Source organism: Pan troglodytes, chromosome 6 (genome assembly GCF_028858775.2).
Source record: "Pan troglodytes isolate AG18354 chromosome 6, NHGRI_mPanTro3-v2.0_pri, whole genome shotgun sequence".
Taxonomy (NCBI): Eukaryota; Metazoa; Chordata; class Mammalia; order Primates; family Hominidae; genus Pan; species Pan troglodytes.
The window spans coordinates 103,763,409-103,824,356 of record NC_072404.2 but is presented as its reverse complement, the minus strand read 5'-3'; the positions used below and the strand labels follow the sequence as shown (position 1 = coordinate 103,824,356).

Genomic DNA, 60,948 nt, shown 5'->3' with positions numbered 1-60,948 from the left:
TAATTACTTTTAATACAATACCCAATACATTTAAAAATATTTGTTCGCTAGCATTTGGCACAGTTATGAAATAGCATTTTAAACAGGTTTTAAAAGTTTGGGTCTGCACATTCTTTGCAAGGTTGGTAGGGAGGGGTGAGTGGGGTAGAATATTACTACTTATCAAGATATGTTAGTCCCTAAAAAGAAATGAATATCATGTCCAAGAAGCTGACTACTTTGTGGAAACATTCAGCTATTTATTTTTTCATTACAAGACGGTGATTTCTTATGATTAACAGATTTAAGTAAGCAAGCAAGCAAGCATGATGTGAATTTTCAAAAGAAACCACTAATTTAGATCCTACCGTCTCTCGTTAACATGTCCTGTGCTGAAGTAGTAATTTATTGATTACGTGAACTGTTAAATAGTCCATCTGCAATGCAAATGTAACTTTAAAATTAAAAATCTGACATCAATTCATTTTTCTCAAGAGACTTCAGAACTAAATTAAACACTTGATATGAGGCAGCCAGCCTTTTCTGATAACTCTTTCAAATATCCGGCATGTTAAAAGTGTGCTGCTAGGTATGTGAAAGATGGCACTAGGCAAAGAATGACAGTCTCAATCATTTTTTAATAAAGGAAAATACACAGCTCTCCTGTGAAGCTGCATACTGCTTGACTGGTGGGCAATACTAATATGTATTCAGAGATATGATGATGTATCTGCTTGTCTTGCTGAGCTGTGCAGAGACGTCTTGCACAGATGCTCCCATGTGATAGCTGGCTGTATCGTTTGGTCTGCCTTCCTTGCAAGGCTCACAGTCTAAAACCCCAGCAGCTAATTTTTAAATACTAATGCATAGCACAGACCTAAGAATGAATAGAAATACTCATCCCTGAGGCATGTCATGAGTTGATTATAATAAAAATTGCTTAATTATTTACTGGTAGTTGCTTTATAAATTACTCTCTGGTTTTGCTGGAGGGCATAAACTGTGAGATGGGAGAAAAGAGTTAGAGAGCTGAAATAGTCAGGGGACACTGTGGTTAAGGGTTTCCCATACTACTCAAATGCCTTTGGACTTTATCCTGCAAGTGCTGTGGAAACAGGAATCTTTTAACAGGGAGTTGAAAGGTCAGAGTTGTGTTTTCTCTGTGTAATGGAAGATGGATTTGAGGGGAACGAGAAAAGAGGCAGGTAGTAACTAATTAAGGTGAAAGGCTGAAATGAAAAGTTGCAGTATGGCCGAAAAAGAAGGGAGGAAGCCCCAAAAACAAAGGCTAAAGAAGTAAAGCTATAGAAAAACATTTAGGAGGACATGGTAGTTGATTGGATGTGAGAACCAGAGGTAAAGGAGAGGAAAGAATTGTATTTTCTGTTTTGTATAACTGGGTAAATAGTAGTAACCCCCTTAGCTGATACTGAAATCACAGGTGCTAATGCAGATTAGAAGAGGAAACATTAAGTGGCTGATTGACCTACTTTTCCTGATGCATGCATGCAGTCACTCAGCAATTTTATAAGAGCAATTGTATAGACAAACATACAATAAACAATGACAGCAAAATTATAAACAAAGTGCTCCAACTAAATCACAAAGGGCCAGGAAAACATGAGAATCTTTTTATGAAGCTCATATTAGGGACATGGACAAAGATGTAACAATTAGATTATATTAATTGTATTTGTTATGTTGCAATGGGAATGATTTTACTTGCTATAATAATGAGCTCTGTTATAATGGGTATTCTCCTTGATCTCACCTATTCATTCATTAGAATGAGGTTTTATTCTTTTCCTTTCACAGAGTAAATATACAATAAGATCAAATAAATTTTGATGATTGCCAACAGATGGTGAGGGGCTCAACTTGAGGACCATCTGATCTTTGGCTTTTCAGTTCTTTCCGGCTGTTCTTTCTACTTAATTACCTTCCCCTCACTTCCTAATCCCTTCCATGTAATTCTACACCAAGACTGGGTCTAGCACTATTAATTTTCCACAGCCTACGCTGTTTTCTGATAAGATATTCTTTCTTAGCAGGTTGCTAATGGACCTAAACAGTCTGGTTTTAGCAGAACCTTTCAATCCTATTTGAATCATGTCTTTGCTCAATTTATTAATTCAGTTTAATGCAGAGAATTTAAAACTTACTCTTACAATTTAATCTCATTTCAAATCTGACACAATGAATCAACCACCAGTGATTTTACTTAATCAAAGAACCATTACAACTAACCTGTCTTTAAAATCCTTCTATGTGAGACATATATTTTTTTCAATCATTAAAACAGGCTTACTAGAGTGATATATGTGTTTCAGTAACAAATTTCCCTCATTACCTGAATGCATCTATGCATCTTTTGAGAATGAAGCAGAGAAAATATTGCTGTAATAGATATTTTAACAATATATCACGGAAGCACGAAAGATTAGGAATGTCTAAACACTCAGAAAGGACCTCCTAGGGCAATTTTCTACAGATTTTTTTATGTATATTTATATAATCCATATCTAGACAGAACCTTTTTTTCCTTGACAAGTGTATTTTAACATCCAGTTCAATATAAGGAGGCTGTCTCCGTGTTCTGTTCAATAGTCCCTAATAACACTGCTTTACCAAGGGAGACGAATGAAATTTTGTTGATTGAAACATACTGCGTCATAATGTGTTCTCATGTTTCCGTAATGTTTAGCAGTAATTTAACAAAGTGCTCGTTAATTTGAATCAGAAATTGTACATCAAAACTATATATTGTTCTACATGTAGCCTGCATTCATAATACAATAAAGCTTAGTTTTAAATATACCATCTATGTTTTGTGAATGCTAGTTAAAAATAATCCTAGTTTCTTCTGATAATGAAAGTAATATATGTTTATGTTTTTTTGAAAAATGCAGACAGATTAAAGAAAAAACCCTGGCAATATACATCACCTCACTAGAGATAATGGTTATTAATATTTTTACATACATCCTTTCTGAATTTTTATGCATATCTGTAAAAAATAAAAATTTTTAAGCAAACTTGAACTTATATTGTATGTAATGATTTACATGGATAATCACTGCACACATTAACTTAGATGAATTTTACTCTCTCTGTGTGTGAGACAGACAATAATTTAATTAAAATTTTAAAATTCCTCTTCATTTAGCTCATGAATATATGCTTTGGAATAAGCATGAGATGGGGGATAGGAATTTCTTTTTTCTTAGTCAATTCCAGTTTCTGTGTGTCTCACATGGTGTGTGCAACTTGCTACAGTGACTATGATTCTGATGGCAAAAATACATATTTTTCTTATAACATGGTCCATACTCAAGCCAACAACTTTCATGCACAATCACAGAAACAGCCACGTATTCTAATACTAAAAGAAAAACTGTGTGGAAGTTATGGTATTTGGTCTTCAACCTAGAGATTTTCAAGGGTAATGTTGATTATGCAAAACTTTTTCTCCATTATGTGCTGGTTTTAAAACCTAACTTCCTGTATGGGATGCAACTCCCCTGTAATCTATACTTGTTTATTTTAGCAAATAGCTATTAATTTTCTTCTATAAGTATATTTTGAGAACATTTAAAATACTGGATTGCAATCCATCAAATGGATGCACCATATCTACTTAAACCAATCCACTATTATTAGACATTTGGTTAATTTCCAATGTTTTGTTATAAATAAAGCTATGACAACTGTTGCGCTTGAGATATGATATGAGGGTCAGTCATTATATTTGCACATGGACTTAATGCTGTTGTAGTGTCTTTCTTTCAGGCAATTTTACCACTCCCATGCTAAGATATAGGAAGAAGGGGGATGTGACTTCCCAATAACCAGCTGGGGGTTGCCTTCATTGGAAGAGAAGGCAATAAAACATGATTTTAGAAAAATAACCTTTTGGTGTTTTTTGCAGACTCCTTTCCATGACACCTGTTCAGAGGGTTGGATTTGCACATAGTCATGTGAACCAGTTCAAAGAATGTATTTGTGTGGCTTTTTGAGAGCTGCAGTGTTCTAGTTCCTTCTGTCAGCTTTGCGCTGCAAATAGCCATGGCATTTCCCAAAGTTAGAAGACTTCTGTGATTCACGTGCTTGTTCCTCAGACCCACACAGCTCTCCCTCCAAGTTTAGGTTGCCCCAGACAGCTGCATTGGGGGACAGCTATGTGCTGTTCGGATTTGTGCAGTGGAGAGAAAACTTGAGTCTCACAGCTTTACGAGAAGCCTTCATATGGACTCTACTGGGTCAAAGTCTTTAGAAAAATCAAATATTAATTTATTAGCATTCATTCCTTGTCCAAGATATAAACATTTTTAAGGCTTTTGATACATACTGATAAATTTCTCTCTAGAAATTTTGTACCAATTTATACCACATCAACTGTAGATGAGAGTGATCTTTTGTCTAAACTCTTATCAACCTATTATTTTGAAAAGAAACAGCCAGAGATGAAGTGAGCTTTTTAACTTTGTGTTTCTTTAATTTCTAAAGTAACTGGACATTTTTTTGTGCATTTTAATGAACTTTTGTTTTTTGTTATTGATGTTCTTTGTCTCCCCCAACCCCTCTTTTTTTCTGTACAAGCATTAAAAAATGATGTCTAAGAACTCTTTATATTTTGTCTTTATCTAAAAACAAAATGCTCAAATTGCATGAAGAAGCATATATATATATATATATATATATTTTTTTTTTTTTCTTTTCTTTTTTTGAGATAGAGTCTCACTCTGTCACCCTGGCTGAGATGCAGTGGCATGATCACTGCAGCCTCTACCTCCTGGGCTCAAGCAATCCTCCTGCCTCATCCTCTGTAGTAGCTGTGAGTACAGGTGCACACCATCATACCTGGCTATTTGTGTAGAGACAGGGTCTCACTATGTTGCCTAGGCTGGTCTCAAGCTCCTGGGCTTAAGTGATCATTCTGCTTCGGCCTCCCAAAGTGCTGGGATTATAGGTGTGAGCCACCAGGCCTGACCAACATATATATTTTCAAGGAGAAAGGAGTGCTAGGAAGAGTGTGAGATGGGTAGATACAAAGCAGGCATTCAAATACAAAGTATTTGAATTAAATTAAGTTTCTGTTTTATTGAGAAAAGTTATAAAACATTACAACTTTTGTGATGCAGTTTGTAATAGAGATGTTATTTATGGTCTTTCATACCCTTGCCTCCTTTAAAAATTGCCCACGCAGAGCTTCTGATGTCTAGGTGGCTATGTTTTATATCACACGACTCTCATGATGGGATACCTACCCAAATGTCAGCACTTACTAGGCTGTCTAGGGATTTATGAACTATATCAGAATCTCTCTCTTAGAAATCAAATAATAATAATGATGAAAGCCAATTAATAGCAGATATGAAAAAAACATGCAGAATGTGAATGAACCAGATTAGTGGTGAAGCTGTAGAGGAAAGAGTTGAAAAAGTCACAAACTACTGCTCCTGAGATCTCTGAAGCCATCTTAAATAGAGAGCCAAGCCTGTCATGGTGGTGTGAGCCTGTAGTCCCAGCCACTTGGGAGGCTGAGGCAGGAGGATTGTTTGAGCCCAGGAATTCGAGGCCACAGTGTGCTATGATGGCACCATGAATAGCCACTGTATTTCAGCCTGGGCAACATAGCAAGACCCTGCCTCTAAAAAAATAAATAAATAAAGGGGCAGCCACGTTGCAGCTCCAACTTCAGTAGTCTGTTACCTTTCTTGCTCTTATTTCTCTATGTATGTCCCTGTCACCTGAGCTTCCTTGACTGGATCTCTGTTCGTTTTGCTTAAATAAACCTGAAGATACAAGATGATTATAAGGTAAAGTACCTATGATACAGATTTTGGACTATCTTAGTTACTACAACTCTATACATATTCCAGCAGTCATTTTTATAGTTTCCTCTTTTGTTTAATAATTGTTCAGCATCATGAGATAGCCAGGTGGGAGAGGGTCCCTGGAAAAACTCCAACCAACCTGCACACTAGGAGGAATGTGCATTGGGTGGAGACACGGAAGTTCACGCTGTTTGCAGAGGGGAGTAGTCTGGCCCCTCCTCTTCCTATCTGGAACCTGGAATTTAAATGGCCAGGCGAGAAGTACTCTAGCAGGGACTCTGGCCTAGGGAGAGTCCCCGTTTCCCCTTTTCTTCTTTTTTCACCCAGTAAAACCCTGTCTTACTCACCATTCAAACTATCTGCAAGCCTGAATTTTTGTGGCCATGGAACAAAGAACCCTGTCATTAGCTAAACTAAGGAAAAGTCCTGCAACAATAAAATCACGAAGTCTGGAGTCTGTATTACTGGGCTAGGTGATAGAGATACAGAGATGAATCAGACAATCTGCCATCTAGAAGCATGTAGTTCAATTACACTTTTCTATATAGCGTGGTTGTTCATTACTGCAGATTGTCAGATCAGTGGTGACCAACTAGTTGCTAGGCAACTTGAAAGACAAGAATACAGAACGGATGCAGCTTCATTCTGTTATAAATTCTTCTTTGAAATGTTTGTCAAGAACTCTGAAGGATCTGGAATTTTCTCTACTTTAAAGCTAAGATGTTAGCCGGCCACAGTTTAATAGATGCTGGCGGAAGGCATGCAGCTTCTGGGTCAGAGACGAAAGACTTTGTTCCAGCAAGGCAAGGAACTAAAAGCTTTATATTTGCTTCAGGCCCCCTTTCCCCAAGTCCCTTGGGGAAAATGCAGAGCAATCCAAATGGATGTGTTGCAATTGAGAAACACCAACAAATGGAACCCAAAACTACAATGGGCTGGGAGCAAACCTGCTTGACATTTGCCCTGCAGGGAGCTATTATCTTGATTATAGTGGACAGTAACCTCTCCTCTGAAGGGAGACATTAACTCTCTCTTCCAAGGTTGCACACTATCATTATACAAACATCCTTGAACAGATATTTCAGAACGAAGGTCATCAGTGTCTCTGCTTGCAAAACATGCAGAAATGCCAAACATCCATGAATTGTGTTCCAACAATGTTCTTTATCTGGGTACTTTTTAAGACTATTCAAAATTGTGACTCTTATTTCTACTTTAAGATGGTCCTGTATTCCTCCATTTTTGCCATGTCCTGTTTACTAGGTATATTAGTTGAAACTGTTTTTGTTTTATATAACAGAAATTAACTTTCTCTAACTTAAGCAAAAAGGAAAGTTAGTAGAAGGATACTGGATTATTTCATAATTGAAAGAACAACCAAAAATCTAGTACTGTTTTGTGACCTCATCTGCAAAAGTTCACAGTCGTCTGTAGAGTGCTGTCATTGTCATGCCTCCATTATTCCTTGCCATTCTCCACTACAACTTTTAAATTTTCAAAAGAGAGGAGTTGAGTGGCTCAGCTTGGCTAAGGCTCTTCCTCTAGCTTTTCAGTTATGCCCAGAGGGGAAGGGCCATAAAAGCACCTAGTAAATCTTGGCTGCTCCCATAGAAAGAGAGATGATTTCTTTGGAACTTTGGCATCCTTCCCGATTGCTTTCTATTATATCTGGATTCATTTTTATTGATATTCCATTGCTCATTAGAGAAATGCAGTTATTGTTTTCAGCATTATTTCATTTCGCTTTTTAAATCAATTCAGTACAGTTTTGCTTTGTGTGTCATTTTCTTAGCCATCTTTTACCATTTTTCCATTTTTTGGAGTCATCTTTTGAAGTGATCTGAGCTAATTGAGTAATTCAAGAGTTTTTGGTAAATATAAGTCATCTCTGGTGATTGAAGATAGATAGGACTATATGTCTTTCCTTGTCAATCTTGCTACCAAGTGGTATGTCACAAGTAGAACAAGATTTAGCCTAAGTTTCATTATGTTAAATATTTATTAGTTCTCCATATATCTTCAAGACCATATTTCAACCATGAAAAATTATTATTGACATATTTTATGCTAATTAACACACCCTCTGGTGTAGATTTTAATGATGATATTTGAAATGCCAGAATAGCCAATTCTAAAGCTATGGATTTTCCTAATTAGGATATGTCCAAGATTACTCAATCAGCCCTGGAGTGTGGATTAATGTTACTTTATAGCCCTCATGCACATATATACATAAAACCTCCTGTGGAAGTATTTTTGAAGTAAATTACCTGACAGACAATATAATAGGTCAGATTTTAGGCATTTAGTCATGCACTCATGCTAATTTCCACACTCCTTTGTAATTAACATTCTTCCTGACTGGATTAATTGGGTTTGCAATAAGTAATCACATTTGTAATATTGTAACTGTTCCCAAATTAATTGCTCACATGTTCAATGAGCCATTACATGTTCTTTTTAAAACAGCTTAAAGAGCCCACTATTTGAAAGCTGTAGTCCTAAACATTTTGGGGAGAGGGATACAGAATCACCTAAAAATATGATGATGTTAATAAACCAGTGGTTCTCAAACTCTGAGAGTACATGGGAACCACCTTGGTGTACTAATTAAATATAGAAATATCTTGGGTCCACCCCTAGCAATTCTGATTTGGTAAATATTGTGTGGGATCTGGAAAAACTTAGAGAAGTACAATATATTTTGTCTTCCTAGAAAAAGGCACATAGGCACAGACTTCCAACTTTGCCATTGACTTTAAGGGAGGGTTTCAGAACCTTGTGGCTTTAGTCTCATACAGTTTTCCTCAAGACTTCCTGCAAATTGCAATCACCGAGGGAGTTTTAAATAATATTTCAGACCAATTAGATAAAAATACGAGTGGTAAAGGTTGACTAAACAGTCTGCATGATTTTATTCCCAACCCAGAATGCAGACTAGAGATTTTTTCCCAATGTATCAATCTATTTTACTGAATTAGACTTACTTGGCAGATACCTCACAAAAGTGATAATAAAAAGACCAATAACCCTATACATCCTACAAAATACGCAGTTTAATTTGTGTATTGGTGAGAAGGCACATCATTTTTGTCATTGATTTGTCTTTCTCTTTTCAATGGTTCAAAAGATTTAGTGGACTTTGTTCTGTTTTTGATACATAGCCCTCCCAAGTTTGAGAGAAGGAAAGCAAAGCTCTTTTTATAATTTATGGTGTCAAGGTGACCATTTATTGTGATATTTTAGTGGAAGAAAGTCTAAGAAAACATGTGGAGGTTAAAACTGACCATAAATTCACTATATTTTTAAAAGCATTCCCAGTTGTAAATAAAAGTATGTATTTGTTGTGAATAACTCAGAGAAATTGTTAAATGGGCAATTTTCTAGATGCTATCTGAGAACGGTTTTTTAAAAAAATTATTTTCATTAGGAACAAACCTTATCGTGATGAACAAAGTAGCAGTTGGAAACTCTAGTTATATTGATAAACTTTTAGAAATGATTTCAAACTTCTGTATTATAAGGGAAAGTAGATCTATAATCAGTGTTAAAAAAACCATTTTGAAAATATCTATAATCAAAGCTTCTTCTATGATTCTTTGAAGTGGATCCACTTATAATATGACTCATCAACATTCAAAGCACTGGCAGTAATAGGTGATTTAATATGTTTAAAGCCCTTTAGTAAATTCATGTAGGGCAAGAAATTTCTCTGAGGACATTAATAATTGTGATTATTTCTTATGCTGATAAACTCTTGAGTTAGAATTTTTACAGCCAGCCACACAGTTTTAGAAAATCAAGTAAAAATTAAGTGTCAGAGGTTTGGCAAATTTAACATGTATGAGTTATAGTCCATTTGTGTAGAAGAACTGGCTTCCAAGTAAGCAAAGGAGCCATTTTTAAGCTTAGAAACCTTCTTTTTTTTTTTTTTTTCCAAAATTGGACACACTTCTAAAGGCATAAGGCAGAGACCAGCTAAATATTAAATGCAAATTTGTTCCTTTTGTCAGCAATTTTATTTTATGACTGTGAAGGTGGAATTGTGGGTTTACTTTTGCAAAAAATTGGAGAGATTTTTATGCTTTTAATAAAAACTGGATGATTTTCTATTGGGTTGTGGAGAAGGACTCACCAAATTATGAGTATTTGAGACTTTGCTGGAAGCTATCTGTGGTAAGGGAAATTGCAGTATAATTGAATTGTAGATGCGCTATCATTTTAGGCCACTGTTGTTAGAGAAGATAGTACTTGTGAAAAGGTGGTTACTTTTCTTGGTGATGGAATTAAAGGCTTTTAGGGAGGATTCAGGCTCGAGGGGATAATGATAGTGATGTTTCTAATGCTCCCGAGTGCTTACGTCCCGCCAACCTTGCAAGCTGCTATGCATTCATATCTCTGAACCTTACAGTCCCGTGGATAGTGTTATTATCATCCCCATTTAATAGATTAGGAAATGGTGGACAGCATACAAATCCAAATAGCTCTGGATTCCTAAACACTGGTTCTTTTCTATCACACCCTCTTGTCTCTGTTCCATATAATCCACTCACCCTTTACTTAAATCCTCAAAGGTGCTCACTTTATCTCGGGGCAATATTTGTAGCATCGGACAGCTCTACTCATCCAAAAGTTCATTCTTTGAGATTATGTTTGTTTCTTTGTGGCTTCCACTTATTGGCTCCATGGGAGAAATATTAAAGATAGATCAGAGAGGGAAAGTAAAATAGGGAGTACTGAGAACATGAAGGTAGACCCCTATGGAAGTTGAGGAGAAGGCTGTTTGTCTGGAGTTAACAGGATATAAGCACAGGAAGCTGTTCTATTTTCTCCTCTTAAATTGGAATTTTCATTCTCCAATGGTATGCCCGCGGCAGTTAAAGGACTGAGGTGTTCTGTTATCCAGCCAGCAGGGGGAGCATTGAACTCGAATTGACATATTGTAGAGATAGAAAGGTCCATCCACTTGGCACTAGGTGTTCTTACTCTGCCTAGCATTAATAGATTCCATTTTAAAGATGTTGTTTAAGTTTTATTTCATCATTATTGTGGTTAATTAAGCCATTGGACACCAAGAGCAATACTACACTACAAAAATATGTTCACTTTGATAGTAAAAATGCATTGTGTGCTTTGCTTAAAAATGTCTTTAAATTTACGGTGAATCTCAATTTTAAGGATACCTTTCTAGATTCCAGTAGGATTGTTAATTTTGGCCAGAATTAATCCTATGTCCGGAGCTCAGAATAATAGGTTTGCTTTGGAGCAATCAGATGAAAAGATTTGGTTCTATTAGGTGATTTGAGGATCCCTGGAAAACAATTACAGTATTGTCCTCAAGACATTTTACAGTGCCAGAAATTGCAATAATTTTTAGGTTAAACTCTATCACTTTTCAAAATTAAAAAAACTAATACAAGCACATTTTACCTAAAAGGCATAGCTCAATTAATTGTCCCCCATTACTGAGTTTGTTTGCTCTTCTTTAAAAAGATTCTGAAGATTGGTGCATTTTTATGTTACAAAGTACAGGTCATAAGGTATATGTCAAGCCTTGTTAAAGCGTAGGACAGAGGACTCATACCAGAAAAGTGGAAGAATAAAAGACAAACCATTATTTACATTTGGACTGGTGCTGGTTGGTTCTCTCAGGTCTTAGGATAGGAGAAGCAGCATGTTCTGAGTAAGACACCTAAGATGAGATATGAAAGTCATAGTTCAAGCTGGGTGCCGTGGCTCACACCTGTAATCCCAGCACTTTGGGAGGCCGAGAAGGGCGGATCACCTGAGGTCAGGAGTTTGAGACCAGCCTGACCAACATGGCACAACCTGTCTCTACTAAAAATATCAGATTAGCTGGGCATGGTGGTGCATGCCTGTAATCCCAGCTACTAGGGAGGATGAGGTAGTTGAATAGGTTGAACCTGGGAGTTCAAGCTGTAGTGATCCAAGATCGCACCACTGCACTCCAGCCTGTGCAACAAGAGTATAACTTCATCAAAAAAAAAAAAAAAAAAAAAAAAAGAGAAAGTCATAGTTCAGAAAAGTCCAGGGTTTAACGATGTGGATAATACTTCTTTTGTGCAGTGGCTTATAAAGTCTAATTGGGACATGGACCCCTAGGAATATCAGATGAAATTTGTGGACTTTTCTTCCAAGAAAAATGCACATACCCACAAAGTGTATTTAACATGCGATTTCAGGAGTTCATTGATGCTCCTCCTCCCCTGAAGACCATCCTTGTTTAGTGCAATACTCTCTAAAATGGAAGGGGGTGGTGCATGCATCCCAGGGGCGTGCAGAATGATCCACCGGACTATGGACCCTTCTATGTGTATTTATTTTCTGTCTTTATAGATTTTTTTTCTGTAGAGGTTTTATATTGCATATACTAGCACCATAATATATACATAACATTTATATATAAGTAAGTAAATTTGTTGTAAGAACTCAAATTTTTACTGATAAGGAGGCATAACTCAAAATTGATACACTACCACTTTAGAGAGTGGTGCTAATTAAGTGTAAATTCTACACTCTCTTCTTCCTAAATTAGAGGGCCAGTGATCAGAAAATAAATCAAGAGGCTACCACCAGTGGCCAGGAAATTTTGGACCTAGTGATGACAAGTCTATTGTGCATACTTTACTCAGCACTTTCACACATGCCTGTTTTGGTACCCCCAGCAGTTCTGTGAGATGATACGTATGGTAATGGCAATCTCTAAGAGCAGGCATGTTAACTAAAGCAGGCATGTTAACTAAACTCTCAAAAAACTTAAGAGACTTTCCCAAGGGCCCTGGGCTAGTCAATGGCAGAGCTGATACTCATAGCCTTGGCTGCTGACCACAAATTATGTGCTCATTTCACTGAAGAGCAGGGATAAGTCACTCATTATGTGTTGTCTATGGCCCCATTGTTGGACTTACTAGTGCTCCCTAAGGATATGGAGTTGTCGAATCCCTGGCTGATCCAGGCACAAGGATAGGAAACATATTTTAGCTACTTGATCAGAGGGTTAGGAAGCTGAGCTAACAATTCAGCACTAGCTCTCTCCTGTTGGTACTGTAATACCGACATATTTCAAAATAGATAGAGGACTCTGGAAGGGTTTAGATACATCTATGTACAAAAAAGATTTACAATGGGTTATTAAATGGGAGTTCTGAGGCTGCCTTCACAAGAAGTGCCAACTGGTCTTTCTCCCAGATTTCCCCTGGTGCCACTGTCAAAGGCAAAGTACTCATCTAGATGCATTTTTGTGCTGACCCAGAATGACATTTCCAACTTTTCTTATATATAATCCAATTTCTGAACTTCCTTTACAGTGATATTAAGTGGAATAGCATAAAAAAGTCTTTTGGCATTAAAGATAATAAATGTATTCAGCATTGCTCAGGTATCTTTGCTCTTTGCCAATGCATTAGCTGTATTGATTTTAGAATTTTAAATGACCCTTTTTACTAGACTTGATTAATGTCCCCTCCCTAGATCTTGGCTACCTGCTTCTTCTCTCTTTCATGTGCAATTTTCTTCCCTTTCACACTCCTACAAGTTAGAGGTGGCTGACCTTCACTCCACCAAGGGTCAAGAAATGTTGTGAGGAGTATGCTTTGGGCCTGGTGATCAGCCTCTAAAGAGTGGGCTCGTCATGGAAGGGCCAAGTCTTCAGTCTATTGCTCTATGTCCACATTTGAGTCTAGGCCCTGGGAACACTCACAGTGGACCTCCTGGCTTGGTATGTACCAGGCTGTTCAAATATGTGACTTCCAGAGAAGAAGGATTGAGCCAGAGAGCATGAAGGTGAAATGAGATCTCTATCAAGAGAGGCCAGTTCAATCCAAATATCAGTTACCGTGTGAGACAAAGGTTAATTTCCCGAGACTCCCTCTAATTAATTAATAGTGTCTTCTGTTATCCTCAGAGGATATGTAATTTAAAATTCTGTTCACACATTATTTTATTCTGCCTCTGGAACTGCACTATAAGCTCCCTGAGCTCCCTGAAGACGCTGTGGCCTGGTAGAGCTTTGTACACCCTCCCAAGCTTCTCTCAGGATGGCTGGTCCATGGTGGATGATGACCCTTAGGCCAGGCTTGTCCTTCTCTTCAGGAAACAGGTGGGTGGGAGGTTGACCACTCCTTCCCTGGAGATGGCTACTCCTGAACCAGATTCTTTTCACTTTTGACTGCTTATCTTCTTTCATAATATTTTAAGAGTAAATTTGTTGTAAATAATAATGTAATATAGCTACATTGTTGCAATTTTGAAAATTTTAGGCCTAAAAATCATCCTTAAACTTCTATACAAATGTGCCTACTCTCAGCATTTTTTTACATGTATGTTTAAAATATCTAATTATAATGATGATGTTCTTGAATATTAGATTTTCAGGATTGAAAATTCTATTCTAAGAAGTTTTTCTTTTGTTAAATCATCCTCATAAATGTTATTGGGATACCAAAATTTATCTCACTATTTATCCTATCGTTATCTATGAGATATACTGTAATTTGTTTCCTCATTGTTTACTGGATATACCATAATTTGTTTCCTCATTGTAATCATTAGGTGTGCCATTATTTATTTGACTATTTTCAATTGTCTCACAATGATGATGATTAAGTGATTATTAAGTGAGCACTGGCTTAGGAAATCTGCTAATTCAGATTCAGTTTGACAAAGGTCATTATTATTATTTAGCATGGCTTTTGCCTCTAGCAGGTACTCAATAAATGCTGTTTTTTTTTTTTGCTATAAGTCTGAGGGTATAGTTCATATTTGATCCAGAGATTTCTGTTTTATCATGTAAGTTTGCATGGTCATTTTAATTACTAATTTATAGAGAGTACCAGCATTCGGATCCCAGGAGTTATCTTTATATATGGTTTGGTCAGGTTTATATATTCCTTCTTGTCAGACACAGAATATTAGAGCTACAAAGGACTATGGCAGTAACCTCATCAGGTGGTCCTTCAATTGGTGCACATCTGAATTTCACAGGATGCATAAGAATAGCAATTTCTTACTAAATCTGAATTTGGCAGATGAGGACTGGGAATCTGCATTTTGATTAGGAGACCTTGCTAACTTTTTAGGGTTAATATTACATTTTTACCATGTTCAGTCTTTTGCCTTTAAAACTAATTGAATCTTGAGATGACTTATAACACAAGGCAAATATTACAATCACAATTATGTTCTGCAACAGGAAATAAGCTCTAAATGAATCTTAACATTTTACTTGACACATTACTATGTTTAAGTGTATTAAAGATGTCATTGAAAGGTGCAGGGGAGGAAAATGAACTTGATTTGGAAGGTAGGTGTTCGTGGTACTATTATCCACAACTGTCTATCCTGATTGACAGCACACACATTACCTCTTAACAGGCATTGTATTCAGTTGCCTCAGATTTAAGTGTATGGCATTTTTACTGAATATTTGAAACTGTTTTAGTTAATAGTATTAATTGCTCATAGACCAACTTTCAGCCACTGTTATAAAGTGCTTAATATATAATAAACCAAAAGTTTCTATAGACCTTTGGTTATAGTAAAATTAGGTCAAAAATGCCATGTTGCTTAAATATTACATATTTTGAGTAGGGCAAATGCTTAATAGTGCTGAAAAGGAATTTTTTCATATTATAGCTATGGAAACTGAAATGCAGAGGCTCAGAGTTTCAAGGTCACTCAGCCACAAGGAACAGAGCCAGAACTGGAGTTCAGCTCTCCTGGGTCCTCGTTCTCTGCTCTTTCTACCACACCAAACTGCCCTTTTTGCATAATTTCTATCTAATCAGAGGCACTTGGTCTAATGGCTGGTAGAGATGCATATTTATATTGCAAAGAGCATTGAAGCAAGGAATTTTACTCAATATGTTCTTTTGGAAAACCAAACATGCTTTATTTCATTTTTTTCACAATTTATTTAAACATCTCACATATACAAAATAGGTACAATTTAATTTTTCTGCTTGCCCAAGAAACAAAGCTTCTGTGGAACCATGGAAGAAGATGAAAATGAGACTGGCAAAGAACAAATGCTGAATCTGAAGAAGAGGACAACTTTGGGCAAATAATCTGCATACTTTTAATTGGGAATAAGATGGAAAATATGAATGCTAAATCAAATTTTTTAAAAAATACACCACACGATACAACTCAATACAGGAGTATTTCTTCTCAAATTCTTCTAGCACCATCAACATTCTTCAAGTATCTGAAATACTATTAATTAGCACCTTTGTATTATGAACAAAACAAAACAAGGACCTCAGTTCATCTCTGTCTAGGTCAGCACCTAACAATGTGGATCACACTCATGGGAAAGTGTTTTGAGGTAGTTTAAACCTTTGGAAGTTTGGGTTTTAAACTTCCCTCTGTGGAAGATATTCAAAAGCCACAAGTGGTGCAAATGTTCATGGTTTTTATTTTTCAATTTTTATTTTGGTTTTCTTACAAAGGTTGACATTTTCCATAACAGGTGTAAGAGTGTTGAAAAAAAATTCAAATTTTTGGGGGAGCGGGGGAAGGAGTTAATGAAATTGTATTGCACAATGCTCTGATCAATCCTTCTTTTTCTCTTTTGCCCACGATTTAAGCAAGTAGATGTGCAGAAGAAATGGAAGGATTCAGCTTTCAGTTAAAAAAGAAGAAGAAGAAATGGCAAAGAGAAAGTTTTTTCAAATTTCTTTCTTTTTTAATTTAGATTGAGTTCATTTATTTGAAACAGACTGGGCCAATGTCCACAAAGAATTCCTGGTCAGCACCACCGATGTCCAAAGGTGCAATATCAAGGAAGGGCAGGCGAGATGGCTTATTTGTTTTGTATTCAATGATTGTCTTTCCCCATTCATTTGTCTTTTTCTGTTTAAAGAGAAGAAAATAGATACACAAAGCATCACTATTTCTGAATCTGATAATATCTGAACCTTTGATTTAATAAGAACCACTGTTTGGCATGTGTCCTTCTGAAGATGTCTGTCCCAGATAAATAAGTTCATCTTTGAAATAACAGTATCAAGGGTGTCTTTAGTGGGAGGGGCTCCCTATCAGTCTAACAAAAAACAAACAAACAAACAAACCAAAAAAACCAACAACATTTCAACACACATTCCAAGTGACCTATCTCTACAAAGTCATTTTTAGGATTGTTGTGTGTATGTCCCTCTATGTGTGTCTTTGGGAGCGGGACCTGGGTGGGTATGTAGTCTTGCTGTTAGTGAATTTTAATTTTTCTTATATTTATAGCATATTGTAGAAAAAGCATTAAAAGTTAAATGTAGGCCATACTAATAAGTAAAATAAAATACACATAACTATAAATTATAGTTTAGGCCACTGAAGTCTCAAGAAATTTTAAGTTCTGGGCACACATTACCATTTAAAAAACATGGTAAAGAAAAAACAATGCATGGACATAGTATACATTTCAGCATTTCAGAAGGCACTATCTGATAAGAATACTCTGAATTTATCATCTGAATTTAAATACGAAATTAATACGTATAAATAAATAAATATAAAATACATACAAAAACTGAATTTACTTATGAAATAAGTTAGTTCTCTCATTCTTCTGTTCTTTTAACCCCCCTTTAGACCCCCCCCCTTGGGGGCAGTCTAAGTTAGAACCCCCCCATCCCACTTCCCAAAGCTATTCCCATATTTCACTATTACTTACAGAGCAGCCATCTACAAGAACAGTGTAAGTGAACCTGCTGTTGCCCTCAGCAACAAGTTCAACATCATTAGAGCCCTGTAGAATGACAGCCTTTTTCAGGTTGCCAGTCTCCTCATCCATGTATGCAATGCTGTTCTTGCAGTGGTAGGTGATGTTCTGAGAGGCATAGTTGGCCAGCAGGCGCATGAAGGCAAGTTGGGTAGCCATTTCCTTGGAAGTCACTCCTTCTACATTATATTCAAACTACAGAAAATAAGATGAAATTCCAGTTAAGTGGAGAAGGACTCAGATACTAAGAGTCAAACATAAAAAAAAAAAAAAAAAGAAAAAAAAAGATCTCAGGAAGAGTGGACTCAGATCCAAGCTTAGGAAAAGGGTACTTTTAAAGAAAACTTAATTCACTTGTCTTTGAAGTATCAGTTACCTAGATGAACATAAGACCTACTAGACTGAGGCAAGGTCATCTAAAAAAGTTATCTGTTTCAATTAATCCTTTTTGCGTATGCTTCTTCTCTAGAATAAGAGAATGAGGAGGTAGAAATTCTGACATTTTTCTTTTTCTGTAATTTTGTAATTTATGGAATTCCAGTAGGCATTCAGTAAAGTTGGTGAAAAGGTTTGATTAAAAATTCAGAAAAGCTGCTCACATTCTGAAAATGCATATGTATGAGTGTGGCATATAGCTGGCCAGTGCTCCTTCACGCTAAATGACATTAGTCAGTTTTTTCAATGATTACCAATTAAGTCAAATTTGAATAATAACTTTGAATTACATGGATGTGTCCAATCAATCCATCTTCGAATGTGCAATTTAGGACAAAATTGGAACCCAGGAAAGGAACAGGTCTTTTTTTAATAAGCCCATTTTTGTCAGAGATTAAAATGCAGATAATTAACAAACAGTCCTACCAAAATATTATTTAGCAGAAGGAGAGGTGTTTGTGGGATTCCTCACCTGGCTGCCAGCATTGATAGTTTCTCCTAGCCAGACGTGTTTCTTGTCCTTGGAGCTCCTATACCAGTTCTTGGCTGGGATGTTTTCAGGTTGGGCCCGGATACAGGTTTCGCCAGTAGAGAAATCACAGTATACTTTGATAGCATCCATAGTGCATCCTTGGTTAGGGTCAATCCAGTAGTAACCTTTTAAGAAAATAACATTCAGATCATGAAACTTCTCATTGAGCAGAACACAGATTCTAATAATAACTAATGAAAGATACTGACTCTCATAAGTAACATTTTTGATTGTCTACCCCACATTTAAGAGGAAGAGGGTGGCTATTTTTAAGATTAGACAGTTCCTTCCCTCCCCTCCTCCATGAAAAATCAAATCAGGGTACTTATTACTATGAAAAGTGCAAAAATACATTTTAAGGGAAATGAGGTTGGGTGCTGGTTGGGAGAAGATGATGCTTCATTAATTGGGTGTGATTTCACATAATGTAATCTTTACCCAAATGCATTTTCACTCTAAATGTCAATGGAAACTAATTTTGAAAAGCTCAACTTGTGAGAAGGGTCAGTCTGGTCTGGACATCTTGACCTACCACTGCTCCACTCTGGGTGGCTGAGTCTCAAGTCACGGCATGTGCGAGCTGGGTTCTTTCTAGAGCCTTCAGGAGTAAGAAGGGTCTCAATCTGGTTGTTGAGAGACTTCAGAGTAGCATCAACTTCATAGTCCTTGGGTCTGAGAGAAGGTGCTGAGCGAGGCTGGTCAGCCCTGTAGAAGTCTCCATCGTAACCAAAGTCATAACCACCACCGCTTACGCCTGGAGGTCCAGGAGGGCCAGGGGGACCAGGGGGGCCCTGCAAAGGTGAAAGTGAGATAGGAGAGGCTTTATATTTTGTTACAGTGAGAGACATCCATGGCAGCAGATTTTCAGTTGAGCTTCACATGGAAGCATGTTCTAATCAGTAAAAAATAATCAAGTTCACATAAATAAATAACGAGCCCCCAGGCACACTTGCAGGGATGGACTTAACAAGCCCATTGCATATAGACAATTTCCAGATATTTTAGAGGATATATTGAAATGGGGCTAACTTTAATGGGTTGTCAAAGTTGTCTTGGTTTAGTCTGAAGAAAACATTCCTTAGGTCCGTGATCTTCTTTATTATTTCCCCAAATCATACTTACAGCAGGGCCTTGGTGACCCTGAGGGCCTCGAATGCCAGCAGGTCCAACTGTACCAGGATGTCCAGTGCGACCATCTTTTCCAGCAGGGCCAGAAGGACCAGCAGGGCCCTAAGGAAGACAGACACCAGGTGCATGTGAGCTGGTGAATCCCACCAAGGGAGCAGCAGCCTGGGGCTCACTGCTTGCTTTAGCCTCTATTTCAGAGATGAACTGTCTTCTCTTGAGTCCACCTACCCTAGGACCAGCAGGACCCACGGAGCCAGGAGCACCTTGATCACCATGGTGACCCTTTAAAGACAGAAGAGGAAAATCACACTTTTAGAGCACATGTCAAGAGACATATTTTTTTTTCCAAATTGAATGGGAAACTTTAGTTTAAATGGACTCCGGATTGAGAAAATTGAAAATGTAAAGTGGGGCTCTTTTCTCCCATTATGTCTATTATATTCAATTTTTTTTCACAACCTATTTCAGCAGTGCAATATTAGTCATTCCTCTAATTATGTTTATTTTAAGTGGGGTTGAAGGACATTGTTACCAGGAGATTATAATGTATGTATATTTCTATCTCCCTTAATCCTCACCTTTCATGTTGGTATGAAATAGCATTACCTCCAAGAGTGAGATGGAGTTAGCCAGAGAATGGGAAATGGATATTATATAGGCTATACTGGAACAATAGCAGTGAAAATATGAAAATCCTTCTGAGCTGAAGGCCTTCAGGATCAGTTTATGTGCGAGATGGCTACAGTTTACTTACAGCGATACCAGGCAGACCTTGCAATCCATTGTGTCCCTTTAAGCCAGGAAGACCTCTGGGCCCCTTTTCACCGGGCTCTCCCTTATCACCACGAATGCCTTGTGGGCCCTATAAAGAAACAGAAGGATGGATAAGACTTACCGTTTTAAAAAAACGGCACTCACTTCACCACAAATACTGCTTAATTCGTTTACAAAGGTAACTCAGGACATGTAATGGTTTAGCTAGGCTCTCACCTCTGCTGGTAATCTGCTTTAGTTGAGCTATCTGTAAAGTGGCTAGATCCTTGTAATTGTTTAATACAAACAAGCATAAGAGATTTAAAATAGCTCAAGTTATTTGCATCAATTCTCAGCATGGACTGAAAATTTTTAAAAATATTAAGTCTAGCTGATTTATTGTTTATTTTCTTAACAGATGTTTTGGACTGATTCTCTCTAAATGTTAGCGTTGCAAAGAAATCTTCAGCATGTACATACACTAGGACCTCTTGGGCCAACAGCACCAGCAGGACCAACAGGACCAGAAGGACCCTGTGAAATGAAAAAGAAAAACACAACTTAGCTAGGCCCAAGATACCCCTCCCCACTCCTCCACCATCCCCAAGTGTGGGGAAGTCAGAATTGAAGCCCACGAGAATGCTGCACTGAGGGACTGGTATTCACAAACTTACAGTTTCACCACGGTTTCCATGTTTGCCAGCAGGACCCACGGGGCCATGAGGACCAGGTGCACCTGCAGCACCAACGGGACCAATATTGCCAGGGTAACCGCGCTCTCCCTACCAAAGGCAAAATGAAACTTAGCATCAATCTGGGTTGCATTTTAATCACTTTTGAATTAGAGAAAGATGAAAAGTGTACTGACCTTGTGTCCGGGTTGACCATCGCGACCCGGGGGACCATCGTTCCCAGGGTTGCCCTGTGAAGACACCACACAAATTAAAGCTGTTGGTGAGGCTCTGCTGCCTACCAGCCCCTATGTTGTGGCTACTCTGTCTTCATCACTTCCAGTGCTCAGTAACGAACCCTCTTTCAGACTGTTAAAACTAGGGATAAAAACCTGCCAACCTAGATATTTTTTAGAGATGTTTTAAATACTTGGGCCCAATTTTGCAGTGTGCTATTGAAAAGCCCATTCTTTGGCCTAAGCAATTTTCATATTTTCAGTACTAGGTGTAGACACTATGGAGAAGCTGACCATCTTGTTCAGAAATTTGGAAGAAGAGAACCTCAGCTCAGGACATAAAGTTTCACACAATGAAATCCTGCTCAGTTTTATTTTACAAACCAAGTGTTGGACTCACATCACGACCAGCTTCACCAGGAGCACCGTTGACTCCAGGACTACCCACAGCACCAGGAGGACCACGGGCCCCAGGAGGGCCGGCAATGCCAAGAGGACCAGGTTCACCCTAAACAGGCAGAGAAGATAAAATGACATTCCCCTTATTCGATGGAATGCTAACCTTCCCCTCCAAAACAACCCTACTCAGGAGATTCTAGTTTGAAGGAAGAAGGTAAATTGAATGTGAATGGGTCACACAATGGTAAGAAGTATCATTAGTATCATCCCTGCCCTCCTTCTCCACATGTAGATGGCCAGCTTTATGTAATCACGGGATGTTGCTCTGTAAAAAGTGAGCCTCGTGTCATTCAGTATCCCAAATGAAATGAATTCAAAAAGTTGATATAGTTTATGGAGATTAGATGGTTTCTAGTTGTTGTCACGTATAAGGTTTAATGGAATGATTCAGAACTTCCAGAGTTTCATTCTTCCTACAGGATAAATGATGCCAGCATTTCATATTGCAGAGGAGTAAATGCAATTAGAGATTGTATCATTCCTAAGTGCGTGGAAAGAACAAAAATCATTCTGCATAATTTTAAGCTGTGTCTTTATAGTGTGTGTCTAAGTAAGGTGGTATTAAAGCTTCTTAGATAAGTGACATGTGATCTGTATAAAGAAAATGCCATGAATAAAAATCTTAAGTGAAGTTATTCAGTGATCAATCTGTCACATTTGAAGTGGCAGCTTTTAAAATCTTTTCTTATGTTAATGGAGTCAGAATACTGTCAAGCACTCACCACAGCACCAGCAACACCTGGTAGACCACGTTCACCTCTCGAGCCAGGGAGACCCAGAATACCAGGGGCACCAAGAAGACCCTGAGGACCTGGAGTGCCAGGAGGTCCCTAAATAGAGAAAAAATACTGAGTATTATGGGTAAGACCCTAGGTGATAACACAGGTTGGCTTGAAGATTGTGAGAATAAACTGTCTTCAGCTTAGAAAAAGGCTAATGACCTCCTATTACTAGGACATATCCTTGGATATCTTTTCTCTAGTGATGATGGTGAGTTTACATCTTGGCATGAATACTTTTGTATCTGATTCATCCTTGAGACCAATGGCACAACATTTAAAAATATGTGGTTGAGATTTATAAAGACACTTGGGGTGGTGAAATAGAGTTTTTATAGCCTCTAGGCAGGGAAACAAATAAAAAAATTTAAATTGTTATGGATACATAATAGTTGTACATAGTAGGAGGGGTTCCTCAAAAAACTAAAAATAGAACTACCATAAGATCCAGCAATCACACTGCTGGGTATATACACAAAGGAAAGGAAATCAGGCTGGGTGGGGTGGCTCACATGTGTAATCCCAGCACTTTAGGAGGTCAAGGTGGGTGGATCACCTGAGGTCAGGAGATCGAGACCAGCCTGACCAATATGGTGAAACCCCGTCTTTACTAAAAATACAAAAATTAGCTAGGCATGATGGTGTGTGCCTGTAGTCCCAGCTACTTGGGAGGCTGAGACAAGAGAATTACTTGAATTGGGGAGGCGGAAGTTGCAGTGAGCTGAGATCGTGCCACTGCACTCCAGCCTGGGCAACAGAGGGGAACTCCATCCCAAAACAAAAAAACAAAAACAAAAACAAAAAGGAAATCAGTAAAATCAGTATATCAAAAGGAAGCAAATTTTGACTTTGGCCTCTAAGGTCTAATAGGGGCATCTTTCAGAGTAGCACTAATATTGGACAGTGTATGTTTAAGAAATTGGTAGCCTACTGAGATTGATTAATATGTAGTAGGATGGCCACAGCAATGAGACTCTGTTCTAATCCTGGTACCAGTAAGGTGCCTTCAATAGCTTAAAGGGCTGTGTGATAAAACTGAGTTCCCTCATTTATTGTCTTCCCGATTTTGTGCTTTCTGAGCATCTTGGAAGCCACAGCCCCTCAGTGTGTGCTGGACAGATTTCCTGGCTCAACTGAGCTCTACTTGAGAGCCTGCAATACTCATCAACAAATAGATGCCACTTGAAGATTTGTGTAGGGGCTTTATTTTAATTCAGCATAAGGTATTAAGAAAGAGGAGTTGGAAATCACTTACAGCAGTACCAGCCTCTCCAGAGGGACCCTTCTCACCAGCGAAGCCAGGGGGACCAACTGCACCTACTTCTCCAGTTCGGCCAACTGGACCTTGGTCACCACGAGGACCACGAAGCCCTTCTTTCCCAGCAGGACCAGGGGGACCAGGAGGGCCAGAAATACCCTATGAGCAAATGTACAAGGTCATTTCCTTTCTGTTAATCACCAAGGGCCTGGAAGAGAGCAGCAAAGATTCTAGATCTTAAGATGCAAATGATGTGATGCAATAAAATAATACCCTGGCCATTTGGGGGAAATATTTACAGTTTTTAACCTTCTTTCTTGCAGAAAGAAGCAACTCCTGTCTTCCTTTATGAGGCTGTAACCAACCAAATAATGGAGGAGAGACTATGGCAAATTTCTATGAGGAAAAACAATGTCATGCCACTGGTACCCTGGCATATTGGAATCAGAACTATGTAGAATGATAGGAGTTAATGATAAATGAATGGGACTCTGAGTTTCGAAGGACTTTGCCTTTTCTTTTTTCTTCTTTTTTTTTTTTTAAAGAAAGCCAATATACGCGTTTTGTTCATAATTGAGGAATCCCACACACTTCTCAACTAGGTTTAATTAAATGCCTACAGGGAATGAAGATTTTTCTGTTATGAACCTGTAAAAGGATTCCAAGAAATCAACATCTTTGCTATTTTTTTTCCCCGAAACCTTAACCAGAAGACTTAATCCTTGGTAATTAATTAAATTTTCTTGAGTCCTGACAGGAGAGTCTGAATCAGAATTAAATTAGAGGCCAAACCACCTTTAAATTCAGGAACAATTATACCTTAACAATGGAGGCAGAATGTTAGCCATAAAGGATAATTAGATATAGAAATATCTGATATGTGGCTAAAACTGTTCTTTTTTTTTTTTTTTTTTTTTTCAAAAAGACCATGCCCCTGAAAGGGGACTGGTGTTCACATGAATAAAAGCCTCTTAAACTGATATTATAAAATATAACTTGTGATGAAATACCTTAATGGTTCAGAAAAGCTGATTTCAGACCAGGAGAGTAATAGCGAATATTAGTGATGTGTTTTCATGAAGAGTTTCTTACCAGTTTCCTATCAGAAGCCAGGCCTTTTGGCTAGAGTAAATGAAGACACGTTTGTAGTGATTTACTTACAGAGGGTCCCGGGGGACCAGTCCGTCCAGCAGCACCAGGGAAACCAGTCATACCCTAAGAGCCAAGCACATTAGAATTCCACAGTCAACATCAACTCCAAGAATTTGGGTAAGATGGGAATTTCTTTTTTTTGGAAAATCAGTACATGTGACCAGGGATAGACCAAGGAGTAGGAGGTAGGCAGCTTTATATAGGGCATTATTTAGCCAGGACCCTGAAGGCCCTCCTTCCCCACACCTCTTCCTTACCAGCATACCACCAGTTGCAATGCCCATATTTTGTGTTAAGGTTTGGATGGTCCTTTCTGAAATGCTGACATATTATCTTATGGTTGTAAAGGTATGAAGATAAGACACTATGTCATTATTACACATTAATGTGTATACATTAATAACTATCTTTACCACCTGGCTGAGTGGTAAGGAAATGGACACTTAATAGGTAATGGTGTTCATGGACAAAAGAATAACAAATGACCTAGATAATTCAGCATTGTCCAGTGAGAGAAGAAGTCAGTAAAGTTCATTTTTGGGGAGCTCTGGGTCTCTAGAGAATTGTTGTGATAGCATTGCCTGCAAAGGGGAAGGACGTGGTCAGGCAGAAGAAGGGGCGTATTAATAAACAGATGAAAGACGCCAAAGGAATATTTCTTCCGACTTTACAATTAAACTGCCTAGGGCCCACCTTGGTTATTACCTCAAGTGAGCTGATAGCAACATACACTGAGTTCCAGCTGAGTTCAAGTTAACATCAATATCAGAATTGCTCTGAATAGAATGAACTTGAATCTCAAAAGTTTCCTCATGGTAGTCCAAATTTACCAAAAATTTCAAAACTTTCAAGTGTCCTTAATAGATTCTGAAGAAAGAAAAGCGGCGAGAGTCCATTGTAAATACTCACAGGGGGGCCTCCATCACCACGACTTCCAGCAGGACCGGGGGGACCATTTGGACCCTAAATGCAAACAAAAAGATGGAGTCAAATCACAGACAAACCCTTATAAATGCTACTCTTTTCTTCAAGGGGATCATTCCCGCATCTCTTAGAAGAAAATGTAGAAATAAAAAATGACTATCTGTGTCAGAATGTTCTTCAATATTACCACCCTTATGAGGTTATCAGAGAATTAAGATAAAACAATATTTATGAAACTTTTATACATTGTAAAGCAGTGTGCAAATGTTAATCCTTCCGTTATTTTCCATCTTCTATCTGGTATATTCCCTGTTGCACAGCAGGCACTTGACGGATATATATTTAATTGGAAGATCTAATGGGTAGCTGCTGTGTGGACCACCAGTGAATTCAACTTACAGCTGGGCCAGCAGCTCCAACGGGGCCTGTGGGACCAACAACACCGTTTTCACCCTTAGGCCCTTTGGCTCCTCTTTCTCCTTTAGCACCAGGTTGACCAGCAGCACCCTGTTGGAAATAAACAGTTACAGCTCTGGTATTCCGACCCACTCTACTCCCCAACTTAGGGTGTTTTCAGATTAATCTTCGTTATGTGATACTCACAGCAGGACCAGCAAATCCATTGGGGCCAGCAGGACCGACCTCACCACGTTCACCCTAGGTGGGAGAAGGGATTTAAAAATGTGTTATCAATCCTAGGTTCATCAATGTCTAAACATTGTGAGGTGTGAGTATACAAAATGACCCAGGTTCTTACTTACAGGGCTTCCCCGAGGACCAGCAGGACCAGCAGGACCAGCAGCCCCAGCTTCGCCCTATGATGGGACCAAAGATGAATCTGTTAATGTGCCTGACATAGATGCTCAAAGAACTGGGAGGGAGAGAGAACAGTGGTGGACAGACAGAGTCTGTAGTTGCCTTGGAAGAGATAACTGACGCACATCTCACAGAGTAAAATGAAGTGGATTTTTACTTAATGCTATATTCATTTTGGGGGTTAAGTGGTATGGGTTATACACTTGAGAAAACACTATAAATCAGTGCCTACAATACCAGGAGGAGGACATTTTAATTTTTAGATGGACACAGGGCTGATCTATTTGTGGCAATCTTTGCAATACAATAAATAAGATCTATTTTAAGTGGAGAGTTCAATGTGAAATGGGCACACTAAGTATTTTATTGATTTTTTTGGTAATAATTGAAGGCTTTGAGAAGCCTCAGTGCATTAGGATATTGTTAATGCGCAACATGGAGAGACTTTAAAACAAATGCTAGGGATTAGAGTATAGATCAGATAGCTGGCACATCTATAGGAAGGGAAAAGTAATTTTAAACACACAACATTTGTTTCCTGCTGCTCTATCACAATAGCTAGGTTTTTAAATAAGTAGGCTTTATACCAAGCCATAAAAATGAATTGCTGGGGCTCTTTGGGACTAGGGAAGGCGGGAAATTTTAGATATTGCTGTTGGCTTAGTGAAAATGCATGCTTACCCGGTCACCTGTGGCTCCAGCAGGACCAGGGGCACCCACAGCACCAGGAGCACCCTAGTACCAAAAAGGAAACATGTCTTATTAATAACACCCCGTATCATCAAAAGTGAACCTTGTCATTCTTTTTTTCTGTGCTTATACAGTGACTGAACACTTTCACTGCACTCTGGTTGGATATCTAGAAGGCCTCTGATGTATTTTGGTTCTAATTAACAAGACTATTAGAAGCCACTCTCAGAAGGAGGGTACTCCAGTAATAAAGGTTATGGAAATGTGTAAGTCAATAGCAGGTCAGAAATTTGGGAGATCTGAACTTTCCGCTATTGTAAAATTCCCTGGAGAGCAGCAAATGAGTAGCCTTGTTTGAAACTGTTAGAACTATGTGATTCAAAAGAAAGACTATTACAGATGTGCTACAGTCAGTTTTCAGCTCTGAAGGAGAGGTGAATAAAGGAATCCAGGCTGACTGTGGCCTGGAAGACCCATAAGGCTGACATACGAGATAAGGTAATTAGACTGTCATGGGATTATCTTTGGCATCTTCATGGCATTAACAGCTAATCTTTGGGGCTGCTCTTTGGGTGATAAATTTCTAGGGAGTAGGTTTGAATAACTATAGAATCTTGTTAGAGGTTCCGGCTTCCTAAAGCATAGGAGACTTATTTATTTATTTATTTTAATCTCTGTTATCACTTGAAACAATCATTTAATATTCTATTAAACCTAAAGCTTTTGGTCTATAGTTTGTAGTTGGTATCGTTGACACTAGGGAAGTTAGAAATTTCAGGATATTATTTTCAAAGAGGTTAAATCCCATTTAATTTTTCCTTTGGAACGTGTAAAATGATATTATTAGTCATAGACCCAGGAGAGAAAGGAATGTTATTTTATTAAACTTGATAAATAAAGTGTGTGTAGTTCTAATTTGGAAAACTTCTCAATTCAAACATCAAAAAAAATCTAAGTACGAAGAAACATACAAACAAAATTCTACTCACACGAGCACCATCTCTGCCAGGGTTACCAATTTCACCTCTGAGACCAGGTTCACCCTGAAAGTATAAAGCAAGAGCAACTTTTTGTTTTCTGACCAAAATTTTGAATCAAAATTAATATGAAGTTTTTTTCTTTTTTACAGAAGATGCTATGATACCTTCAGTCATTTAAGATTTTTAGCAATGTCTCGATTCCTTACCATTCTGTAGAATGTTAATCGAGAAAAATAATGAGGAAAAAATAATTCAAGGCCATTTCCAGATTATTGTTAAACAATCTTTTCTAATTTCCGTACACTCTTCTGAAGCATAATCAAGCAAGGTACAGATTCATGTGGACAGAATTGTAAGGCAACATCACAATGGGCTGCAGCGCCTGATCACTCTTACGGCATAACTAATGCAGCAGCACGGTTGACAGCTGTTCAATGTAGCTTCTTCCCATTAATTAGGGCAGGATGAGGCATTATTGTTAGTGGCATTAAAATGAGCCTCATGTATTACTCAACACCATCTGTTTGTGTGAAATTCCATGGTAGCAAGGAATTTTGCCAGATTAGTGAGTTTAGAAATGTGTAGGTGCTAGGTGGCAGAGGGAAATGTATATAGATAGATATCAAAATGCTACCAGACCACCTGCCAAGAATTGTGAAAACTTGGGCATCCTTGTGCAGCCTTCTTTACTAGAGTTCATCAACAATATGTAATAGGGGTCAACACTGGGAGGGTACCTTTTCTCCCTTGCCTCCAGGTATGCCAGCAGCACCCCTCTCTCCTGGGAGTCCACTAGGACCAGATGGACCAGCAGTGCCCACAGCACCAACCACACCAGGTTCACCCTTGAGTCAAACACATGTGAAATCAATTTTAGTGGAGAAAGAAGAAAATGAAGAATCAAACTCTTGAAGAATTCTAATTTAAACAGCTAGCTAGACAGGCTTCTTGCCTGCTTTGAAACACAAAGAAGGCTGGGCTATTGAAAGGAGGGAGAATATAGCAGAGAGAGATGCTGTTAATGACATGGTGACTGAAGAGATGAGGGTAGTGGGAGTGCACAGCTGTGATTCCTTTATAACCTGCTTCAGTCCTCTTAAGGATGGCAGGCATGGAGAAGAGGATAGGACAATGGGAAGCAGAGAGTAGAAAATGTTTACCCACAAACATTTTTCAAGGTTAAGTCTCTTAGCCCAGATAGAAAACATGGAAAGAGACCTTGTCAATTGAGGAGATGTTTGTGTTTTAATCTCCTTAAGAGTAGAGACTGTATCTTCCATTTTTATATAAAACCCTACAATTCCACATACTTAAAACCTGTTGACTAGCTTCTGAGATAAATAGATCCCTTTGAAAGTACTACCTCACGAAACCGTGGTTTCTTTATTTCCTCTCTCCCTTTTATGTTTTTATTTTTTTCCCAAGAGCATCCTTCCATACACTAAAATAGCTTTTTGCAACTAATGTTTACATTTTTTCCCCTAGAGTTAAGAATGAAAATAATATGTGTTGTCTTCTTTTTATTGTGGTTAAGGTAATCTCTTTTTCAGGAATGTATATTAAATCTATTTTAAAATCTAAACCACAGATTCTATTTTGGAACACAAGTTTCCAGACAAATTTTTGGGGGTGAATGTATTGCCCAATGAATTTTTATCATCATAAACTCTTATTATTAAAATTCAGACTACTTGTTGAAATTTTACTCTATGGGATGAGATGTTAAGATAAAAAGTTATTTTCTCTGAAAATAATGTCCAATATATACAATGTTTCTAGATTAAAACAAAAGCATGAACAGCGTGAGGAGAAAAGAGTGACAACCCATACTAATTCATTTATGTTTTGGGAACTCTGAATTTTCCCCCACAGTTTGTTGCTATTGTTTGTTTGTTTAGAATAATTCAGGTCCACTGGAATCGGATTGCTGTTTACTGAGAGGGAAGTCATCACAGAACTGGAAATAAATAAAAATCTGAAAAACAATTATCTTTCTATTGTAAAGGGTCTACTTATTCTAGGCAGACTGGGCCAAACCAGCAATATAGAAAACATAAGATTTTACCTTGTTTCCATCAGGCCCTGGGGGTCCAGAAGGACCTCGGCTTCCAATAGGACCAGTAGGACCGGCAGCACCACTCTCACCTGGGGGACCGCGTTCCCCCTGAAAAAAGTGATTAGAAGAAGTGTTGCACCATTCATCACTTTCAGTGATACTGTTTTACATATGAGAGTTTACATTTGTGTAGCTTCCGAGCCCTGGTTCTGCATTTATTAGCAAATTAACATTTCTTTTGTTCCTAATTTCTCCACTAGTAAAATGAAGAGATTGATGAGATATTCTCTAAAGTGTCACTTAGCTCTAATGTTCCATGACTACAACTCCAGAATTCGTTGCTTCTAGAGTATAATATTCAATTTTTGCAATTCATTCCCCTTCTTTGGGGAGTCTTTTCTGTGATAAATCCATAGGTAAAAACAGATGCCAGTTATGTGTAGTATTCAAAGAAAAGATTGTGTCATTTTAGTTGAATAGCAATGGCAGGTGTAGATAACATTAGATATTCTCCTAGCTATGCCCCCTTTTTATAACCCTGTGTAATAATGATATAACAGTTACAATATTCATATGTATATTTGATATATGTATTTGTGTATATATATATATGTCTGTCTATCTAAATATCTCCCAATTTACATCTAAATATCACTAGAACATAGCATTCTATAGCCCAAAATATTTATCACATAGGTCCACGTTGTAACTGTTTCAAAGGACCTTGTTATAAGTTGGTTCTTTGAGCTTCCTACATATGTGTTAACTAGTGACATGATGGAATACTTTCAGGGCAAATTAATCATTTCAGTGATGCTAATACCCATAGAGAAACTAAGTATTTTTTTCTTTATATGACTACTCATAAATTCGGCTTTAGGCTTTGAACATCAACACATATGGCCAAAATTAACTTTATATCTTAGTAACATATTATTTTTCCTTAGCTCAAGTTGAGCCACTGTCACAAATGTAGCATAGTTGTCTATATAAATCACTGACTATAATATATATTGATTTATTTGTTTCTTATAACTATGTAATTATAGAATAGGAAATATGAGCAACGAAACAAAAAATTCTACTATCAACTTAGAAATCTAATGCTTTCTACAGATTACATTTGACTATAGAAGAGCATCAGAGACTTGTTGCAGGGTCATCAGTGGCTTTAAGGAGAAAGCACTACTACTTTTAAAAACACATTGCCAGAGTTTATGAAAGTTAATGAAGTAACACTTACTCTTGGACCAGCAGGACCAGGGAGACCAAACTCACCGTGGAGACCCTAGACAAAACATGAGAATAAAGCATGAAATCTGTGTGTGATCTCTAAATTCACTTATGATTAAAATATTTGAAAAATTTGGAAAGAGTGAAATAAACCTGGCAGTATCTACATGAGTGCATAAGTACACAGGCTAATAAGAACAACTTTTAGTATGGAAAGATACAGAAAGAGAGAATTTTATTGGTGACAAAAATGTATCCATCCCAGAACTTGGTATCAAAAAATTTGTTTCCCATTATTTAGTTTATTGCTTTTTAAAAAGTGACAAAACAGACTATTTCCTTCAATAATAAGATAAATAATAATGAATATTAGACGTTGCCTATTTTTAGCTGTATAACAGATCGTCTTCTTAGGAGAAATTATCATATTCTGTACATTACCTAGTTAATTGTATACCCAAGTGTATCTCTTTTATTACTGACCAGCTGTCTCCTTAATGTGTCCTACTGTTGACAAAGGAGACCAGGCCACAGAATGTAACTAAATTGGGGCACATTCATCACAATTAGAGAGAAAATGACTCAGAACTCATGCCCTGATTGTGTATAGCAGTGTCATGTCTGAATGCCAAGAAAAACACAAAAGGAATTTTTCAGGATCTAGTTTGATTGAAAATTGTGCATTTACTTTTTCACTATGGGGAAGGAAATAATTTGTATCTTAACGTTATCAAGAACAATACAAAAAGTAAGGCTATTAAATAAAATATTCATTGATAGATTTTACTTTCATAAGGTGATGTTTCATTAAATCTGTAAAACAAAGTAATCAGAACTAATTTGGCTCATTCTCTCCATCAGCACCAAAGTATGTAAAACACTATCATTAACATATGAAATACGAAATTTTCTTTTACATATTATAATTGCATAGCAGTGGGGTATTAAACAGGGGGAAATTCTCAAGTTTAGTAGTTACTACTTACTATTACTTGTTTTACTCACCCTTTCTCCTGGTTTGCCAACTTCACCAGTGGGACCTGAGGGGCCAGGCAGACCCTAAAAATGAAAAGAAATACAAATCTCAATCCCATGGCTATGTTCAGGAGATTTGCTAATAATTGAGTTTGGGGGTGGTGCCTACCAAATATCAACATGAGCACGACTGTATGTTATTAAGCATTACACAAAAGTTTGTTTGAAAAAAATGCACCTTTCTTTGCTTCAGTCCTGAAATCATGTTTATTGTGGTGGAGAAGAGAGGTACGGTATGGTGATTTACAGCTCAACAGGCTGACCAAAGGCAGTATTGTATATGTTTGAGTTGACTTACCTGGAAGCCTGGAGGACCAGCGGGACCCTGTTCACCTTTTCCACCTTGAACACCCTGAAAGTGACAGGAAAGAGAGCATAAATAGCAACGTATGTCACCACTGTTGTCTAGCTGTATAACTTTTGGACGGAAAATGGAGATGGCCAGTTTGAGGACTATATACATTCTAGTGCAGAAGAGCACAAGAGTGGGAGAAATACTCACCTGTGGTCCAGGAGGTCCCTGAGCACCATTGTTTCCATCAGGACCTGGAGCACCCTAAAAATATTTAACAGAAAGGCTGATGGTTAGCTGCAAGCCAGGTAGTTTAAGATGTCTCAAAGCCTCAGGTATTACTTCCTTAAAACAAGTTTGTCATTTTAGCATGAATTAAACTCATTGTGGGTTCCCACGAAAGCCCAAATACTGCCTACTAACTTTTTAAATTTTTAATTTGTGTGGGTACATAGTAGGTATATATATTTATGGGTTTGCCTACTAACTTTTGATATGACTCAAGCGAAGTATGCGACACAAGGCAATTTATAAAGGCCAGAGAATGCTACTACATATTCATACCCTTTTAATTACAAAATGAATAAAGTAAAAGCCAAGTGCTTCTGTATTTTTGACCTAATGTATATTCTGATTTGTTTTTGCTCACTGTTTTATAAGTTTGGTTTTTAAAAAGGCATTTTATGATAGTAAAAGGACCCCTGGGGATGCCATCTTGAAAAGAAAGTGACAAAATGATATCAGATGGTGTAAAAAAAAAAGTGTGGTTCTTAGATGAATGCTATGTGAATAGATCTGTACACAAGTTAGCACCTACCCGAGCACCAGCAAGACCAGCATGACCTTTATCACCGTTTTTGCCAGGATCACCCTAGAGTAAAAATGAAAAACAAAACAAAGAACAGCCTTGCACATTTAATGTCAAATTAACCACGATGATTTTGGAATGTTGAATCCTGCTTGTTTTTGTGTTCTTTTGAGATCCCTAGTCTGTGGTTTTTGTTATCTAAGGATGATCCATCACCATGCAGCTCCATGTACAGTAAGATGTCCCTGTGGAAGCATGGGGCTCAGGAGATGGATTTTTAGCAGGGATATAAGGATACACTAGAGGTAAACTTTTAATGTGATAAGTGGCCTGCAGTTTTCCTGTGTTGAAAGGAAACTCCCTGAGACTGGACTGATTCGCAGGAGATAAATACTAGAGTTTGGTAAAATTTGGCTACAGAAAGTGCTGAGGGTAAGAAAGTTGTGGTGATTCTTACAGTGGGGCCTTTGGGTCCAGGGAATCCAATGTTGCCAGGCTCTCCTCTTGCTCCAGCTGGGCCAATTGGGCCAGGCCTGCCGTCGATGCCAGGGAGGCCCTGAAAGCAGAGTTATTTCAAGTTTACTCAGTGTCAACATATTCTCACAACCTCAAGCTTATGATGCTGCCACGGATGAAACAGAATAGTTTTCTGAATGCATAGAGCTTCTTGTATAAAGCGTTAATAAATTATGAATCCATTTTCCTTTTCTAACTAGGATGTCAGTACACACATAGCCAATTCAATCTCGTATGTATGCAATTTCCCTCATTCCCTTCTCTTGCATCCCCTTGTCACCTGCTTCAATTTTCCCTGCCATGTTTTTCTCTCCCCTGCTCTGCTTTCAGTCCTGTATTCATTTGGACTCCATAATTACAATCTATTACTCTGCATTCCCAGATGATGTATGTGTCTGATATTTATTTTCAAAGTGTTCATGTATAAATAAGCCACAAAATAGACTTGATAAGGGTGCAATAAGTGTCCTTGAAAATATAATGGAAAATGAGCAATACTTACGACAGGACCTTCTTTTCCAGCGGGGCCGATATTTCCAGGGGAACCAGGAAGACCCTATAAAATAAATGAGGATGTTTTTATATTGGCACTTTAACTTACATACTCAAGCCTTAGATTAACTGAAGTCTAACAAAGGCACCTTTTCCCCCCACGTTTTGTTTGTTGCCTAGGGTAAATCATTAGGAATATTAGCCACTAGCTGGGAAGTGTGAAAAGAGTTCTGAAATTTTTCTTCTATTTTTTTGTGGCTTTCCTTTTATTGAAATTTAGTGCAACTCATCCTTTTATAGATATCTCAAGAAACTGTTAAGCAACATGCTATATGGGCAAAATGTATCACGTTATTTACCTCATAATAGAAAAACTAATACTTTTAGTAAGCAATTTCCAAAGTGGATTTCTTATTGCTATATTTGGTGTCCCTATTACTTGTTTATGGTACAATTACAGTTGATATTCACCCATAAGAGGTAATGGAGGCAAAAAAATTACTCTATTGCTATGGATTAGTGTGTCTATGGACCTAGAGGTTATTTCTCCATAGCTAGTGTGATGCTGAATACATTACAGCACTTTGTGATTGCTAGGAAAAAGACTTCACTTATGAATCTAATAAACGAAAAATGTATAGTCCTAATATATTTCATGAACACCTTATATAAAACTCACAAATTAAGATAAAAGATTCATGCTGATAGGAGGACCAATCTAATTTGGATATATTAAAATAGATCTATTCTTCCAAAAACCTCATAGCCATTGTATCAAGTAATAAATAGAAAATTTATGAGCTAATTAAATGCATGAAAATATCTACTGAGCTTTGATAAAGTCAAAAATGCAACTGTCAGCAAGACTACTAACAAATTTACTTTTGATGTTTTTATTGTTATCTTCAATATTAACCAACCCTTTAAAGAAGGAAGTAATGCCAGGTGTGATTTGCTCAGAATCAGTTTGAAACTTACTCTGGGTCCCATGAGACCAGGCTCCCCAGGGCGACCAGCATCTCCATTAGGTCCTCGGACTCCAGCAGGGCCACTTGCACCACGACTACCAGCAGGGCCCTATTCAAAAAAAAAAAAAAAAAGAGATAGAGGAGGAGGATGCTAAAGCTAATGACACACCCACCACCAGAAGCATCAAGCTCCTTTCTAGGAAGTAAGTGATAGACAGCTTACCATGACGCCAGCTCTGCCATCAGCTCCAGGAAGACCACGAGAACCAGGACTACCCTGCAAGAAAGTACATGAAATAGAGGGAATTAAAGAAATCTCTTGGCTTTGATAAGGTAGAGTTTGTTAAAAATAGCATGATCTCCTTACAGGGGAGATACAGACACAAACCAAGCCAAAACACTTCACCCAACCCCTAGAGGAATTCATAGATGAGCATCCTGCAAAAGTAGGTCAACATTGTTTCCAGGCCAATTTTATAACATATTAAATTGAGAGTCACTGATTTAATAAGGCAGATGGAAAGCAGATGCTTTTTTTGCCTAAGAAAACACAGTCAGTAATTCTGACCAATTCCCAATGAAGGGGTGTCATAATCTGCCTCTGGTGTGTTAGGGTGTTGGGAGCATTTGAAACCTACTCTCAGCCCAGGAGGTCCTGGAGGGCCGGCAGATCCAGCTTCCCCATTAGGGCCTCTCTTTCCTTCTTCACCACTGGGACCAGGAGGACCTTGGGGCCCAGCAGAGCCCTGTTTAATGAAAAGAACAAAAGAAGAGGGAGTAAAAAATTAATTTTAATACTATGTCCAGCTGGAGAAACTGGAATGAGAAAAACAATTAACTTTATAAAAGTGTGATGATAGAGCTACTTACGGGCTCACCCTTGTTACCGCTCTCTCCTTTGGAGCCAGCTGGACCAGGCTCACCCTAGGGTTCAATACAGAACAGTGGTCAAAGGACAAACATTTGTTGAAACTCTCTTGCAGACAAATCTCTTAGAATATTTGTGGGTCAAGGTAAAGAGAAGCTCAAGTTCTCTAGGAAATGTACCCTGTTCATATTTAAATTGAGTACAGGGGAATGGTATTATTGGTCGAAGGGACAAAACTGATATTGTAGAACTTTGCCTCATTTACCTTGAGGTAATGATTTAAGATAACAGGAACGGCATGTCTGTGTGCATATAGCAGACGGGAGTGTACATATATATATAAGAAATATAAACTAAAAATGCTAAGGAAGAGAAAAATAGGAATAATAAAACTACAAGTGGAAGTCTAGATAGTGATGAAATGATGGCAGAGGTGGTATTTCAGGATGATGAGAACCACAGTCATGACCACTTACAACAAGTCCCCTGGCACCAGTAGCACCGGCAGCACCAACAGGGCCAGGAATACCGCGGGGTCCAGGGAGGCCGGGAGCCCCAGCAACGCCGGGAAGGCCCTATGAAGGAAAATGCAGTGTGGTCCATTAGGGACGTGATGGGCTGTAGAGGCAGCACACATTAAATGCCTTTAAAATCATAGCAGCACATTTTAGCTACACAGGTATACTCACAGCAGCACCCTTGGCACCAGTAAGGCCGTTTGCTCCAGGATTACCCTATGAGGAAAAGGAAAGGAGAAGGATATCAGTTAATTGGAATATTTCGGTTCTTCTTTGACCCCATCTTCATTCTTCTTCTTCCCCCTACCCCACCTTCGTTTTCTTTTACTCAATAAAGTTTAAAGACAATGGCTACTTACAGGAGGTCCAACGGGGCCGGAGAGGCCTGGAAGACCCACTTCACCACGGGGACCGGCGGGACCAGCAGGACCAGCGTTACCAACAGCTCCAATTTCACCCTAAAAGAGGAAATTAAACCAAGGAATTAACCAGCAAATAACGAAACAGCATATCTGTTTTTAAGATGCCAAGTTTTATGAAATGTCTTCATAAAACTTCAAAATTGCAATTATTTTTCTTATCCGTTTTATTACAATATTTGAGTTTGGTTTCCTATTTTCCTTGCTTGATTCTGCCATCTTGGCTACTGTTACTACCTTCCCTCTCCTTCTGTCTCTCTGTGGTTGACTCTGGTTCTCAGTCAGTCCTAACTAACTAGTCCTAGAGACAATTTCTATGTTGTCATCTATATCGATGGGCACAGTGCACAGTGCAGAGAAATGATCTATTTCAAATGTAGAGTGAGAAAACTGGTCATTCTATGTCCATTTTGAAGGGAAGGAATAATTAAGGTAACTGATTCGTAATTATCTCTTTATCTGCAAACACAGTTCCAATCTTTTACATCACAGTAAAAAGTTTATCAAAGTAGTGACAATGGTCACCAGTGTTTTTACCTTGGGGCCAGGGGCACCTGGGAAGCCTGGAGGGCCAGCAGACCCAATGGGACCCTGAAATCAAAGCAGAAGGTGGTAAGAAATTTCCTCCAAGTAAATTAAGAAAACAATAACAATGACAGAAGATTGAAGTTGCTTACAGTGGCATGACACTATTTATATTAGTAAAGAAAAAACTGACAGCCAGTCTGTTGTCGTTAGGATCTCATCAAAGGCAAGACATTCATGGTATCCAGGGTGGGGATATTTTGCTTTATACATCAATCAAAAGTTCAGGTACTTATAAATGGCTTACACTACTTATAAATGGAGCCTTCAAAAGACCTCACAGAACATTTGGTAAAGTGTCTGAAATGATGCTATTTCATAAGAGATTAATGAAGAAGACAGCGCCCACCCCACATTCTCAACTCCTTTCAAACTCCCCAGTGTCAAAACTTACAGCAGGACCCACGGGACCCACACTTCCATCACTGCCACGGGCACCCTAAGAAGAAAATAAAGGGAAGATCAGGTGGAAACTTAAATGACAGCCATTAGGAGATTTTTTAAAAGGAGGAAACTGAACAAAAATGGAAGCACTTACAGCTGGGCCAGGGGCACCAACACGTCCTCTCTCACCAGGAAGCCCACGGGCTCCCTAGAAGCAGAAATATTTTCAATAAAATCCAGAATGCTAATTTAAAAAAAAGTCACAGGCATCATTTGCTTTGTTCAGTTTCCAACCTGTACAAGAATACACTAAAAATAAATAAGTTGCCTTCTAATTCCAACTAAACAGCAGTGGATTTCAATTAAGTATCAGAAGGCTATTAGAAAAACATCAAAGAATACAATGCTGAAGGATACAGTGATTAGCAAAAACATTAAAGAAGTTCCATCTCATAAAGAGTGTACACATTTAAATTTACAATGAAGTAGTCAATACTTACTGTTTGACCTGGAGTTCCATTTTCACCAGGGGCACCAGGTTCACCCTACATGGAGAAGGATTGAGTTTTTGTTCATTAAATATAACAATTATTTTTCCTGATAGTGCAATTTTACTCTATTTTTTTTACTTTGAACCATTCATAGACTTCATAACATTTCTTACACATATAGATTGTTTTTCAATTATGCCAGACACACAGATTTTAAAATGTGCTAACATGAGTTTTTATTCAGATAGTACCACATATCCAGGTTCTAAGGAGATGTGGTTATTTGAGTGTACCTCCTCCCCAATTTCTCCCTTAGATTCAGGATATCAATTATATACTAGAAACAATATCATAAAAAGAGATGGCAAAGGATAAATTTGCTTTCAATGTAACCATATTTATCCTTTTTAAAGTTATTTTGAACACTCAGTGTTATCACTTTCATAAAATGTGCATGAAAAATTGAAGCTTCATGGTATTTTTTAGAGCCATCATATTTATTTCCAATCTATATTCTTATCCTGAGTAAAAACCAGGGTAGTAGTAGTAGTAGTAGTGGGATTTAATACTATGGCACATGTAAAAGAACTTTTTTTAAAGATAATCTGATTTAGATATGGGGAAATATGGTTTAAGAGACCTCATAAGGACCCTTAATTTCCAGGATTCTATGTGAAGTCTATTCTTTGGGAATAAGCATTGAAGTGGCAAGGGGGGATCATTTCTAGCCTATGACTTTCTAACCTCTAGATGTGTGACTTTGGGCAAGTCAATTGCTCTCACGAAGCCTCAGTTTCCCACCTCTGCAAAATGAGGGGGTCTCCAAAGCTCCTTGCAGCTCTAACATTTTATGATACAGTGATTAGTAGTCTGAGCTGTTATATCGGGCTCTTGGGAGAATGAGTTTGACCTTATCCATTTGTGTGGCAGCTGGAAAGTTAGAATAGATTCTCCATATTCATGTTAATTTCTGGTCCCACTAGTATTCGTTACTCATTAATTTGTAATTACGTTGGTATTCACTTTAATATCACATTATCTCCTTAATAGGAAAGAGAACATTTTATAGTTGAAAACGCTGTCAGAGAAGAGCCTAGCCAAGAGATAACACACTTCTGAGACTTTAATTACCTAATTAAAATTTTTTTGAGTGTGCACAGATAAATCACAGGAAAGAGGTTGAAAAGTGTATAGCGACACGAATGTACCTATCTAATTAGTGTGTGGCAAAGGAGAATTTACAGTTTAAAATAATACAGAGTGTCGTAATCTCTGATTATATGTTTATTTACTTTTATTTTGGCTGCAGAGATACACTGAAATTATAGAGGGAGGAAAGGAAATGGAAGAAGAAACTATTAATATTATTTTTATCTCAATTGTTTAATAGATATTGAATTTTAATAAATATTAATAATTGACCTTTTTTCACAGACTCTCATAGTCCCCATCCTTGAGGGATTTGAAGTACAGAAAAGAAAAAAAATAAAAATACTTTTTGTAATATGGGTAGTCTTCAGTATAATATACTTTTTTGGAGGTCATGGGGAATTTCAATCAAGTGCTTAAAAACAGTGCTTCTAATTTAATATTTACCTTCACACCAGGAGCACCGGGCTGTCCCTTCAATCCATCCAGACCATTGTGTCCCTGAAAGGAAAGCCTTATTATAAAATGCTGTTCCATGATAGTGTTTGGTCAAATAAAAATTGTATTGTATATCTTTGCCATTAATCTCTCTTGGGTAAGTCTTGTCTGCTGCAGTAGAAAGAAGTCCAGTGTTCCAGGTCCCAGCAAACTCAGTCTATTGCCCTAGATAGGTCACTTAACTTTCTTGCCATTGAGAGAGAAGGATGGAGGACTAGGTGTTCTCTCACATCTTTTCCATCCTTAATAATTTTATGATTTTCAGATGGTTGTAAATACTCAATAAGTAATACATGTTCTATATAATTTTCTCTGTAGTGAGCCTGTTTTTTGGTAGCTATGAACAGACTGAAAAAATTGCACCCCACTTTACTTTCAAGAAATCTGACTCTTTAACTCTTTCTTCCCTTTGGCAAACTCCAGGGATTTGAAAGTGAGTATATGTCACCCAAGATTTTAAACATACTTGAGTTTTTTCCAAAAATTAATAGGCATTTTCTCTCTTCTGAGTAAAGAATGTGCTCACCCTAATGCCTTTGAAGCCAGGAAGTCCAGGAGTTCCAGGGAAACCACGAGCACCCTTAGAAAGAAATACAGAAGATGGTGAATAATGTTTTACCATAAATAAAAAGACAGTGACTTCTTCCCTCCAAAGTATTTATTCTCATCAAAGTTCAAGCTTTGAACCAAAGTCTAGTATACCTCTAAGCACAGAGCGACAAATTAACTTGCTCTAATGTGAGTAACTAATAATACGGTATTTGTAGAAAACACAATTTAGTTGCTTATGGTATGCTTGCTGTCATTTATATTCCATTATTTGCATGAATAAAATGTATATGCATTTTTTTTACTAGGCTTTTTTCTTTATTAGATGCCTTCAATTCATGTTATGAGTTTGGGTGACATCTATGTTGTCATTTAGATTGATGCTAGTTTTAGCCACTATCTTATAGGCCTATGATGTTTGTGCTATCTACCAATGTAAAAAGTCTCACCTGTGGTCCAACAACTCCTCTCTCACCAGGTCGTCCGGGTTTTCCAGGGTGACCCTAAACAAGAAAACATTGTAGAGTCAACTTCTTCTTGGTAAACTATCAGACAAAATGGGGGAATCTTGGTTTTTACAAAAGGGGAGAAAGTTATCACATAAAAATATGGATCCAGATATATATTTAATCTTTCCCTTAATACAAGCAGGTTAGTTAATATTTCATTAAAATAATATTTCCCATACATTAAGAGTTGTGTCAGGCATATTCAGCTTTTGGCAGAATACTTAATTTGAATCTAGAAAATCTTGTTGAGGCAAGAGTATTTAAATAGCATTTTGAAAGTGCTTAAGAGTAAATACTTACATCTTCACCAGCCTTGCCAGGAGGGCCAGCTGGACCACGAGCACCTGCAGGACCCTAAGAAAATGGGAGACCCATCATTTGACTAAGGTTATATTCATAAACTTCCTGGAAAAAAACTTATCACAAAGGTGGAAAAATGTACTCACAGTTTGACCAGGTTCACCAGGCTCACCAGCAGGTCCTTGGAAACCTTGAGGGCCCTAAAAGAAAAAAAGAATGTCATACTCCAAGCCTTTATTTCTTAATTCTCTGTCTTTTTACATAAGAGGCATTACAAGCTTTCAGTACTTACTGGGGCTCCAGCTGCACCAGGTGGGCCTCTAGGTCCCATTAAGCCCTGTAAAGAAAGCAGATATATCAACAGTTAGCACTGATAAGTTGTCACGGTGTTGGCTGGGGTCAGATATGACCAACTTAGCAGTGCCATTGTTGTGGTTTGATTCCATAGTTTTTATTCCTCCCAAGGAAGAATTTAAGGACTCAAACTTCCTGCACTAGTTCTCTCCCTTTGCTTTTCCTTTTCTCCCAATCCATATCAACAGAAATCAATGAGAATTAGACGGGGCAGATAGGTTCCTTAAAGTTGTGCACAATTGGGCATATTGAGATTGCTCTGATGCAATGAAGTGAATCAGTCTTTGCAGAAGTGCAGAATATACAATTGTCTTCTATACAGCAGATGAAGCATTTCCATTTGGATTTCTTTGATCATATATCATCTTCCTATGTCATATTTAGCTAAGAAATTGCTATTTTTATTGCCACCAAGGACATAAATTGAAAAGAATCAAAAGTCCTTCTTAATGATTAGAGAGAAGTTTGTTATAACCTTATCGCTCCTCTAAGGGTTATTGGTGACTGATGAAAATGTCAAACAAAAGTGGATGTAATGAGGGGTGAAGGAAAAATAAAACATTATTGAAACAGCCTTCTGGAAGAGTCTATTATATGATATTATTGTTGAAAATATGGCCCAAATGATGGAAGATTGTTTTCCCCTTTGTTGTTTCCGTAGCACAAAAGTAGGGTAAAACAGGCTGTTAATAGTTTGTAAGCTAAATACACTTTCTTGACTCCTCTTTGCAGTAATCAATGCCTGTGTAAGCTCATCCGTAGGGTCTGTTCCTCATAATGCTGAAAATATTTCATGTACCAGTCTCAAGTAATTTGTTCATGACATCAGCTGTGGGGACTCTGCAGTCAAACCTACCTTACTGTATTAATGCCTATAGTGAAATAACATGGATTTTATCTAAAATGTACATCATTTTAATTATAAGAATTATTCATTTGGTTTTAGAAATTGCTCTGACATTAAAAGAAACTGTCACTTTTCCATCACAATAGCTTTTTAGGCATACATTAAAAAATAATTTTCTTTGACATCATGAATTTCTAATTATATTTATTTTTTCATGTATTTGCATCAATTTCATTTACATAAAATGTAGTGTATTTCATGGAGGCTGTGATTACTCATTAATTCAGAGAAGAACCCTGTGGGGTTTTATAGTTATTGATTTTCCAACATGGAAATTATTTTAATACTTTATTGCTGCCTATCTTCCCTATTTGTGAAACAGATATCTGTTGATTACATATGTCTGTGCATGTGTGTGGATGTGCAAGTTTAATTATATTTCACTGATATTTCAAAGTAAAATACTCTGCTTTATGCCCCCAAGACAGATGTTCTGAAAAGAGGGGAATCTGAAATCCATATTAATTTTCCCAGCTTAGTGGGCTTTTTAAAAAATGACATTTAGTAGCTCTTTACTTTCCACCCCCTTGCTTCTTCTTGAGATGTAGGTACTGCTTTAAAACTGACTAATGTCCAGCATTAGCTGAAACGGCTAATTTCAAATATCCAATATAAACAAAGCCAAAAGAAACACTCTACTTTTTCATTTCAGATATGAATATTTTAAACTACCAGAAAAAATTAGGGAATTAGAAGTCGTCAATTAAAGGTACATTATTTCTCAAGTGAGAGTTTTAATTTACAGAAAATATTATCTCACCCTTAGAGTATATTAGCTTACTGTGGGCCATTAGCTCCAGCAGAACATCTTCTTTTGAAGATAGAGCACTAAGTGCACTGCCCAGGTAAAATTTACATTTTAAAGACCATGTTGACTTTGGGCAGATAAATACCTTTGTTTTGAAACAATTAATTAAAATCACTAAATTGCGTGTGTGTGTATACATTAAATTCTGTAGTGCTTAATCAACCTAACACTTTGACTTCTGGCAATTTTCCCCTCTATTTCATATATGCTAGTATACATTTTGCATGCTCGTATTAGCATTTTTCCCTTCAAACTTCTCTCTAATGCTTGTTAGAAGTTTCATTTGTTAATAGTCATCATCATCATCATCATCATATAGGGAATATTTCTAAGCGGTGCTCCACTGATAGGGTATGGTGCTGAATATTTGTACTGAGTGACATAAATGCTAGATTTTTACTCATACTCTATTCTATATAGATTTACAATCAATAGACTAAAAAAGGATTTTTTTTGGTCAAAATTCAGAAAAAGAAACATTTCCTATATTGTTAACTCCTTGAGGAAGGATCAGAATCTGTCATATTCCTTGTAATTTCCCCAGTTCCTAATACAGTTTAGGGCCCATTGAAGGCACCTGATTAATATCTGTTGACTAAATGCGTGGTTTATTCAAGGACTAGGTACATAAACCATGATGTAAGCAAATATCAGACATCTTGCCTGGCATCTAGTTCTAGTTATGTCATTAGTTACCTGGATGACTTTGAGAAAAGGGCTTAAACTCTCCCATTTTAAAATGAGTTAGCTGGACTAGAACTTGTTGATCCTTTCCAACAAGTTCAGAGAACTTAATAAATAGTTCTATGCCTCTAAGTGTTGCTTAAAATTCTAAGCAACGTTAAAGAATATTAAAAAATTAATCAGAGTGATTACTGTGTTAAATTAAATTGATTTGCCCAAGTTATGGTTACTATGTCCAAAGATTATTTCTTGGACATAAGCATATGATCTATCTTAATGAGGATCATATAATCAAAAAGATCATATAATCATAAAAGATCAATTAATCTTTCTTTTGTAAAGAAAAGTGAACTCCTTAACTTCTGTTTTCATAAATTTGAAAACAAAAAGAGTTGTTTTTATATAATCTAAGTATTGAGTGTTAACTTAGGTAGCTAAATAAATGGCGTGGTAAAATGTGACATAAAATGAATGATTTATTTAGCAATTTTTTTGGCTAAGATAAACAGATAAGCATACCATTGGTCCAGGGCCAAGTCCAACTCCTTTTCCATCATACTGAGCAGCAAAGTTCTAGAGAAGTAAAAAAAAAAAAAATTATATATATATATAAAATATTTTTAGTTACTAGTCATGTAGTTCATTTTCTCATTCTACTTGTAAATATTTTTCTGTTGTTATTTAAATGAGGGCAATGTTTTTGATATAATTATTAGTTTAAAATTCTATATTGAATTAAATTCCTAAAAAGTTATGAGAGCTGTACGTCAAAAACTTGGCTGACACCTCTTTGAAATGGAGAACTTCCCTACTTTACTTTTTGAGCCCTTCTTCTGCCTTAACTCGGTGTCTCCACTCCCACCTTTTACCTCTACTCTGAGGAAGGGAAGCTTTCTAAACTTTTAATGTTACTAAGGGCTCCTGACAAATTAGAGCTCAAGAGGACATCTTCACATTTTCACCTGTTGCCCTTCCCCACCGGAGCTACACAAAATGACTAAGAGATCTTTTTCTTGCTGGAGTTTCAGGAAGGGCATAAAGAGTTTTCAAATTTAGAGGAAAATTAAATTAAAATGCCCCTTGGAAGATAAAACTTCTAAAAACTAGTTCACAGTAATAACTTTACTGTTAAAGATCTCTCTTATAGTGGTAGCTCTATTAAAGAAGCTGCTTTTTAATGCAATTCATAGATAAGCAATCATAATAAGATCTTTGGGGGAGAAAGGTCTTATTTTACTGACATACAGTTGGGTATTAGAATCAGGCTTCTGATTCATAGTGCTAACCAATTAAGCAAATATGTTTTCCTTCCTGCAGTGAGGCCATTTGGCACTCATACCATTGTTAAAGACATGAAGCTAAAAGAAGATATTAATGAAAAAGGGAAATGTAGTTTTCTCAAATTAGATTCAAGCAAATTAAACCTAAAACCGCTTTGAATGTTGGTTCAGCAGACTTCAAGTCAAGGAGAATAAAAAGCATAGGATGTTTGTAAAATTGCTTAAGATCAGGGATTTCACTTACACAGTTCAATCTAATCAAAATCCTTAATAATGCAACACCTCTTATTTGTGCCTTACTAATAAAAGTTATTAAATCTCCAAATTAAATAATGGTAATGATGGCCACAGCTAACTTCAGTGCACACAAAGACCAGTCCTGTAATTGACAAGGGCTCACAAAGAGAATGGGTAAAGCAGAATCTTGAGTGAAAAAACCAAATAAATGAAATAAAATATACTAATTTTCAAATGGAAGAATTATCCCTTAACTGCTAAAAATAAATTCCACAATAAACCTTCTTTCAACTGAAGTTAGCTAAAAGTTAGCAATACGTAAGACACCTTACCCCACCGAGACCAGGGGGGCCAGGAGGACCAGGTGGACCAGGAGGGCCTGTGGGACCATCTTCACCATCTCTGCCTGGGGGGCCTGGTGGACCCTGTTATGTAAAAAGTGAGTAAGGTCAGGTTAGACAGGCCCTGTAGAAACCTAAGAATTATATGTGGTAAGATCAGTTGTTCAGACCTTTCTATGTGCAAGTAGGGTGGAAATTTAATATACTATATTTGTCATTGATTGAAATTCACTTATGAGTCTATTTTAGAAAGAGGGTTAATAACTCTTAAGATATCACAGGGTAGTTTTCCTAAAGAACTATCTCAGCCATTGAATATTAATTCATACTGAAGCTCCAGTATTCAAATATAAAAATTATAGCCAAAATGTATGGTTCCACGTGCTTCATATGTTTAACAGTGCACAAGAACTTACATCGTATTTTTATTGCCGATCTCTGACTGTGACAAACTGATTCAATTGTTTTGGTATGTTACATGTGAATGAATTAACTGATGTGACAGTTAATAAGGTCACTTTATCATAGGAGAGAAAATCCTGCAGATTTACTATCATTAACTACTTGTATTGTTAAAATAATTAACTGATTTAATTCTATTTCTAACAAATTGAGTGGAATACATGTAAGTCTCCTCTTCCTAATAGATATAAGATATAGGTATTCATATATTGGCAAAAGTGTTATACAATGCAAAACCACATAGTTATAAATGTCAAGTAAGCATAGCAGGGAGATTTAAGAATGCCACAAATAAAATGTAAGCCTGACTTGTACATGCATGAATTTGAGCAGAGAAACATGTTACTGACTACTAATTCACCATTATTTCCAAGCTACCTAAGGGATCTTAGTTCAAAAGCAAATGAAATGTGTTAAAAAGAGGACTGTGGTGGTAGGTAGATATATTTTCATTATGCATGTGTTGGATGGGTCAATTACAAATAAAGAAAGTAGACCATGCAAAGAATATGACTGTAACAGTTTTTCTTTTTTAACAGTAATTTTGACCCAAAACAAATATTGATCATATATAATAATGCTCATTCGCTTCTTCTGCAGTGCATTACCTGTTTAAAAGGGTGTACAATTATCTGGATACATAATATTCTTATAAATTGCCAGTTCCTGTAGTTTATAATATATAGTTATTCAAATACGGGGCGAAGCCCTTTATAGTTCAAAAATTACACACCCTTTCTCCACGTGGTCCTCTATCTCCGGCTGGGCCCTACAGGAAAGATACAAACAGGACAATAATAAATGCCTAAGAAGTAATTTCCAGTGAACAAACAAATCATTCTTGATAATAATTAGTTGGTAAGACTGATGTAACTACAATGTTATTAGATAGCACATAAAAAATTGACACAATGCAATAGATAAAAGTATATATTTTAATTGTAATTATACGTAATTTTTTTTCAGCTGGGGGATTGGAAGCTGCTACAGTCTTCAGCTATTAGGTCAATACTATGCATAGCATTTTGAATAAGATGATAACTGTAGATTAAATGATCATTTTGTTACATTTTTAACAGCACATTTATATAGTCAAAGCCCTTTAAAATAAACTTTTTTTACTACCTATAATTAACATAATATGCCTTCCATCTCCAGAATAAAAACAAGTCTTTTTTTTTCCTTTTGTATGTAAATCACCAGTTTGTATCACATAAATGTAATTACAGATGATTCTGGAAGATAATTAAACTTTTTTATCTTAAACATCAAAGCTACTTTATTTTATGCTTTAGCTAATGCATATTCATATGAACAAAATTTTGATAAAGTATTTTCCTTCTATAGTCTACTACAAATTTAGTTAAATTATGTTATCCCTGATAATTTTAGATATTTATGGAGAAGTAGTGTACTCTTACCTTTCTTACAGTTTCCTAGAAAAGAATAAATCAAAGATTATTATGAAGAAAATTGTATATATATATTTAAAAACAGCTTCCATTTTGGTGTAGTATACAAATATACCTTCACAATTCATTACATTATGCATTTACTATTATCTCAGTTTAATATTTCAAACTACAATTTAAAATTTTACCAACATGTCAAATAAAAATATGTACCTACAGAACAAAAAATACATAGCAATACGTACCTGTACTTATGCCTCAAATTCAATTCATGAGCTAAGAATGTGTTAACAATAAGTGCTTTTGCAAATAATTCCAAAGGAGTGAAAAGATTCTCTAGCTCAGTGAAATCTTCTGCTTCATAGAAGCTGATCCTAAAACTCAAACTTCTATTGGATTATTTACTCTATATTTCTTATGAGTATTTTATAAACCTAGTCTTATTCAGTAGCCCCGCCTATTTTGGAAAATTGGGTGGGTACTTTCTAAGGCAGCCAGAAAGGTTTTGACTATCATAATTCTTCACAATTTTATTGGGAATCTAGGATGGTCAATATTAATGTAACTTCTTCCCTTCCAAGAGAAGACATCACTGTAGCCAAGGGAATCAAAGTATTTTTAAAAATTCTAAAAAAAGTTTTACTCACCTCTTGTAAAGCTGTAGAAAAAAAAAAGAAAAAGTAGGAAACAATTATTAGTATCACTTCATGGATCAATAGCAATAATTAACAAATAGAGAAACAAGTTTATAGAATTGAATTACCTAATTAAGGACCAATTATATATTTTTTAAGAATATTTTAATGACCTAGAAATTATGCAGGTCAAAAGTATGGCAGGGATCAGCAGGGTGATTTGTTTGCAATATTAATATGTAAATGTATTTTGAATTAAATTGTTAATTATTTACTATTTTATAACTGTTGTGAAATATTAATGTGTCTGAAGGATATTTTGAATGCTTAGCAATTAAGCTGGTAAAGTGCACAGATGAATCGCTGAATGTAAGACTAGTAGATTGATGAGGAAATAATTTATGATTTAGATCATTTTTAATACCTAAATATCGAAAAAAGGTAAAATTTAGGAAAGTATGTTACCTTAAAATTCTATATTGAATTTGTTTTTTATGAAACATTGAAGCTGACTTACTTTTTTATAAAACATTGAAGTTACCTAGTACTTCATTGAGTTTGTACCATTCTTAATATCCTTTTTCAAAAGGTCTAATTTGCACATTATTAACTATGAAAATGGATTAATTGAGACATCTGAATTTTGCTTTAAATTAGTTCACTTAAATTAGGTAAGATCATTTTACCAATATGTATCATTTTTGTCTCGAAGAAAGAGTTTTGTATAAATGGAAAAACCGGATTAAAGATCTTGAAAAATAATAGAAAAAATAAACAAAAGTACTATCCCCCCTTTTGCCATAATTGTTATAAGTCCTTAAAGAGTGAATTCTTCTCCTACGGTACAAAAATTATAGGTTAATACAGGATACAAGTGTGGCCAAGCTTGCAATAGGATGAATCACCCCAAAAATTGCTTTAATTAGGTGGCCAAGAAGTGCGTTATTTGAAGTGAGAACATCTGTTGCAACAGCCACAATTTAGGAGGGTGGACCACATCCAGCACTGACATTTAAGGGCAATTTACAAGAATTACTGTTAAATTACAAGAATGATATGTTTACTTCATTGTGTCCATCAGTAGGAAGAATAATTATGCCTGACTTGATTAACGGAAGTCCTTATGATTTTGGAAATTTGCCTTTTAATTACTCAGACATGGACCATTTTGAAGAATGTGTGTTTGATAACATTTATTCCAGACTGTGGTTGGCTGTTGATCAGAAGGTAAGTTGCCTTTGTACCTTCAAATTTCCCTAAGTCTGCCTTCATTTTATTCTCTAGGAGCCGACTCTTTCCTCCCACTCTCAAGATCTCATTAAAAATATGAACTCAGTAATGTGAATTTGTTCACTGCAATTACTCCTTAGTATCCACAGTATGTATACTAAAAGTGAATGAAGGGGGAACAGACACACAGACACACACACACACACACACACACAAACACACAAATGCATTAGAAATTATGCAGTGGTAGACACCGTGCTGTGTGGATGGAACAACTTTTTGGAGTACTGGGTGTGGTCAGACAATACCATCCCCCATCTAGTCAATATCTTTGTCTAGCACTTTGGCAGCCATTTTCAAGATGAAAACGGACTGATCTTCTTCATTCTCTGTTGACATGAAAGTCTGGCCATGGAACCTAGAGCTGGAAAGTGGCCTTGGGGTCCCTTTAATCTCTGTCTCGCATTTTAGAAAAGGCCGTTTGACTTGCCCAAAGTCACGCAGCAAATTGGTGTCAGACTCATGGGAAAAACCCCGGTCTCTTGAGTCTCATCTCAATGTTGATATTTCTCAACTTGCTGCGTTCATAATGTTTGCTTATCACTGGGAACATGTCAAAGGGGTAATTCTCAGGCTCAAACAAAATTTAGAGCAGATTTGAGTTAAAAAATGTTACCATTTCCATGACTAGAAAGTGAATTGAGACACTTATATTACTTTTCAGAATGTACCCACTCCAAGTAGCATCCATTCTTCTTTCCAGGGTTCACTGACTAGCCACTGGGAAAGGCTCCAACCAGAAATGCTGATCATTAATCTGTATAAATCCGTAGAAGCTTTAATTGGGATTCCATTTGCTTAAGGCCCTGTCCCCTGTACTTTCATTTTCCTTCCTCCAGAGGGCGCCTTATAACCATCATCATATCAGCATCGTCATCCTCCTCCTCCGGACAAGCCTTACAATGCCCAGAAGATAAAAGCTCTTAGGAGGTGAGTTTTACATTACTCAGTTGAAGGGTTTTCTAACGCAGGCCTCAAGTTTTACAAGGTGGACATCAGTGCGGTTATGGGGCCTGTGGGGTGCAGGCCCTTGACTTCCTCCACCACATTGGTCGTTAATATCTCATCCTTAGGGAAAAAGACCTTCCGCTCCCTTTGGGGGTTACTAAGCTGAGGAGCCAGACCGAGTTAACCGTCTCACTCTGAACTTAGAGGAAAAGTTCCCTAACTTTTGGCAAGGCTTTTATGTTTTCATTTTTTAAAGTAATTTCCATGTTTCTTATCAATTCCGGCGTTTTCCCACATGCCTGAGAGTCTGCCCTCCAAGTGTACCTGGAATTCAGGTTACGGGTTTTCCTTTTCAGGGCAGGGTGCCCTCCCATCTAACCTCTCTACCCAGTCTCCCCCAAACAAGCTGAAGGCACTTACATTGGCATGTTGCTAGGCATAAGGTTACTGCAAGCAGCAACAAAGTCCGCGTATCCACAAAGCTGAGCATGTCTAGCACTTAGACATGCAGACTCCTTGTGTCGCAGAGCCCCTGGGTCACCGGCGGAGGTATCACCTGGCGGGCGCGGGCATGCAGTCGTGGCCAGTACCTCCAACTTAGCCGAAACCTCCTGCTGCCGTGGTGCTAAAATAATAAAGCCCGAATCTGCCCTATTTATACGGCAAAAGTTTCCCTGGCCCTAGGGTGCCTCCAAAAGGGCCTCCACCAATGGGAGGGCTGGGGCTGGGGGCCCGGGCAGCCACAGCTGGGAGGAGCCTGCGGGGGCGCAGAGGAGGGAGCGAATGGGGGAAGGGACGTGGCCACGGGGCTGGCTTCTTAAATTGGTTCCATTCTTTTTGAGGACGTGGACACTTTTGAGGCTTTCAAGGGGAAACTCTGACTCGTTGTCTGCATACCTCCGCCCTCCGCATCCTCCCGCTCTCCCCCGCCCTTTCCAAGTGTGGAAACACTATGGGACACGTCGGAGTGCTCTGCAGCCCCGACATGGGCAGAATTTGCAGATCTCCGGCGATCAAAGCAGGAGCTGTCCAGTCCCGCCTCACCTGTGCCCTGTAGGCCACTTGTAGGGTGGAGGGCTCCAGCGGGAGCGGAGGGGGCAGAGAAGGAGGGAGGGAAGACTCGACAGCGTGGCGCAGCCGGAGCCCGCCTCCCTGCCCCTCCACCCCTGCACCCCGCCCCCAGCCCCGTCCCGCTTTTCTCTAGCTTTGGGGCTCGTGTGCGCCCACTGTTTCAGCAGTGATGCACTCTCTTTGTCTTATGACTTCGGGAAAGGGGGGGTCCTGTCTGTGGAGGGCTGGGTTGCAGTCGGAGGGCGCCTTTTGTTGGCAGGTGGGCTGGGGAGCAGGGTCGAGGCTGCTTGGCACCCGGCTACAGGGAGGATAGGCTTTGCGAACTCTAGACTAGACCGAGTCACCTGGGGAAGTCCTTCGACCTCCTAGCTTGCCTTTGCTGAGGCTCATTCCAAAGAGGGTCTTTTGGGGGATGGTCTGGCACTCCGACACGACTCCAACCGACCTGGAGACCGAGAACTTATTTCTCAGTCTCTCCTTTCTGAGGCTGCGGTGGGGGATCTTTCATGGTTTCCAGTCTCCCCTCCCCTTCTCCATGGGCTCCTTGTCTGGATTTACCAGTTCTACCCTGAGCCTGGACCCTTCAACCCTCCCGTGAGCCCCCCGGTCCCTCTTGACCTTGCTGCTTACTCTCTGTCCCATCTCTTACAGCCACACCCAAGCATCTCCCCTAGCACATCCAGAGGCCCTTCTGATTCGAGCTTGGGGTCTTCGTAGTCTTCGCTGGTAACACCCCAAGCAGTGCGCCCACCAACGTGGATGTTAACTCTCTCCCCAGCACCCAACTTCCCTCTTCTCTGGCCGCCTCCATCCAACCCTCCACTCCCTACTAGGGAGAGGAGGAACTGGTACTTTGACCCTGAGGTGGGAGGCCAAAGGTCCTGTGCCTTTTTCTAAAGCCTCTTGAGATGGCATTCCAGGCCCTAGGTTTGAAAGGCTGTGTGTGTGTGTGTGTGTGTGTGTGTGTGTGTCAGGCCTCTCCTCTACTTGCCTAAGGTCCCCATGAGGCAGCGGGGGCCTAGTTAGAGTGCTGCTCTATCCCAGAAGTCATCGCAAAGGGGGCATCTTTAGGTCAGTTCTGTCTCTAAGAAACAGAAGCAAGTGGGCTGTAGTTGCCTGAGAATCTTTTTCCCTTCCTTCCCCCCACCCCCTCCCCGCTTTTTTTGCTTTGCCTTAAGGAAGAATTTCTGCAGAAGTTAACTCCATCAGCAGCTTCTGTAAATAAAAGGGACTATTCTAAAGCAGGCTACTCTTTCTAAATGTAAAAGAAGAAAAAAAGGTTAATGCAAGTAAAAGTGGATAACCAAAAACTATAATAAACTCTTGTTTTATTCTAATTAAAGGCACTGACTTGGGAGACCACGTTGGATGATTTTTTGAAGTATCTGGGAGTGAAAGAATTTGAAAGGGTTACTAGTCATTCCTAGAAGGGGGTTTACAGGGAGCAATCCACATTCAAATTTTTTTCTAACTAGGCAACAATGTTTGAAGTTTTCTAGGTTCTAGGAACAACAACAACAAAAGACCTGAGGTTGAATTGTATATTCCAAGAACATTTTTAACATTTCCCTGAAATATCACCATTACAGAACTAACAAAAAACTTTTAAAGTGGAAATCATTTTTATCAGGAAAGAAAAACTTCAATACTGCATCATAACGAATTTTTTCCTGCATATCAGAAGAGTGAGAAATGATTTCTAAGAATCATTGTTACCACTGTGCTGAATTGCCTTTGCAGGGCATATGTGTGTATTTGTCCTGTGTTGCTGAGAGTCAGAGACTAATTCTGAGCAAAATGACTCAGGGTCGTAATGCAACAGATTTATGAAAGAAACCCTCCAAATACCCTTCAGTGAGGTTATCTGATAACGCTTCTGGGGTCAAGTTGGCTCAATCATTGGATTTGCAATAGATATCCCAAGTTTTAAACATTTCATTGTAGGTTTTGTTGTTGTTGTCAAAATAGTTTAAAACATAGAATGTTTTTAGAAGTGTGATTATAATTTCTCTTTTAGCCAAAAAAGAAAAATCCTCAGCAAGTTTTTGAGAATTAGAGGACTGTAAATTGAAGCAGACATCTATAAACTTAGAGGGAAAACGTCTCTGCTAAAGGCAGCAGAGTGAACTGATAACTTGAAAAGCATTCCTGGAAACTGATGCAAATACCAAATGCCGCTGTGCTCCCTCCCTGCTGATGTGGCAGGGTTTGAAGCAGGCAGCCGTCAGCATTTGGTGGGAGGCCCTGGACCTAGAAAGAAAAAATGAAAGTGGAGAAAACCAAACAAGAATCTTTCTTTCTTAAAGTGAGAATCAAGTTCTAATTGCAGCTGTTTTTACACATAACTTGGGGGAAAATAGTTGATTAGGTGTTTGTTTTAAAGGAGGAATTTTTAGTGGTCAGTTAGATCTCTGTTAAATATTTTTGTGACTCCAAATAAGGAGCAGCTTTTCCTGGGGATGGGGGTGGGACTGGTAGAGCTGTGAGAGCTGACCCAGAACCTGAACTGAATGCCCTGGTGAGGGCCCTGATGGTTCTAGTGTGGGGAGAGGGGAGAGGGAGGGAGGAGAAAATGAGTAGAGGGAAAAACAAGTAAGGGAGTGGGGTGGGGTCAAGACTGAGAGTAGAGGGACGGAAGAAGGGAGGCAGAGGAGACTAAAGATTCCTACAACTTTGGTGCTAGACGGTTAATACCTGGGTTCCTATGCCCAAATTATTTTCTATGAAAGAAAAGATAATTTCTTTAGCTTCGTATAACCCACTGATTACAAACTGGGCCACATGTTTATATATGGCAAGAAAATGGTTGAGAGTCTGGCTAATACAGAAATGCAGAACAGCCTGACGAGGCCCTGATGTCTTAATCTTATATTCCTTTCTTTGATCAAAGGTAAACATCGGACTGACATCTCCTTTCAAACATTCATTGAGGATCTACTCTGTGAGAAGCAGCAATACCATGTTATCTCATTCTAGTTCCAGTTCTAGTTGACTTGATTGTCAAACGACCGCTAAGAAGGTATTTGCTGAGAATTAATGTGGTAGCTGAAGAGTTAAGTGCTGGTTTTTAATTTTGTATTTATTTATTTATTGAGAAGGTCTCACTTTATCACCCAGGCTGGAGTGCAGTAGTGTGATCTGGGTGCACTGCAGCCTCGAATTCCTGGATTCACGTGATCCTCTTGCCCCAGCCTCCCTAGTGGATGGGACTACAGGTGCATGCCACCATGCCAGGCTAATTTTTTTGTATTCTTTGTAGAGATGAGGTTTCACCATGTTGCCTAGGCTTTTCTTAAACTCCAACTGAGCTCAAGTGATCCACCTGCCTCTGCCTCTTAAAGTGCTTGGATTACAGGTGTGAGCCACTGTGCCCAGCAAGGGCTGATTTCTTTCTGTGATATTTGTTTGAAAGGCATGGAGATTCCTGCTCTGTGTCATATCAATTAGGATATTCAGTTCCCATTGATTATTTAAATGAGTCAAGATATATATATATATATATATTTTTTTTTTTTTGAGACAGAGTTTTTGCTCTGTTGCTCAGGCTGGAGTGCAATGACACGATCTCAGCTCACTGCAGCCTCTGCCTCTTGGGTTCAAGCGATTCTCCTGCCTCAGCCTCCCAAGTAGCTGGGATTACAGGCGTCCACCACCACCCCTGGCTAATTTTTCTATTTTTCAGTTGAGAGGAGGCTTCACCATGTTTGCCAGGCTAGTCTTGAACTCTTGACCTCAGGTGATCCACCCACCTCGGCCTCCCAAAGTGCTAGGATTACAGGCATGAGCCACCTCGCCTGGCTGGTAAGATGTATGTTTACTCAAGCAATATTTAGTGTTATGCCAGGCACTTACCGGGTTGGTGGGTATATAATTATGAAACAGAATGCCAAGGTCATTGCCCTCAAGGGGCTTATAGTCTGTTGGAGGATAGAGAAGAGTGTGATGAATACTGTAATGGAGGAATAGAATGCTTACATGTTTATGGGAGGATTTAGGATGGACACCTCATCTAGATTCAGATAAGTGGAATCAAGGAGGGCTTCCTGGAGGATGCAACATCCTTGTTCAACCCTTAAATACAAACAAAATTTTAAAAAGAGGTGTGAGAGTGGTGTGGGCACAGAGGCATTGAAAAATTTGGCAATCTGAGGAATGGAGCATTTCAGTACGATGGGATTGTGGTGGAAAAGAGGGAGGATAGAGGAAGGAGCTAGAGATGAGATTGATGGTTTTGGCAGGGACCAGATCAAAAAGGACCTTTTAGGCTGTATTCTGGTGTTTGTGTTTTCTCAAGTGTGCTATGGGAGTGTTTAGATTATTTTAAACAGAGGGTAGGAAACCAGAGAGTGTTTTGAATAAGATGACTGGGGCTGCAGTGTGGAGAAACGATTAGAAGGGGAGCAGAGTAGAGACAGGGAGAACAGTAAGGAGACTGCAGCAGGAATTCTGAGGGGAAATGATGGTGGCCTGAACTAGGATAGATGTGGTGGAGCTCAAGAGAAGTTGATGAGCTATAGAAATGTTTCAGAAGTAGAAGAAAAGTGCTCTGATGTTTGGTAATGGGGAGAGAGAGAGAGAGGAAGAATTCAAGGGGATGACTTAAGGAGCACTGCCAGTTTCTGGCTTTGGCAACTGGATGACTGGAGGTGCCATCCAGTGACTTGGGGAACATTTGAGGAGGAGATAGCTTGGGGTGGGGAGGGGAGGATAAAGAGGCCAATTCATGTTCAATTTTGGGTGATTGTGGGCCACCTAAGAGGAGAAGTCTCATAGATAATTAGATACTTAGGCCTCAAGTCCACAATCTCTATTTGGCCTTGACTTATGGATAAAGGAGTCATCAGATGACTGATGTCATGGGAGTGATGAAATCTCCCAGATTATATGTGCGTGTGAAAGTAGAAAACAATCAAACATAGGACAAAACTCTGAAGAGCTCCAACGTTAAAGAATGAACAGAAGAGGAAAATCATCAAGGCAACTGAGAAGGAGCAGCCACTTTGGATGGGGAAAAGCCATAATGTCCCCATCACAGAAGGAAAGAAAACACACTTTGCAGGGAGGAAAGAATAGTTTTTTAGGGTGCTGGAAAGTTTCATGTTTTTCTGAGAGGTCCAGAAAAGGCTAAAAAGATTACATAAATTAGCACCTTGGAAGTCACTGGTGACTTTCGTAACAGTGGTTTCAGTGGAACAAAATCCAGGTGAGCGAAAGTGGAAGAGGGAAAGGTGAGGTAATAAACACATGTGGTGTGGAATTTTAGCTATAACAGGAGTCCAGAAGGAGCTGGATAGAGTTTAAGGATGATGTTAGGATTACTATGCAAGAGGATTATGCATGTTTAGAATAAGATCATTTGAAGCAGCTGCTTAATTTTAACACTCACCCCCATTTTAAAGCCTTCCACTAAAATATTCTTTAGGTTTTCTATGTTATGCCCCTCTTCCTTTGCTTTTTAGTATTGAAGCAAGGAACATTTAAGTGTGTATGGATTTTTTTTTCCTAACTTGTTAGTGAATCATCAATTTTTCTCATGAGCTTCTTTTACAATGTGTAGACAGAGTCGATTTATCTCATATTTCATGAATCCCAGTTTAATCTCCAGTGCCCCATTTTTCAAGTTTAGAAATATGAAATAGGTAACCACTTCTTTACTTACACATGATTCTGAGTATTCTTTTATACAGTGTGTATAGAGATAGTTGTTTTGTGGTATCTTGTTATTGACTATTCCAAGCCCCATAATTCAGAGGGATGTATTTGGGCACACAAATTTCAACTTTCAGTTAAGTCTGCCTTTTTCTTTGAGAAGATGCTGATTGCATTTCTGCAGCCAGTTCCAAATCCATCCTTAAGTTGAAAAACACCAGAATGTTGATGCATTCCAAAAGTCCACCTGGTTTATTAGAACTTTGTTGGCTTGGCTTCCAGACTCATATTTTTCAATTCTTTTCAAGTAGCTGAAAGAAATAAGGAGACATTTACTTCCAGTTGCAAGAAAGAGTCTGGGTGTTGATAATTGATTAATTCATCCATGATCTGTCTTTGGTTCATATATTACATGTAGAAAAACAATTATAAAGACATAATTCTGTGTGATACTATATGTGCAATTAATACCGTTTATATTTTATTTTTTAAAACTGGCAAATTAAGTTATTGGTATTACCGTTAAACTTTTTTTTTTTTTTTTTCTGAGATGGAGTCCCGCTCTGTTGCCCAGGCTGTAGTGCAGTGGCATGAACTTGGCTTACTGCAACCTCTGTCCCCAGGTCCAAGCAATTCTTGTGTCTCAGCCTACTGAGTAGCTGGGATTACAGGCACCCACCACCATGCCCGGCTAATTTTTTTTGTATTTTTAGTAGAGATAGGCCTTTGCCATGTGGGACCAGGCTGGTTTCAAACTCCTCACCTCAAGTGATCCGCCTGCCTCGACCTCCCAAAGTACTGGGATTACATGAGCCACCACGCCTGGCCCTGATAAACCCTTTAAAATTTGATTTTGACCATTGGAATTCTTTGTGTGAATAATCTTTCAGTTAGTTAATGTGATGTCATAACTACCTGTTATATAGTGTGCTAAGTACTGTGGCGGGAATTTTAAATAAATTATCTCAAAGTGCCAACAATCATTATCTGCATCTTAAGGGGTGTGTTTTATTACTTTTTTTCAATTTTACAAGACAATTGAGGCTCAGAAAGCTGAAGTGACTTGTCTAAGGCTTCCTAGATATCCTAGAATGGGCCAAGTCCTTTTGTCGTATATTTTCAAAATGCCTTGTACTTCTAATACCTAATATCTACCACAAGACTGGTTGGTTAATTAATTAAAAGTGCTAATTATTCATTGACTAGCTTCACTTGAATGTGAGGTCTTTTATAGCAGACACAATGCCAATTTCATTTACCCTTCTATCACTAGATCCTGGCATAGTGCCTGCTGACTTATAGATGCTTAACAAATATTTACCCAATAAACAACTGATTTGGCATGACATAGCTGGAAAATAAGGAACATAAATATAAATACTGGTTATTTACTTCACTGATGATTTACTATTTAACCCATACATTAAAAATTTTCTTTTATTGATATAATGGCAATCAACACATGAAATGTACTTAACACATAAATGTATTTTAGGCAGTTCACCCAATAGCCATCCCTAATTGTTACCTAATAGCTCATAAACATTTAAGTCAAATTTATGAGGAACAAAATACCATAAGAATAGGAAAAAGCTCATTTTATTAATTATAAAGTCATGAAATAACTGAGAGTTGGAAGATAATTTAAACATCATCCAAAACATAATCATAATTATAAATGTGTGGAAGCAAGATTTATTTTTCTACCATATTTCTATTGTCTGACAAGTGTCTGGTATACAACAGGTATTCAATAAGTGCTAGTTGCATGAATTGATTCCTTTTACAAATGAGAAAACATGACTAGAGAGGTTATTTGACTAGTCAGCTTATGGTAGACCTGTAACTAGGGGGCTGGCCTCTTGACTGCAAGCCTCTTGCTCCTTCTTTTAAATTAAAATAAAATCTAGCATTTGTCTGGAATATTTTTCAATATTTAACACAACAATCTGAAGAGTTTTACAAGGGGAAAATTATTTTACAAGGAGAAAATTGAAGCTCAAAGTTAAAGACTTTCTCCAGATCACTGGTTCTCAAAGCGTGGTCCCTGGATAATAACATTAGCATCACCTTAGAACTTGTAAGAAACACAAATTCTCATGCCTTATCTCAGATCCACTGAATCAGAAACTCTGGGTGTGGCTTCTCAGCAATCTGTGGGTTAACAAGCCCTCTAGGTGATTCTGATCATGCGGCAGTTAGGAACTACTAGTGTTGAGGAATGTGACTGTTATGGTTAAAGTTGGATTTAGATAAATTACTTTGATAGCCTCATGGAGAATAGATTAAAGTAGGGCAAGATGGAAACCTGGAAGTCCAGTTATGAAGATAACTTCTTTTCTCTCTCCTCCTTCACTCCAAAAAGCCTCCTTCACATTTTTTTGCTCTCTCTTTAATATGTCTGTTGACTTACTACTTTTATTCTATGTTATTTCTAGTTGACCAATAATAATTGTATATATTTATGGGGCACAATGTGATCTTTCAATACATGTATACATTTGGAATAATCAAATCAGGCTAATTAACATATTTATCACTTCAAATATTTATTATTTCTTTCTGGCGAGAACATGAACAAATCCTCTTTTTTAAGCTCCTTTGAAGTATACAATACGTTATCATTAACTGTAGTCACCATGCTGTGCAGTAGATCACAAGGACTCATTCCTTCTGTCTAACAGGAACTTTGTACCCATTGCCAACGTCTCCCCTTGCCTGTCTAGGCCCCTTCTTTTCTTGATTCTCCTTGGTACAAAGAGATGGGTAGCTGGACATTCTGGAAGCCTATTAATTATTCTTTATTACAGTATTTGTAGCATGATAGGAAGAAT

At 37.9% G+C, this 60,948-nt stretch overlaps 1 protein-coding gene across 1 annotated transcript; it reads right to left on the bottom strand.

Moving 5' to 3' along the window:
- Window positions 1-16,231: 16,231 nt before the first annotated feature.
- On the bottom strand, window positions 16,232-52,003 carry COL1A2 (collagen type I alpha 2 chain). The gene is made up of 52 exons (XM_001168894.7): window positions 51,815-52,003; window positions 49,169-49,179; window positions 48,531-48,545; window positions 47,843-47,878; window positions 46,639-46,731; window positions 45,309-45,362; window positions 42,329-42,373; window positions 42,183-42,236; window positions 42,037-42,090; window positions 41,677-41,730; window positions 41,205-41,258; window positions 40,628-40,681; window positions 39,041-39,085; window positions 38,695-38,748; window positions 38,551-38,595; window positions 38,109-38,162; window positions 37,512-37,610; window positions 37,324-37,368; window positions 37,111-37,209; window positions 36,637-36,690; window positions 36,405-36,512; window positions 35,990-36,043; window positions 35,777-35,875; window positions 34,809-34,862; window positions 34,248-34,346; window positions 33,800-33,853; window positions 33,193-33,246; window positions 32,989-33,042; window positions 32,661-32,714; window positions 31,666-31,710; window positions 30,432-30,530; window positions 29,104-29,211; window positions 28,376-28,429; window positions 27,378-27,431; window positions 26,642-26,695; window positions 26,484-26,537; window positions 26,280-26,387; window positions 25,866-25,919; window positions 24,966-25,019; window positions 23,802-23,963; window positions 22,490-22,597; window positions 21,709-21,816; window positions 21,270-21,323; window positions 21,076-21,183; window positions 20,882-20,935; window positions 20,403-20,510; window positions 19,877-19,930; window positions 19,643-19,750; window positions 19,053-19,311; window positions 18,461-18,645; window positions 17,506-17,748; window positions 16,232-16,688 (listed from the first exon to the last, which is right to left on the bottom strand). The coding sequence occupies exons 1-52, from the start codon at window positions 51,882-51,884 to the stop codon at window positions 16,542-16,544; spliced, it is 4,101 nt and encodes a 1,366-aa protein (XP_001168894.1). The 5' UTR covers window positions 51,885-52,003; the 3' UTR covers window positions 16,232-16,541.
- Between the last annotated feature and the right edge of the window lie 8,945 nt (window positions 52,004-60,948).

Excerpts from the sequence above, each read along its gene's own strand:
- COL1A2 (XM_001168894.7), bottom strand. The coding sequence starts at position 51,884 with ATGCTCAGCTTTGTGGATACGCGGACTTTGTTGCTGCTTGCAGTAACC. Across the intron at positions 38,596-38,694 it reads TTGGTGCCCCTGGCCCAGCT|GGTGCCCGTGGCAGTGATGG; the intron begins GTAAGTGCTTCC and ends TTTTCTTCTTAG. Across the intron at positions 33,247-33,799 it reads CTGGTCTTGCTGGTGCTCGG|GGTGCTCCAGGTCCTGATGG; the intron begins GTAGGTGCTAAC and ends AAATATTTTTAG.